This window comes from Mixophyes fleayi, chromosome 8, assembly GCF_038048845.1.
Source record: "Mixophyes fleayi isolate aMixFle1 chromosome 8, aMixFle1.hap1, whole genome shotgun sequence".
Taxonomy (NCBI): domain Eukaryota; kingdom Metazoa; phylum Chordata; class Amphibia; order Anura; family Limnodynastidae; genus Mixophyes; species Mixophyes fleayi.
In genome coordinates, this window is record NC_134409.1 from 75,107,833 (window position 1) to 75,179,921 (window position 72,089).

General features: G+C 42.2%; 2 protein-coding genes and 1 long non-coding RNA gene across 3 annotated transcripts; 2 read left to right on the plus strand and 1 right to left on the minus strand.

Moving 5' to 3' along the window:
• Positions 1-4,782: 4,782 nt before the first annotated feature.
• LOC142100246 (uncharacterized) lies at positions 4,783-6,260 on the minus strand. Its single transcript, XM_075184179.1, has 4 exons — positions 6,240-6,260; positions 5,990-6,058; positions 5,708-5,806; positions 4,783-5,585 (listed from the first exon to the last, which is right to left on the minus strand). Exons 2-4 carry the CDS (start codon positions 6,036-6,038, stop codon positions 4,783-4,785), a joined length of 951 nt encoding a protein of 316 aa, XP_075040280.1. The 5' UTR covers positions 6,039-6,058; positions 6,240-6,260.
• Positions 6,261-24,382: 18,122 nt separating this feature from the next.
• On the plus strand, positions 24,383-50,112 carry LOC142100106 (uncharacterized). The gene is made up of 4 exons (XR_012678705.1): positions 24,383-24,445; positions 48,752-48,812; positions 49,772-49,862; positions 50,057-50,112. It is a non-coding gene; the product is annotated as an uncharacterized LOC142100106 (long non-coding RNA).
• LOC142099958 (E3 SUMO-protein ligase KIAA1586-like) lies at positions 43,810-46,336 on the plus strand. The gene is made up of 3 exons (XM_075183969.1): positions 43,810-43,815; positions 43,880-45,535; positions 46,283-46,336. Exons 1-3 carry the CDS (start codon positions 43,810-43,812, stop codon positions 46,334-46,336), a joined length of 1,716 nt encoding a protein of 571 aa, XP_075040070.1.
• Positions 50,113-72,089: the final 21,977 nt, after the last annotated feature.

The window sequence follows — 72,089 nt, forward strand, 5'->3', positions numbered from 1 at the left end:
TTTTGGCACAACCACCCCCCCCCTTAAAAACAAAAAAAAATATAAAAAAGTTTAAATACATGCACCACTATGGTTTTTTCTAAAGGGGTAAATTTCCAAAAATTATTAATTATTATACACTTTTTTTAGTACTTTTTCTTTTTTAGGTTACTTTTATGAATTTTTACACCTATTTTCTCAGTTTAATGTATATTTTTCTTAACTTTATAAAAAAAAAATTTCTTTGGGGGGTATTCAATTGTTAGCGAGTTTGGAAGTTTGAGCGCATTAAGTCATTTTTTTGCTATTTTTCCCTATTTTCGAGCGCGAAAACTTCTCACCCAATTCTAATCTTTTTTTTTTTTTTTACCGAAACGGTGTTATCGCGCTCTAAGCGTTTGTCAATGTTAAAGTATAGGCTGGCTGCGAACCCTTAGCGGAAAAAGCTATTCAATTGTTTTTTAATGCTCAGTGTGAAACAAGCAAATCTGCTGTTTCATCTCGCACCTCCTTGGTCTGCTCAAAGAAAAAAATTTTTTGGGTAAGTTAATAAAAAAAGAAATTAAACTGAATAATCTGTGTAAAAGTTAATTAAAATAATACAGTGTAAATAATGAAATATTTTTTCAAAGTTCCCCCTTTAAAAAAATCCATCAGTGGTGCAGTCCTATTTTATTTAAACTAATTTTTTTTTTTTTCATTCCAAACACTTGAGTGTACAGTTGTGTTGAGCAGCTCTGTGGAGAAGTGACTGTTGCCTCAGTGTTTTTTTTTGTGCATATCAATCTTTCAAAGCATTTTCCAGTACTGTTCGTTGGTGGATTATCCAGGATTTCCTAAAGATAAGTATTGTATTGTATTTGTGTTTGGTGTTGTCTGTCTGTAAAATTAGCTAAATTAACATATAAATTAATCACTTACACCAAATTTAATATCATCTAAAAATAGTGCTTCTCACAGGTCCATTAATCCCCTGCACAAACATTCCTTTTCCCTACAATTTTTTTTAAAAAAAGTTAAATACTTTAGTTTCAAATTCACCCCTTGTAATTATTGTCTCATTTTCAATGGAGCCATTCGTGGACACAGTGTGGATGTACATGTATGCTGCATGTATGGAGGAGACTGCTTTGGATGAAATGCAAGGTGCTGCAAATGTGGGAGTGGCTGGAGAGAATGTTGATGTATGTGATGTGAATGTGAGTATGGAAGAGGGAGAGGCTGTGGGAGAGAATGGTGAACAGGCAATGGCTGCATTGTCCAGTGCGGCAAGTAGGACTAGAATCCCCAGGCCGCGTCTGTACCGCAACAGGCGTTTGCTTGATGGATTGCCCGAGGACGAGGTGAGAAGACTATATCGCCTATCATCCTCTGCAATTTACAATCTGTATGAGATTGTAAAACAGGACCTGGAACCTCATTACCCTAGTAACCGTGCAGTCCCTGGACTTGCCAAACTGCTTGGTGCTTTGCATTTTCTTGCCTCAGGAACATTTCAGCCCACCTTGGCAGTTATTGTCGGGTATTCCCAGCCCACTTTTTCTAGGACCCTGTTCCAGGTCCTAAATGCCCTCAAAAAGCACACTGCAACGTTTATTAATTTCCCACAGTCTGCCAATGAGTGGCGTGAGGTCAAAGCTAAATTTTATGCTTTGTCTCAAATGCCCAATGTGCTGGGTGCAATTGATTGCACCCACATTGCCCTTACACCACCCCGTCGAATGGAAGAATGTTTTCGTAATCGAAAACACTTCCATTCCATAAATGTTCAGATGGTTTGTGATGCAAAACAAAAAATCACCAATGTTGTTGTTGGTTTCCCAGGTTCATCCCATGACTCCTTCATCTTGCAACAGTCGTCCTTGTTTCCGGAATTTCGAAGCAAGATCCTTTCCAGATGGCTGGCTGCTTGGTAATGGTTTTTTTTTTTTTTGTTAACTGTGTATTACAAGTGTAGTTGTAAACCCTTTAAAAAATCTAATGTTGTGTCACTGTTTTTAAAAATGCTTCAATTCTCCTGAGCTTGGTCAGATGGAGGAGTTAGGAACTCATGTTTGTCAACGTGTAATAGAACATTTATTTTCATGTAAGTATTATTTATTTTACAAAGGTTAAAAATGATGTGTGTATTCAAATAAAAAAATTATGTCCTTGTCCTATTATATATACAGGAATGATGGCAAACTGTGTACCTGGCCCCAAAGGAGGATATTATCTAGCATTTCAGAAAATGGGTAAGGAAGTGAAAAATGAAATCATGGTGAGTATAATGTTTTTTTAATACTTTACACAATGTATTTGTTGTATTGCATTTATATGTAAGGGAGTGATGTGATTGGATATGTCAATTGATAACTCAAATCTTTTGACAATATTGCTGACCCTTAATAATTTTTTTTTGAAATGCAAACCAAATTTATTTTTCTTAATAGACTGATACTGACCTAATTTTTTCTTTTCTAAGATCTCCTACAAACAAAGCAACATGGATTATTTGGATATTGGACTGAAAAATATTATGCAGCGAGAAGCAGTGTGGTGTCCACTAGAAATTTTTTTTTTCCTATGACAATACACAATGAAATAAAAACTACCTATTCGAAAATGTATTCATATATAAGTTTCAAAAAGTGATCACTGCAGTACCTTTCAGAATAATCATTCAACAAAAGTGACTTAGGTTTGAAATCTGGTTTCCCTTTTTTTTTTTGTTATCAATAAAAAAAATGTTTTAGTTTTTATTTATTTTTGGTGATAGGCACTATGGCAGGGGAAGAGAAACGCAGTTTGGGTCCCACTCGCATAATTAGTAAACAACCACAGACTGTTCAGTGCTGCCCTTGATTCCCTAGTGAGTGGTGTCCCCTGAAAAATGTAAGGCCCCCCCCCCCCTAGGGACACCCAGCCCAGTGCTGATAGCACTAGGGCTCTTCCTAATACCCCTGGCCTGTGGCTATTATCAGTGTAATAAATGGGGATTTTGTTTTTAGAAAAAAAAAAAAATACAAAAAACTACAAGCGGCAGGGTACCCATGGCACCCAAGGAATGTTGGCACTTGCAGAACCACAGGTGCCTTCATGCTCTTTCACACACGGCTGGCTGGGAGCTGTAGTTCCACAAATCAGTGATGTGTTTATACAAACAGAAGCTATAATACACCCTGTTGTATCAATACCTTTTTATAGAAAACCCTCTACTTATTTTAATACCATTGAAAATTATCTCAAATTTCTATCTGCAGTGTTAAACATTCAACTCTTTCCTTAAAAGTTAATTAAATTATACTATGTTTTACCTAAGGACTATTTTTTTTTTTTTACATGTAATAAAGTTATTATTATGTATACAAATTTAACCTCTAATGAGTATATATCAGAGTAGGACCAATTACACCCTTCATACATGTATCCAAAAGTTTAGGGTACATGCAAAAATTTATTGTCTATTCTCTCTATTGTCATGTGCAGCATTTATTTATTAAAAAAATATATTCCAATAATACACAGTCAACAAGTGTCCAACATCCTAAAATTTTGGAAAAACTATACCCAATAAATATAGTGTATGTAACTGAATTTGAGGAAGGTGTATCTATCTAATAAACAAAGAAACAATAAATTCAAAAGTTAAATTTTATTGTACAAAATACATAATAAAAATTTTAAGACATTTTTCTACAGTTCAGTCAGTCCCTTGGATTTTCAAGCTGTTTCTTTCAAATGACATCCTTCAATTCCATCCAAACATCTGTAAGAAAAAAAAATTATTAAAAGCTTATCTGTGAAATTAGTATTCCATTTCACATCAAAATACTGGAACATTGATAGTGCTAATGTTGATAAGGAGACAACATATCCTATTGTTGTAATATTGAAAAGGAGACAAACTATTATATGTATACATTCACATTTTTGACTGCCTTAACAATGTATGTCTAAGTCAATAATTCTGTAGTTTATTACCTGAAAAGTCTAGTTGTGGCTGCAATTTTCGATTCCATATTCGTGAAAGTTGTATCCAGCCAATATTTGGGTGCAATCTTAAAAAATTAAAAATAAAGAAGTGTATGTGAAACCGGTATTTTAATACAAAATAAAAACATAACTTTTTAAAACAAGGAAGTATCAGTATGGACTGGAATATAAAATTTATATTTAATTGTCCATGTCACATGATATCCCTTACAATCTGGAAAGAAAAATAAGGTTACATTACAAATATTACAACGAATAAACTGAAACAAACTCACCAAATATTTAACATTGCTGCTCATTCCTGTTGTTGAAAGGTCTTTACATTTCACTTTTTTCTGTGTTATCATGACAAAAGAGTAAAATATTATTTAAAAACGTAAATCTACTAACGGATAAAATAAATATATATATATATATATATATACACACACACGCACACACACACGGGGAGACACACACACACGGAGACTCACACACACACATGGGGAGACACAAACAAACGGAGACTCAGACATTACAGGCATACATCCTATAGAGAAATAAATAAATACCAAAGAACTTTGTAACGTAATGCTTTGGATGATGGTATCCTCTTGCTTTCACTTCCTATGCATCTTGATCCACGATGCTTCTTGCTTACCTATAATTGAACGTATAACATAGAAATTTGGATAGATTTACATTCATATAAGAAAAAAAAAATAACATTTCTCACAAATATGCATTTTTAATCCTGAAAAGTAGACATTACTGTACATATGACATATTTATGTTAATGTCACTAACCTATTCTCACTTATATATCCTTTTTTTAAAAAAATTACTTTCTTACCCTTCTTCCTCATATGAGACGGGGTTGATGATTTCCGCTTCTGGATCTTCCGGTAACAATCTTCTTCTTGCTGACTCCGGTCTTCTTACTTCAACCAGGGGGGTGTGGATAGCAGATGACATCCTCTGCTGGGGTGTTGCTGGAACAAATCCAGAAATGTTCCAATCGGGTAATGGGACTGAAACATTACCCTGTGTTCGCCGGACTCTCAGCTCTTCACCAATATTCATGACATGCATTGACAGCATTTGCAGATGCATTGACTGTTGTTGTTGTTGCATAAGCATCTTCGCCATGGATTGATTCATCTGGTAATACACTGCTGTATTCTGCTCCATTGCAACAGCCATTCGCGCTTGAATGTTGTTATTTTCTTGAATAGATGCAGATATTTCACTGTGGACTGTGATGAGTTGCTCCAGTAACGAATTGGTGGTATTACGGGAGCTTCGTACCTCTTCCACAACAGACGTCAAACGGTCTACCGAGTCACCAATTCTTTGTACTCTGTCTTCCATATTTCGGCGAGATGTTTCCTGCCTTCCTTCCATTTTTCTGGCAAAGTCTGTGATGGAATGAAACCGAGTGCCTTGTTCGGGCAGACCGTGCACCAGTTGTGTTGGAAGACTGGTGCCTGTGGAGGGTACCCTTGCTTGAGATGGACCTTCCCCTTCAGTGGTTGGAACTTGAAGGTTGGGGAAGGCTTGCTGTAGCATCTCAAATCTTGTTGCAGCATCTTCGTGGACCAAACTGTCAGCTGGAGAAAATGTCAGTGATTCACAGTCATGTTCTAATCGCTCTGTAAAACAAAAAAAAAATTCCTACATCAATTATTCAGATATGACATTATATTTTCATGTTAAAAATTATTTGAGAAATGCATGTATTCTGTTAAAACAAGTATAAAAAATAATTATTTACCGGTTACTGAGCCGACAGGAGATGTTATTTCTTCCATGGCAGCTTGAGAATAAAAGGTGGATACTGGTGTTACCACCTGTTCCCTTGGGATGATGGATTCTAAAACATACAATAATAAAATAAAAAAATTATATTGCCAATTAAATATGACGTGAGACATTTCATTCTATAAAATTATACATGTGTACAAAAAAAATATGTATATTCCTATGGATTGTAAAAAAAATAATGATAATATATTGCTAGATAGTTATGTACACACAATTTTTCACATCTTCATACCTTCTGGACTATGAGCAAGGGTTATTGATGTTCCCCCTTCTTCACGCATCTCTTCAACGGGTCTGGCTTCTATACATAATAATAAATTAGATAAAATAAATTATATATATATATATATATATATATATATATATACATACACAGAGAGAGAGAGAGAGAGATAGATAGGTATATAGATAAAAAAAAAATGACACATAAAAAAAAAAGTTTCCTGAGACCAAACAAAAAATTGATTCTGTGTAAACATTACCTTGTTGTACATTAGCAACAGGCTCCGAGACGTGTACCTCAGTCACTCTTCTTCTCTTGTGAGCTGTAAGTTAATGTTAAAATACTATTAGATGCTATTACTAATTTTTTGACAGGATTGAAATAGTGATCAAGAGTGACACACAGGAATAGTGAGTGAGAGAGTGTGATAGTGAAAGGGATGGATAGAGAGAGATAAAGCAATATTAAGATAAAAAGAGGGAGAGTGACAGTGAAAGAGAGAGAGTGAAAGAGAGAGACATTGATAGACCTAAGAGCGACAGTGATATAACAAGAGAGAGAGTTATAGTAAAAGAGAGAGATAGAGATATATGCATATTGTTTTACAATGCAAATATAATTACCTTTTTTAATTGGTTCCACACTTTTGGCAGGATGAGTAGGCTTGGTTAAACGGCTTAAATTTTCTGTAAGAAATAATTATAATAAGCTTTACAAAAAGTACTATATTTAAAATATATTATATCAACTTGATCACAATTTATACCTTGATTGGAAGCCGTTCTCGCTACTTCCACTGCGACTTGTCTTGGCATAAGCAATGTCACACCTATAATAAAAATAACATTTCTTGTTATTTATATAGAAGCAATAACATTACATTTTAGTTTTTTCTAATTGGTTGCTATAGGCAACCTCCACACTTTTGCAAAGCCGCAGCTTAGTAAATCTAGCACTAAAGTGTTATCTGGGTGTAATGTGTAGTGTAAAGTATATAATATATGGAGCATGTATACATGCATGTGTGCATCTTTAATATCATACCTTCTCCTTCTACACTCCTCTGGCCCTTGAGTCCTTGAGAATAACCCAAATCTAAAATACATGCAAAGAAACATTTTTTAGTACATCTGTATATAAGATTTTAGCAAGGCAAGGAAAAATAAATAAAAATAAAACATTTATTCATTAGTATACATTTGCCTTTTACCTCCTGATTTGGATTTTCTCTTCCGGGGTACTGCTTCACTTTCATGTCTTCTCCTTTGTGCTGCATCTTGTTCTGCAAAATTGTAAAAAAAGTTTAGAAATTTTTTACAATTTAAATCACATCATTACTTTTGACAATTATACAAAGCTCGTGGCTGGAAGGTGGATGGATCAAGGGTGTCCACTGTCCCTTCCACTCCTTCCACAAGATCAGCACTGAGAATTTTCCGCATCTTCTTCTCCCAAGGCTTAAATTGTAGGCGCAGTGGCTTGCCACCACCAGTTCCCCTGGAATGACGGGCAACGGCTGCCATCTTCGCCTTCGTGGTGCGCTTGCAGTCCCGAAAGCGTTTCATGCAAACCGCAACTGATCTGACTCTAACACCTACTGCGGACACAGCAGAGGCAATCTGGGACCAAATCTTCTGCTTATGCTTGAAGGACGCCTTCAGCGATTGGGCACCCTTCAGTGTCTCGTAATGTTGCAGTACCCCAGCGACAAGGACTTCATTCTCCTCAAGTGTGAAGTGCCTGGATCGTGTTACAGATGGTCCTTCTTCGTCATCAGATCCACTCTCTGTAAGATGTTGCTGCTGGGTGCTTGTGCTGGCTTGCACGCTGCTCACAAACTGCTGCCGCCTTCTTTCTTCTTGCCGCTCCTCAGGTCTGTCTCTCCATTCATCGCCACTGCTGACAATTTCTTCTTGGGTTCCCTGTGTAGAAGAAAAAGAAGAAGAATCCCTACGCTCCCTAGACATGGCTACTCTAATAAATTTTACTTGCTAAAACAAATAAAAACTATTGACAACACTTGCCTAAGGTTACAGTACACTAGTATGTTATAAATATACTACTACTATAATACACTATTAAATGACACAAGAATATGCAGTTGTATTGAAAAAAAATTATAATATAATTTTTAAGGGACCGAACTAGGTTCAATACAATTTATGTAAACTACAAAAAAGTTAATGCTAACTAATTACATTTATTCAAGAAAAAAAGGACAATAATGCAATTGTAGAAATACAGAAAAAAAATTATCTAACACTAATGAAAATTTATGCAGTTGTATTTAAAATAAATTATTATATAATTTTTAAGGGACCAAAGTAGGTTCAATACAATCAATATAAACTACAATTAAGTAGTAAATGCTAACTAATTCAATTTATCAAAAAAGGACAATACTGCAATTGTGAAAATACAGGACAAAAAATAAACAAACAATACTTTACACAAGTACAAATATATTTATGTGTGTGTATGTGTGTATATATATATATATATATATATATATATATATGTAGATATATGTGTGTGTGGCGGGTGCAATTTAATAAGTGTGGTATGTCTGTAGTATATTGTTGTGTGTATTGGTCAGTATTGAAAAAAATATATTTTAAAAATGTACTTTTTTAGAAAAGTTAGTTTTATGTGTAATAGTGCAGTGTAGAGTCAACTCACTAATCCAATTTTGAAGATTAGAGCAATGGAGAGCAGTCAGGAGTCAAAAGCCTCAGGAGTCACAAGCCACAGCAGTCACCAACCAAGTCAGCCAACAGCTATCAGCAAATGACAGTTTGCTGATGGCTGCATTACTTTTTAATACTGAACTGGCTGCCTAAACCACTCCCTAGATTTCAAACTCGCTAGGACCAATAGTAGAGCGCGAGGGGGAAGATGCAAAAAAACATTTGCATTGAGCGAGTTTGTTTTTAAAACGAGCGCTCCAACGGCAACAAACGAGCGCGGAAATATTTTTCTTTTTCGAGCACGAAATTTTATTGCGTCTCGCAAACAATTGAATACCCCCCTTTGAGCAGACCATGGAGGTGCGAGATAAAACAGCATATTTGCCTTTTTCACACTCAGCGTTAAAAAACAATTGAATAGCTTTTTCCGCTAAGGGTTCGCAGCCAGCCTATACTTTAACATTGACAAACGCTTGGAGCGCGATAACACCGTTTCGGTAAAAAAAAAAAAAGAATAGAATTGCGTGAGAAGTTTTCGCGCTCGAAAATAAGGTAAAATAGCAAAAAAATTACTTTTCACGCTCGAACTTCCAAACTCGCTAACAATTGAATACCCCCCTAAGATTTTTTGAGCGCTCGTTTTTTTCCGTTAATGCTAACAATTGAATACCCCCTACAAGTAAGGGATATTTCTGAGACCATAATAATATCTCAGCCCTTACAAAAGCAAGACGCTCTCCTCTTAATGAAGTCAGGGGATGAGAATCTTGTGAAGAGGAAAAAACAAGGGACGGAAAGAAACTGGTATTCAAAGTTGATACGTCCTCAACCAAATTTGAAGCTATTGTCATTGCTATTTGTTTTAACATTAATTACATTTACAATTGGTAAACAGCCTTGTAAATGAACAACAGAACAATAATGTAAAAGCTTTGGAAAAGGAAGGCTTGCAAAGATTTATCTCCAATTCAAGCATGTATTTGTAAATATTGTGAGCGTCATTCAGAGAGACAATGTGTACAATGATGCTCGGATGATCCATATTATTTTCATGATCAACATCCTATAGATGTGTTTCATCAATTGATAGGAAAAAAGTTTAATACCAGTGAGTGTTGGGTTTGTACTCAAGTACCTCATAGACATCATAATGTTATGGTTTCCCATAAATTAAAGTAAATTAGGTGAAATGAAATGTGGTAACAAGACAAAGGGAGAGTATAGTGCTACCATGCCACCACACATAAAGTTGATAAAATAGTATAAAGTGATACATGTAAATATAACAATGTGACGAAATGAGTGGGATAACCCTGTGAGCATTCGGTGTCTCATTTCTCACATAATGTGGATTATAGTACTTTTTATAGCCCATGCTTTGTTCCCTAGCTCACCAGTCTACAACTGCATTGTCCAATAACATGTGGCTAAGGGGACATTGTAGTTCAGTGTACATATGTATATTGTGTATTGTATATTGATGACTTGCAGTAAGGTTGCTATTCATTGTCTTTAAAGTGAAGCCAGGGGGATTGTGGGTAGGGATCAGGTTGCCATGTGCTGGAGTAGGAAAACGAATTAGTGTCCATTGTTCTCACCAGGCTAGTCCAGACAGGCCATCTAACAGGGGAGGTTCTCTGGAAGGACAGCTCATTTTCACTCCCCTGTCCAACCCCCCTAGTCCAGCACTGACCAATGATTAAGTAGAATAGACCCAGGGGTTTGCCCAGGGAGAGGAAAGACTGTGGAAATTAGACCTGGGATATAAGGAACAACTCCAAGGGGGAGGGGGGTTCATTTGGGGATTTCATTCATGAAGGTGCATCTAGTTTTGAATTATCGTTTTCTAACTAGTCTCTATATATGCAGCTGAGAGGGATCCATGGGTCGTGAAGTCTGGACAGCAGGTGACTATATCTCCTTAAGTTATTGGGGTAAGGGACAGATAATGTGGTAAATCTGCCTGGCATTTATTTACTGTGTGTACATAATATTCTAGTGTTGTTTGTATGACAATAAATATACTGTTGTATTTTTATAACTGCATTTTGCCTGAGTGACCATACGAATCCTAGAAGGTACTGGGTAGACTTTCCTGGCATAGGAAGGCACCCGTGGGTGGCCAGCCAGCGTGAAGTCGTTAGCATTGGGCCAGATACACCCGGTATCTTCACAAACAAGTTATAATAAAATTGCTAATCCTACAGTTCAACAGAAGGGAGTGACTTATAATGTACTAAAAAATATATTTAGGAGCAATAAAAGAATGAGAATTGTACAGTTTAACAACTTAAATTTAATTGAATGTAACATTGAGTGGAAATGTAACTAGGTGGACAATACATTCTGTTAATCGGACCACTTGTGAATTGGGCTATGAGGCAGCTCATAGTTTAATGTCTGTTATACCATATACACTTCCTGAGAATTTGTATTTCATATGTGGAAGACGATCATATAAATGGCTACCTCCAAATTATAAAGGTATATGTTATATTGGAGAATTAATTCCTAGTACAATTATCATGGAACATAAGGACCTGATTGACATGATCACTCAAAACATAAACCATAGAACGAGGAGATCTGTAAAAACTGTAAGTACTAAACATAAACATCTTTTTAAACTAGATCATTCAGTCAAAGTAAAGGTAGGTTTTGAAAATTATTTCACTCATGGACATATTGGATATTTAAACAATATTGAGGCAATTGAACAATTATCTGATTTGTTGGATAACATTACAGTGATTTATGATGACGCTTTTAGATATGTTTCCAAAGAGCTTCAAGCTTATAAAACTGAATTAATCTAACATAGATTAATATTAGATTATTTAACTACACAAAGTAGTGGATATTGTCACACATTAGAATCTTTTTACGGTGTGCACTGCTGCACTTATATCACAAATGTAACAGACAATCCAGAGGAAGAGATAGAAAAATATATGCTAAATATAGCACAAATAAAGGATAAATTCAGAATAAACCATAATAATCAAGATTCTGAAAATGATGACTGGTGGGAAAGTTCCTGGAGAAATCCTTCTATTTGGTTTACAGGTGTATTTTCAGGGGTGTCAGGATGGTGGAAAGGTTTATTCTGGACATTAGGAAAATATGTTATTATTTTTTTAATAGTATGTGCATTAATTTATCTCCTTTTAAAATGTGTTCCAATGTGTTCCAGGTATGTTAGGAAAGTTGTGCAAGGTTGGAACGAATGGTTTACAAATTAATGTCATCTCAGAATCACAAGGAAAGTCTCAATTGCATTGAAAAATATCAAGGAAAATAGGATATTTGTACCACAAATTAAATGAACATTTCCCTCTTGATAGTTATTTTTTTTTTATATATTTGTAAAGTAGAGAATGTTACTAACCTTTTAACTTTGTTTTAGATTTTTTTGTATTTGAAATGTATTGCTAGTTAAAGATTATAGTGTGTGAATTGCATTCACAAAGGGAGGGATGTAATAGAATAAATTATGGTACAAATATAAGTTGGATAAAATATTATTAATGTATTATATGTGTTTAGATAGAATAGTTCAACTGGAGGCACTCAGCGATCATAATTATTAAAATATCTATGTCTTTATTGATATACATTATTTGAATGTATATCAACAAAGACATAGATATTTTAATAATTATGATCGCTGAGTGCCTCCAATTACACAATTTTTCCCTATCCTTCTCCTTTCTGCTTCTACATTAATGATGGTGTAGGAGTGCACCCACCAGTAAAGATATAATTTTCAATCTTAGAATTTATAGATATTATCAAACTGGTAGCGATACCTAGTGCAGTGGTACTTTCTTCTGAGAATAGTTCAACTGTCTGTATTTCTATGTATTCTGTACAAGGGTTAAATTCTTTCTATGTTTCTGTTAATGAATAGGGGGGGGCCTCATTGTATACAGGATGTTCCAATTGATGCCAGATGTGTTAAGTAGACATGAGCCTTAGGAATGTAAAAGGTCACATATGCCCCTTGACCTAAGAATATAGGTTTCTGTTTGATGAAATATCTGTTAAAAGCATTTATAATTTATTTCTTTACAACTTAAGTGTATTATTTCAAAGTATGTGATATGATTAGTGACATCTGTTAGGAGGGGTGGATTTTATGTATATAATCTGTGTACATTGAATAAAGAGTCAGTCTTGATCTGTCCTGATCTAAGACTCATGCATTGCATTATGGAAGAATAAAAGAACTTTGCCATTTCTACACTTACTGCTATTTGAGTGCAATATCAGGGGTGGGATAATATAGAACTCCATTCGCTCCACACTTATTGCTTATATCTACAAGTAATTCTTCGTATTTAAAAATACTTTTAATCACAATTTAAACTAAGAATAGTAATTAGAGAGCAATGTGTTATACAAAAATGATTAAAGTTCCAATTTGTGTATTTTAATGAACTGGTGAGTAATTACCTTGGTAATATTAGAAAGCCCCATTTCCTAGGGACTGGTTGTCCAGACTACTAATCTTAGCAAGACCTCTTGCGAAGCTTAGTGAACAGTTGCCAAGTATACATTTCATGACCTATTACTTGACATCAGAAGCCCCATTGAAATTCAAGATATATGATGTGTGACACTTATGATTGAAAGCACATACCAATAATGTTCTCCGGCTGTCTCTGCGGTTTGGACCCAAGCTATTCCAGTGCCAATGCTCTGTGCTACCCAGCAGCCCTGGTTTGTGTGATAGGCCAGGGGAGATCCATTCACAGCAATCCGGATCCATAGTAAGAGGTCCGGAGTTACCAGCCAGGTACACCAGCAAGGAGACACGCTAGCAGCGTCAGTGACCCAGAAGAAACCCAGTACTGGATGCCGGTTAGGAGTCCAGTGGTGGCAGCTTGTGTAAGCCCCTCCTACTGCGGCAAGAGGGCGCATTTTGGATAACGAAAGGGAACGGTGGCAAAGTAAGCCCAGCCGGTTCCCAGCAACAACAGACAGGGTGGCATAGGCGGTCCATCCTGTCACAGATTTCTGGTGGCAAGCGGCGGGATAAACCCGGGCGGCTTTTTGTGCAGCCGTCAGGAGAGCCGAGTTATTCAGGAGAGGAATAACTGCAGCCAGGGGAACGCACAGGATGGCAAAGTACAGTAAAATGTTCAAAGCGGACCTTGAGGTACTGTGCCAAGCAAAGAAGTTGGAAATTTCTTACACAGCAACAAGGAGTGAAATGAAAAAGGCGCTGAAAGCCTGGGATGCGCAGTACGGGTCAGCAGATGAGGAAGCTGACAGTGACCTGGTGGAGACATTAACTTCACATCCAGAGGTATCTGCAGAAACATCCCAGAACACAGCACCTGTTTTCAGCAACAATCCTCTCCCACAGAGAGATCCAGTGATGCAAGTTCAACAGCATGAGGAGGGTAACTTTTCTGTACTAATGCAGCAGCTGGAGTCACTGGGAGACAAAGCAACTGAGGCGGAGCGGTTGCTTATCATCAAGTTGTGGGGCAATCGGTGGGGCCCACATGTGGCAGTGAGGCCACACTGGCAGAAGCACCAGGTTAACAGCCAACCCCAAAGGACTGTACAATCAGGGGGACACCCCTCTACTACTCACCCCCAAAAGCAAGTACCTAACCCTTCGGGTACCATTCGCTAGCCACTGCCCTGTCCTGTCCCTGGGAGTTATCAGAGACCACCGGAGCCCAGGCTGGAGAAGAAGTGCTACAGCTGCGGGAAAATCGGTCATTTAAGGATGGACTGTCCCACAGCCCCAGCACCCCAGACTCGTGCCCCTAATCCGAGTCCTGGGGCCCGGCTTACTTGCTTAACTGGTGAAGGTGAGCCATTAGAGACTGTTTCCACCCCTGACAGCCCAATGGAGTGTGGCGTGTCTGAAGGTGACTCAGCGGGGAGAGTCACCTGTGTGTTCGAAAGACCCCCCAAAAACATGGGGAGAAACCTGCAGCCGGTCCAAGTGGGACCCCTGCAGGATGAAGGACTGAGAGACTCAGGGGCCTCAATCACTATAGTGAGTCCCCATCTTATTGATCCTGCTGCAGTATTGCAGGATCACACTGCCAAAGTTACTGTGGCAGATGGACTGGGAAAAGAAGTGCCTGTAGCAAGGGTGTATCTGGACTGTGGAGATGGCCAGGAGTTGCGAGATGTTGCCATTATGGATGGCCTCCCAACTGATGTCATTGTGGGCAAAGATGTTGGGGGTGGAATTGTGACCGCATTTCTGAACTCTCCTACCCGGAGCCAAGCTGCTAAGCTACAGTCTTCAGGATCTACACCTGTACAGCCCAGCACCTGCAACCACTGTTTCAGCCAGCCCAGAGGGAAAGACCACATCTGCTCTTTCTTTAGGAAACAGCCAGCCCTTTGCCTCTGGAAAGACTACATGCCCTAGCTACGCAGAGGATGTTGTCTCTTGCCAACCTGATCTGGTGGGGGTGCCCGGTGATGCTCCTGTCCCTAGCAGTATGCCAGCTCCAGTGGTGAGTACAGCTAACCACAGTGACCCCCCTTTGACTGACCCCATATTGACTGACCCTAGTCACCCCAGCATAGACCCCCCTGTAGCGTATCCTGACTTAGACGATAGTGAGGGCCGCAGGGAAGAGTTCAGGGCAGCACAGCTCGCTGATCCCTCACTGGAAGGCATGAGGCGCCAGGCTGGCGGTAGCCTTCCAGCGATGGAGGTAGGGAGTGTGACCTGGCGTAAAGGGTTGTTGTACCGTGTAGCTAGGAAGGTAGATGGGGATAGACCAGTCTGGGAACAAGATCAACTGGTGGTACCACGGGGCTTTTGTGCGCAACTAATGGCAGTTGCTTATGAAATCATTATGGAGGGACACCAGGGCAGAGACCAAACACTGAAGCGTCTGACACAGAACTTTTTCTGGCCTGGAGTGTAGCATGACATCCTGGCCTACTGTAAGTCCTGTGATGTGTGTCAGCGTCTCGGGCACCCCAGTGTTTGTGCTCCACTCAGGTACTTGCCAATAATTGGGGAACCTTTTAAGCAAGTGGCTGTGGATATAGTAGGTCCCCTGCCTGTGCCCATGTCTGACACCTACCCCTTGCCCTGTACTAATGCTTCTATAGATGAGTTAGGCAGATTTCAGGGTTACCTAGAGGACATTTCCAATTTCAGTAAGATGTGGGAAGATAATCTAGAGCAAATAGGGCTGGTGTTAGGGAAGATGGGGTGGGCAGGTTGGACAGTTAGGGCAGAGAAGTGCCAGATGGGGATGTCAGAAGTACAGTACCTGGATGATTGTTTTGTGGGAGGAAGGGTTAGGTCAGAACCAGCTAAGGTAGTGACAATCCGAGCCTGGCCCCAGCCCACGACCCAGTTACATGTACTAACATTCTTAAAGACTGCAGGGGACTACAGGCATTCTGTCCCAGACTTTAGTACTGTAGTGAAGCCCCTGACAGATCTCCTTAAGAATAAACTCCCCAAAGTAGTTGACTGGACACCCCTTTGTGAGCTGGCATTTCAGTCATTAAAGGAAGTTCGTGCTCCAGTACTGTTGGCGCCTAATTATGATAAGGACTTTATTGTGCAAACTGATGCATCACAGTGTGGACTGGGAGCAGTACTTAGCCAGGTGGGGCCTGATGGGCAAGAGCACCCCGTGGCCTATTTGAGCAGAAAACTGCTAAACTGGGAGGTGGGGTATGCCACAATTGAGAAGGAATGTTTGGCCATTTTGTGGGCAGTGAAAAAACTACAACCTTATTTGTATGGACGACTTTTTACTGTGGGGACTGATCATAATCCTTTAAAGTGGCTACAACCCAACTAAGGGGAAAATAGAAGGTTGTTGCGCTGGAGCCTTGCACTTCAAATTTATGACTTTGACATAATTCACAAGCAAGGAAAGGCTTGCAGCAATGCGGATGGACTGTCTCGGCAGGAAGAGCCTGATCCTCCTGATCACATTCGGTATCCCTGGGAGACGGCGGACCAGGAGCCAAATCGTTTGGACATGGCACCCTGGTTACTGCATGGACATGGGAGGGGAGGGGTGTGACTGGATCACTATTAAATAACTTTGGGTAAAAAAATGTATTTAAAGCAAATAGCGCAGGGCACTTATTTATGTAATTGCATTTGCACTTATTCTTGTTTAGTGTAAGATAGGAAGTCGTTATCTCTGAGACCAGGAGAGAAATTTGTCTCTGTTTAACCTTGCTATAGGAAATGCCTATTTATGATGCATATAACTGATACAATAGGCCTTTGTGGATGGAGGTCTGGTGTGTATTGGGATGTATTTAGTATGGAAGTGTCGTTGTTTAGGATTTGTAAGGGCTTGTGGAAACCTGCAATTAGGACATGTGCAAGGAAGTCTGATAGCAGAAAGTGCTAACGAAGTTTTGTGATGATGTGTCATGCCTGCTCTGGCCAAAGACCTCACCAGGGGGTCGCTACTGTGTGGACTGTGCCAGAGTGAATTTCATAGCTAAGTGTAAATTTTGTTAGCCTTGAAATGCATGTAAATTTCTGTTTCTGTGTGAATAGAGTATATCCTGTTTCTAAAAATAGACTATTTCTGAACTGTATAAAAGATGTGCTCTGTGAGCATATAGTTGTTCTTCTGACTTTATCTGACCTGACCACTGATACCTTAAATCAGTGGGACTGTCCTTGTCAGGACACTTGAGCAATAAACATCTTGCTTTAAAGATCTGCTTGGAATCATCTTCAATATTGCTGTTTTCATGTGATCTACAGATTAGACCCTAAAGTCTAATCCGTTCTCTGGCTGTCTCTGCGGTTTGGACCCAAGCTATTCCAGTGCCAACGCTCTGTGCTACCCAGCAGCCCTGGTTTGTGTGATAGGCCAGGGGAGATCCATTCACAGCAACCCGGATCCATAGTAAGAGGTCCGGAGTTACCAGCCAGGTACACCAGCAAGGAGACATGTTAGCAGCGTCAGTGACCCAGAAGAAACCCGGTACTGGATGCCGGTAAGGAGTCCAGTGGTGGCAGCTTGTGTAAGCCCCTCCTACTGCGGCAAGAGGGCGCTTTTTGGATAACGAAAGGGAACGGTGGCAAAGTAAGCCCAGCCGGTTCCCAGCAACAACAGACAGGGTGGCATAGGCGTCCATCCTGTCACAATCATCTTAAATGTCTGGTGCCTCAATATCTTCTGTGTCCCCAATTGTGCCACTTGCTTCATGGGTTTGTGATGTTCCTTTGAAAATAAATTTAAAACAAATACTAATCATTAACAGGAGAAATGCATTTACCAGATTTTACATAAACCTGGAAAAAAAACAGTGTATACAATGACAACATAGGTGCATTTACCTTCCAAGGAGTCATCATCCTCTGTCCTGATGACTGATGCTGGTGTCTGTGTTTGAGAGGAACCTGTGAGTTAGAAAATTGGACATGTCTCAAATTATTATGTTTGGATGGTTTATATAAAAAAACCCCCACAAAATGTCATTAGTACATTAGATAACCTTTCAATGTGCAGAAAAATCTTAGCCTCTTGTGCATTGTGCTGTGGGAAACTAGCTTGTTTTTGGTTTTTGTTGTTCTGTGTGAATATGTATTCCGAACGGTCTGATGAAAAGCCACATGTTAATTAGATCTTTTGATGTGTGAAGGTTAAACATTGAAGGCAGGAACTTTTAATTAAGACTGGCTCCTGTATTCTGTGCATCTGAAAACCATCACATCGTTTCTAGAATTTCACAGATAAATGTAAATATTGTTAGCTTTGCCTGTGTTTGAGAGGAACCTGTGAGTTAGAAAATTGGACATGTCTCAAATTATTATGTTTGGATGGTTTATATAAAAAAAACCCACAAAATGTCATTAGTACATTAGATAACCTTTCAATGTGCAGAAAAATCTTACATTTACATGATGCTGGATTATTGTTTGACCATAAAGGAATAAAATAAATTAATTTATATATTACTCACCAGCCTTAGGTTGTGACACAGGTCTGTCTGTGTCCTGCATGTTAATTCCCTCGAGGAGCTAAATTGGTATGAGCTGCTTAAACTCTTCCTCATTTGATATGTAGGTCATCACCAGACCGGGCCCGCCACCAGTCCCTGTAGCTGCTCTTCTCTCATCTGCCATCTTTTCTTTGACTCTGCATTTTATGTCACTGATGTGTTTTCATCAGCTTTCAATTGAACACTAAATGGGGCCCACCGTATCACACAATTGTGACTACATCTGCTTCTTATATGCAAAACGTGGTCTTTACAGCTAGGCTTCCCAATATACACGAGCACTAAATTGTGAATGAGCGCACAATTTATCACTAAACTAAAGCACACATTGCGCCCAGACTTTGTCTTCACAACAGAAGGCCCTCCCTCTTCCTCCTGCTCCTCCTCACCTCCTAGCTTCTCTCTCTCCTCCTCCCCACTGTCCCTAGCCTCCTCACCTCTCCTTCTTCTCACCATGCTGACAGACCAGCACACAGGGGAAAGACAAAACAACAAACAAATACACTTACAAAGAAAACACAAGCTAAATACAGAAAACACCCAAAAACTACTGTGACTGGATCACTATTAAATGACTCTTGGTAAAAAAATGAATTTAAAACAAATAGCGTAGGGCACTTATTTATGTAATTGCACGTGCACTTATTTTTGTTTATTGTAAGATAGGAAGTCGTTATCTCTTAGACCAGGGTAGAAAAATAGTTTTTTCTGTTTAACCTTGCTATAGGATATGCCTATTTCTGATGTATATATCAAATACAATGAGTCTGTGTTTACAAAGCCTCTTGTGCATTGTGCTGTGGGAAACTAGCTTGTTTTTGGTTTTTGTTGTTCTGTGTGAATATGTATTCCGAACGGTCTGATGAAAAGCCACATGTTAATTAGATCTTTTGATGTGTGAAGGTTAAACATTGAAGGCAGGAACTTTTAATTAAGACTGGCTCCTGTATTCTGTGCATCTGAAAACCATCACATCATTTCTAGAATTTCACAGATAAATGTAAATATTGTTAGCTTTGCAATGCATGTAAATGTATGCTTTGCTAAGCAGGGTTGCATCCTGATTCTAAAAATAGACTATTTCTGAACTGTATAAAAGATGAGCTGTGTGAGCATGTAATCATTCTTCTGACTTCATCTGACCTGATCACCCTGGTACCTTAAACTAGGGTGAGAGAAAATAAACCATCTAGCTTCAAAGACCTATTTGGAAACATCTTCATTATCGCTGTATTCCTGTGATCTACAGATTAGACCCAAATCTAATCCGTTCTCCGGCTGTGTCTGAGGTTTGGATCCAAGCGTTTCCAGTACCACTGCTCTGCCTGCTACCCAGCAGCCCTGGTCCATGTGATAGGCCAGGGGGATCCATTCACAGCAACCCGGATCCAAAGTAAGAGGTCCGGAGTAACCAGCCCAGGTACACCAGCAACGAGGTACACTAGCAGCATCAGTCACACAGAAGGAACATGGTTCTTAGTGCCATAGAAGGAGCTCAGTGGTGGAAGCATTATGAGCCCCTCCTACTGCGGCAAGAGGGCGATTTTGGGATAACAAAAGAGAACAGTGGCAAAGTAAGCCGAGCTGGTTCCCAGCAACAACAGACAGGGTGGCATAGGCAGTCCATCCTGTCACAACTACACTCACCCAAAAAAAATATGAATATATACACAGACAATAAGACAAAAAAGGAAAGTTAAATCAAATAAAACAAATATCTCAAATTCCACACTCCTTAAGACAAATTCTCCTCTTTCCTGCACTGTCACCTGATTTCTCTATGCTCCTGAAACCCCTTTCCACTCAAATAAGGAAGTAGCCTGCTTTTGAAGTCAAAATCGCGCGTTTTGCATGTAAAACTTGCAACCAGTCAAAAATTAGTTTTGGTTTGAAAAATGGCGATTTTACAACTAAATATGGTCGATTTGAGAGTCTCTAAAATCATTGGAAATCACATGAGATTAACAGCGATTTGGTATTTGAGACTAAAAATCGCTAGTTACATATGGCGACTTGGTTGGACAAATAGCTGGTGATCTCTAACGATTTGCGGCGATTATAAATTGCTGCAGAAATCACAGCTTGATACATTTACTCCCAAGAGTTCTGTCTGCCACCCAGCCCTGCCCTCCTGGAGTTATGCCTGTTGCCCAGGCCTGCTTTTCTGGTATTCTGTCTGTTGCCTATACATGGTTTCCAGTATGTCTGTCATCCAGGCATTTTCACCTGGGGTTGTGTCTGCTATCCCATTTGCCTCCCTAGAGAATGATTTTATCCCTTTATTTTCAAATCATTACGAAAATACTCCAGCCAAGTCCTGTTGATCACCAGGTCTTATATACTTCTGAAGGATGATGGGAGCTCATTACATTTGGACCTGTTAGGGTGGAGAAGAAAGATACAGAATGGAGAAACAATAAATATAATATATCATGGAGAGAGCTATAACACAGCACTTTCTTCCACTTTCTAAAAGCTAAGGAGCAGATATTGAAGCGCAGAAGTCCTGGGCTCAACACCCAAGCCAAATCTTACACTTGTCATAAAAATGTGTAATTCATTTGCTTATTTTTTTGTAATATAAATGCAGTTAAACGAATTAGATATTATTTTATGCATCAATTTCTAGTCAATTCACTGTTTTTTATCTATTGGAAATCATGTATACATTGTTACTACTAGGGTTTATGAATCATCCAATGTTAAGATTTAAGCTTGGTACACACCTATGCAATTATTGTGCAAATCACACGATTCATGACCATTTGGTCAGATATTGTATTGAGTGTGTACGCTCCCACAATCATGTTTTATCGTACCAAATCCCTTTGTTTGATTTGATTTTATAAACTCTCTAAATATCAAGACCACCGATGTCAGGCAAAGTGTGTACACACTCAATACATTTACAACCGTCTGTCCAACACTTCTGCCTATAGTTCCTCAAACAGGGCTGTCTTTGTAGGTGTGCATATTTGAATCTATAATGTTGTACCCTATGTGCTCTGATGTCTAAATGTACAAAGTAAGCATATTGAAATACAGTGCTGTTTTCATAGCGAATTAGTAGTACATGTTCTATATGTCATCTACCGTATATACTCGAGTATAAGCCAAGTTTTTCAGCACATTTTTTGTGCTGAAAAAGCCCCCCCTCGGCTTATACTCGAATGATAGTTAAAGACCACAATGCACAGCCGTAAGGAGGGTGGTGCCTGCCTCCATAGCTTCAGCCCGCTGTGTAGTTCCGCAGTGGAACGCATGTGCATTCTGGCATAAACAGTCTTACAGACATTCAGGGAGAGAGAGGGGCAGCCTGGCTCCAGTCAATACCATGCTTCCTGAAAAATACATTATTGCACAAACAGAGGTAATGTTTTATGCTCAGCTACCTCACCATAATATAAATACACATGCAAAGATATATACCCACGGTCCCATTGCCTTATCCCCAGAGATATTAACGTCTATAGCAGTGCAGTCCTAGTCAAAAGTTTATATAAATCACTAATAAGAAGATGAACAGGGAGAGATAATTGTGTATTTCTGTGTCATATAGTCTTTGAAAAGATTTGTTGTATTCTTTTTGGGGGGGGGGTATTTTTGTAAACTGACAGATATCATCATCATCATCATCACCATTTACGGTATTTATATAGCGCAATTTCCCACCCTAGGCTTATACTCGAGTCAATAAGTTTTCCCAGTTTTTTTGTGGTAAAATTAGGTCCCTCGGCTTATATTCGGGTCGACTTATACTCGAGTATATACGGTATTTGTTCCTCTATCCAAGTGTATAGGACGTATAATGTAAACACATGTACAAAAACGTAAATATTCTCAATAAAGTCTAATGTATTTAATTGTGTGCTATGTGTAAATGTTGTTTTATCTACCTGTATATGTTCTAACCTACATGTTTTAAAACCTCAAGGAGAGTGTTAATGTTTGGGAAATGCTTCCCAGAGAGATGTTCAGCTTTAGGAAAAAGATGGTAAAGGGTCCCTGGGGTGTAGCTGTAGAAGGGAAGTGTAGGCTCCATTTACAAAGCCCAGTCCGGATCTCCTGTCCTACTGTTAGACTAGGCAGTAGGTTCAGTCTCTCGCTACATGGGGAAAGGGACTGCAGAGTCTCTGTGAGAGGAAGCCTGATATTTGTTGTGAGAAAATTATGCTGGAACTTCTTATGTTAGTTTTAGTTTATTAGTCAGGAGTGACATGTATTTAGATAGTGCTGGACAGGCAGGATGTTTATTTTTAAGTTTCTTTTCTTTTATTGCTTAATAAAACTGGCTGAGGCCAGTCCCAAAACCGTGGAATTGTGTGATCTCACGGCTGCTACACACTACCATCTACCCCAGGAGGTGACATCTGTTCCCCTATCCCAATCACAATGTGGCGGAGAATGTGAGCATTGAGATCTGCGCATATTGAGAGCAGCAGCCTTGAGAAACCTGCTGGTAAGCAGGTCTGTGTGTGCTTAAAAAGCAAAATTGCAGGAGACAACGAAGGCTTGATTCCAGTTCCATACAATCTAATAATTTTCTTTAAAAAATTACTATGGCTGATGATATAGAGGCATATCTGATCACTTTTGACAGACCACAGAGCGTGAGAGTTGGCCTAAAGAATAGTGAGCACCTTTTCTGGACAAAGAACCTCAGAAAGTCTACTTTGATTTGATCACTGCAGATGCTCAGGACTATGAAAAATTAAAAATGGAAACATTGACTCATCTGGGACTTACACTGTTGGTTCGAGCGCAAGAGTGCACTGCTGGGTTTACTCCAGGAACAAGCCTCCCCGCTCATGAATGCATCTTATCCATCTGACAAAGAAATGGTTACAGCCCGAGACAATAACTAGTCCACTTATGGGGGAAAGAGGTCTCTCTGTTCATGCTTTTGCAAAAGACTGCTGACAAGTTGGTGGACAGGTATATGGTGGCAGATGAACTACTGACTGCACCACAGAGCCCCCTAGATCCTCGACAGCGCACTTCAGTAATATCTGGTAAGGCTGTTCCATGGGAAAAGGGGGTTGCGCACTTAAGAGGACTTAAAAATGAAGAGCCTGTTGGCACTAGGCCTAGAGACTAGTCAGTGAGACCAGGAAGGTCTATGCCACATAAAAGACTAGATAACTTGAAAAAAACTCAGCTTTGCGTTGAAACGCAATGTTTTTGTCAGAGTGTGTTTACTAACTTTGAACAAACTCACTAATATTCTCAGAATTACATACACATTTTGGCAGCATTTCACGTATCACGGGTGTTGGATGCAGCATAATTGCAAGTGATTGTATTGTTCAAAGCGGATATCATTTGTTCATGTGATAATTACACATGCTTCTATTTTAAGAATATATTTGAATCTGTAGGACAGACGTTTTATTAATAATGTATGCTTTTTTGCTTTTTTTTTTATTTGAACTAAAAGATTATGCACTAGAATCGGCGATCGTTTCTTTCTTTTAATTCCTTTACTTGAATGAATCATTGTTCCAGACTATCTCCTGTAATAATCTGTACTAAGATTGTAGTCTGGTGTAAAGCGAATGAAAGAGAAGGCACAGAAATCTGCCCATGGGGAAGTGATTGTTTTAAAGAAAAGAACCACATAAAGGTGGACTTACAAACACATACAAGAAGTATTACAATCCGGTGACTCCCTAGCCGAATGAGCGAGAGACAGGACATTGTGAAACATGTGTTTGGAAGAAGAAAAGAAAGAAAAGAATATCTTTAATCTGTGAACTACTATCCCTCCCATATGAGATATTGATCATTCAAAAGTGTAAGTACATTATATGGAAGGGGGGAAGAAGTCAATCAAAATATCAATATTTACAGAATTACTATAGTTATTATTTATTTTGGACTAAAATGATATGTATTTCCATAAGTCATTTTTTATTTGTGCCCAAATATTCAATCTTTTATTTATTTTATATGTTATTAGCTAAAGTTTCCAGCATTGCCCGGGTTTAAATCTTCAAGTTATTACGTTATCAATGAATTGGATGTAACTGTCAACCTTTTCAAAATAATTAGCAGCTGAGCAGCTCTTACAACACAGCAATGAGGTGGCTGCCCAGTGTCGTTTTTTTTTGTTTTTTTTTATAATTCTTTATTTTAAATGATCAAGGCAAGGCATACAAGATACAAAATCAAAAGACATTTACATTGTAATGAAATTGTAATTTACATTGTAATATAATCCAGGGAGGACATCCACAAAAGACTTAAGATATAACCCAACCAGTTTTTTTTTAATGTTATTTCTTGCCGTACCTTTCATAGATCAGACAACATCAAAATAGAACTGGGGGGGTGGGGGGGTGTAAAAGGGGGGGGTAAGAGGGGAAAGGGAAGAAGGAAGACCACAGAAGATAGACAAGGATGCGGTCAGAGAGAAGGCAATGAAAGTGTGTTAGAAGGTCGAGGGTTGGTAGAGCAGGAGCAGGGTCCTACTCGCCACACATGGGCCTCCACGAGGAAATTAAGTGTCAGGGGGAAAAGCGCTTTCCGCCATTTTCCATGAAGCCCAAACTTGGCTGAAAGCGTAACCTCTGTCGTGTAAGTGGTAAGTAATCTCCTCTATTGCTGCCACATTCCAAATTAGTTTTTTAAGGGTCGAAAAAAATGGAGAAGAAGTGCGCTTCCAGTTGAGGGCAATGAGAGATTTGGCGGCTGTGAGGATGTGCGCTGTCAATTTTTTGGAGAATTTATCAAGGTCCGGGGGAGGGTAACAAAGGAGAATGATCCAAGGGTCCTTCGCAACGGGAGTCTCAAATAAAGTATTGATAAAGCCATGGATCGCATCCCAGAAGGGAGCGATGATTGGACAAGTCCACCAGATATGTATCATAGAACCCCTGTGGCCACAACCCTGCCAACAGTCAGGCGACGAGGAAGGGAACATTGCATGAAGTCGAGTAGGGGTGTAATACCAGCGAAAGTAAATTTTATAGGATGTTTTTTTTAGTTTGGTCGATATAGAGCTTTTGGCTATCCCCAGTCTCATGTCCTCACAGGCCTCCTCATCTGGCGGAGGGCCGAGATCTCTCTCCCATTCAACCTCATGGGGGAGCTGAGGGTGAAGAGTGCAATCAAGAAAGATACTATAAAGCTGTGATATCATGCCTTTGGACATGGGGTGGAGTTTGCATAGGTTCTCAAATGGAGTGAGAGGACGTAATGTAAATTTGGGTGGCAGGGATCGCAAAAAATGGCTGATTTGAAAGAACTCAAAGGGGCTAAGCGTCCAGTCTGGGGAGTGGGACTGGAGCTCAGCCAGTGGAAGCCACTGGCCTTGTTTCGAGAAGTCTGATGGAAATTTAAGTCCAGCCTGAGTCCAGAGACGGTGTCTCAATCTAGATAGGCCGGGAGGAAATATGGGATTAAACCAGATGAGGGTCAGGGGAGAGAGGGCAGATGTAAGCTTTAGTTTGAAGGAGTAGGAATCCCAAATCTTAATGTCAAAATTAATAGTGGGAAGGAGTTTAGAGGGCGAGGGGCGATGTATAGGGGGCAGGCCCCAAAGCAGGGTCAAATCAGGGAGGGCAGTATGCGCCGCCTCCAGGTCAAGCCATGACATATAACCTGAGGGGGCATATGATGCAACAATTTGGGAGAAGTGGGAGGCCAGGTAGTACATCTTAATATCGGATAGGCCCCTACCACCACTGGGGATAGGTTTCTTAGGGACAGCAACCGATACCCGTGGAGGCCTATGATTCCAGATAAACTGAGTAAGGGCCTTCTGGATGTTGGATAGGAGGGTGGCAGGGACAGAAACTGTCAGGGTTTGGAAGAGGTACAGCCATTTGGGTATGATATTCATTTTTACTGCGATGATCCTGCCCAGCCATGAGATAATAAGGGGTTTCCAAGAAGCCAAGTCAGATTGAGTTTTGGAGAAAAGAGGTGGGAAATTTTCTTGATAGAGGAGATCATATCAGGAAGTGAGATAGACTCCCAGATATTTTATTTTCCTATTCTGCCACTTAAATTTAAAAGAGGACCGGAACACTTCGGCCTCCTGGGGGGACACATGGAGCAATAGGGCCTCTGATTTTGTATAATTTATTTTGTAGCTAGATACGTCACCATAGGCCTGGAGAACATTATACAGGTTAGGGAGAGAAATCGTTGGTTGGGAGAGTGAAAGCAGGACATCGTCCGCAAAAAGCGAAATTTTAGAGTCAATGTCCCCCACTTGCACACCAGAAAAATTAGGGTTATGGCGAATTTAAGAGGCCAATGGCTCAATCACCAGAGCAAAGATAAGGGGAGAAAGGGGACAACCCTGCCTCGTGCCGTTTTGGATGGCTAGCGGGTTTGAGGGTACCCCGTTGATCAAAACTTTAGCTAAAGGCGAGGAATATAGTGCCAGGAAGCCAGTGTGGAAGTTGCCAGCGAAGCCAAAGTCCTCAAGAGCCGCTTTCATGAAACCCCAAGAGATCCTATCAAACGCTTTTTCAGCGTCCAGAGAGAGGATTATAGTGGGAGATCTCCTGGTGTTTGCAGTGTATATGATATTAATGGCCCTTCTGGTGTTGTCCCTCTCCTGGCTGCCTGGAATTAATCCCACCTGGTCGTAGTGGATCAGCAAGGGGAGGTATATGTTTAAACGATTTGCTAGGATCTTAGCGAACATTTTTAGATCTAGGTTGAGAAGGGAGATGGGTCTGTAGCTGGAACAATGAAGTGGGTCCTTCCCATCTTTTGGGATCACTACAATTCTAGCTGCGAGCATTTTGGGTGGGAAGGGGGTTCCTTGAAGGACACCATTGTACAGGGAGAGCAGGTGGGGAGCAAGCACACTCGAATTTTTTTTATAATAAGCTGCCGTAAATCCGTCTGGGGCCTGAAAATTTTCCATTCTTTTGTGATTAAATAGTGAGCAGAATTTCATCTAATGTAATTTCTTCGTTGAGGGAATGGAGGGCCTGAGGGGAAAATTTGGGAAGTTTAGATTTAACAAAGAAATCTGATATCGATGAGGCGTTAGATTGCTGCGGGCTAGAGGCAGGGGGAGGTGGAAGATTATATAGGGTGGAGTAATATTGCTGGAAAGCCTCTCTGATGGCAGTAGGGTCATGGAGGAGCTGGTTTTTAGAATCACGGATTGATATAATATTTTTGTGGGTCCTTTCTGAGCGAAGCCGCGCAGCGAGAATTTTATCCGCCTTATCCCTCTTTTCATAGAAGGATTGCCGGAGCCATTTAAGGTGTTTGGCTACCTGCTTGGAGAAAAGAAGATCTAATTGGGCCTTAGTCTCGCGGAGGGCTAGCAGAATGGAAGGGTCCGGTGTAGCCTTGTGTTGGGCTTCTAGAGATTGTAGTTTAAGAGATAACTTATTGGTCATGGTAAGGGATTCTTTTTTCTTTCTGGAAGCGATGCTAAGCAGGTGCCCCCTCAGGACCGCCTTGTGCGCTGTCCATAAAGTGGCCCTAGAAATATCTGGGTGGTTGTTGAGCTCGAAATAGTCTTCGAGGCGAGCCCCGAGCTGGGAAATTATATCCGCATTATGGAGCAGAGAGTCATTGAGGCGCCAGGTCATGGGGCGGGGACGGTCTGGGAGGCCGCAGAGGTCTATAGATATAGGGGAGTGATCAGACCAAATCATTGGGTGAATTTGGGCCGCCTGGAGGTTTAATGCAAAGTTGTGGCTGAGCAGGATCATATCAATGCGTGAGTATGAATGGTGTGGTGGGGAGTAATATGTATAGTCCCGAGAGGACGGTTCCTTCACTCGCCAGGAATCGTAGAGAAGCTGGGATTTCATGAGACTGAGGAGAGATTTAGAGGATAAATGGTCAGAAGCATTAGGGGGCGTGGCCACAGGGAGGGAACGATCCAGGGATTGGTTCAAGACAGCATTGAAATCCCCCGCTACGATAAGGTCCCCCTGCCGAATACGGGACAGCAAAACAACTATTTTGGAAAAAAAGCGGTTCTGTTGCTGGTTGGGAGCATAAACATTAACTAACGTGCATAGCTTGTTGTTAAGCCTACCTACCAAGATGAGGTATCGGCCTTCTTTGTCTGCAAGGGAGTCAATGAGTTCGTAGGTTAAATGGCGGGCAAATAAAATTGCCACCCCTTGTTTTTTGGTTGAGTGATCGCAAGCATGGTATGAGGCGGGGTATGCTTTGGAGCGGAGCTCTGGGTGGGAGTTATGTTGAAAGTGTTTCTCTTGTAGAAAAATTAAATCGCCCTTATGAAGCTTTAGGGTAGCAAAAAGCTTACCTCTTTTCTGGGGGCTATTTAGCCCTTTAACATTGAAAGAAAGTGCTCTAAGACCCATGTGCAGCGAGGAGGAGAAAGATCAGGAAAAGATCTAACACAGAGTGGTCAAATAAAAAAGGGGGAGGGTTTAGAGGGGAAGTGGGAGAGGGAGGGGAGGGTATATGTTCACTCGGCGAAATAGGCCGGGACCTGTGGTGCCGACAATGGGAAGGATAACTATGCGCTGGGGATGCACATAGGTCAACAAAAGAGCCATAGGCTCTGGGGAGGCATGGCGAGGCTGCGAGAGGGTGCATCACCGGGGGGCAAAGAGCTAGGCTCTAAGTGTGTACCCCTCTGGGTCACCTGAGATATTGTAAATATAGCAAAAGTAGCAGAAATTCACGAGCGGAAGAACCGGGTGGGCGAGTATGGGGGACGGGACGGGGGTTAGTCGCAAGGGAAAGTAGAGGGTAGAAAATATGTTCCTGGGGATGGGAGGGTATTGCATCGGGGAATGAAAGGGAAGGCAGTTGAGAGGTGTCTATGAGATAGGAAAAAGTAGTATGAATGTTTAGTAAGACCAAGGAATTACCAAGTTGAGTAGTAGGAGATAAACATAAAAAATAACAGAGGACAACAAATACCTAGAACAACAAATTCTCAGCTCTAATGGGGTAACCCCGGCCGCATCCCACGGTCACCCGTGAGAAGAGTAGTAGCTCCAGTTAACATTGGCTTAACATTGTGTAACATGACCTAACATGGTATAAATTGGGAATCCCAGACACCTTAGGATGCGCCCCCTAGTAGGGGAGGCAGCCGAAAGGAGCCGGGATCCAGCAACACAGTTATATTGGGACCAAGAACATCAGGAGCAGACTAATAGGTAAATAATGCACATATGATGAACTGCAAAACATTGCAACTAAATACAGTAAGATTGTCGGGTGACATACCCACACAGCGCTAACATATGGGGACTTGGAGTCAAAAACCCAATAGAGAATGAAAGGAGTTTCACTATGAGTATGGTCGAGGACCAACCCCCAGCAAAAGAACAGTATGGAGAGAAAACTAAAAATGGGAAAAAAACACAAGACGTAAACCTGGTGCAGCAAGTCAAGTCCCTGAAGGTTCAGTAGGTCGTGGAGAAGATGATGGGATTGTGTTCCACTCGGTCCTGGGAACTTGACGCGTCGACTGGCTAGACGGCCTCTGAGGGAGGGGAGAGGGTTCAGGGAGAACGGGGAGTCCTGTAGTAATGCCAAGTTTGGGGAGTAGAGCTTGCGCCTCAAGAAGGGTTCTGGCCATAAGCATAGGACCTTGGTGCCAGATTAGGAGATGAAAAGGGAAACCCCAGCGATACTTCATTTCCTTTTGGCGGAGAAGTGTAGTTATCGGCTTGAAGTCCCTTCGCTTGGCCAGAGTGAGTGGGGAGAGGTCTTAGAAGATCCGCAGGGTGGCATTATCGTAGGTAATTGAAAGAAGTCGACATGCCTCCTGCATGACGGGCTCCTTTGCTGTGAAATAATGCATTCTAAGGATAACGTCCCTGGGTTGAGACGGGTCCTGAGCGCGAAGTCTAAGTGAGCGATGGGTCCGATCCAGTAAGAGTTGATGGGGGGCAAGCTGAGTGAAAAGCTTTTTAAGGTAGAGTTCCAAATGGGCAGACTCGACGCTTTCAGGTATCCCCCGAATTCTCATATTGTTGTGTCTGGCTCTGTTGTCCTGGTCCTCCTGGCCCTCTTGCAGCTGGAGGATATCTTGGCGAATTTGGTCCAGATCCGTATCATGTGTTTGCTGGTATGACACCACTTCTTCGACACTGTGTTCGAGATGGTCTGTTCTGTTCCCAATATTCGCGATATCTGTCTTTAGGGAGTGGAGGGCCTGCACCGAAGCTTTGACGTCTTTCACCTCTCTGAGAAGGGACAGGAAGTCCCAGCAGGTGATGGGGGAGCGGTCATCTTCGTCAGATCCTGAATCAGAGTGTTCGCCAGATCTAGTCTGGTTTTTTTGCTTGGATAGGTAGGGGAGAAGGTCTCCTCCAGCAGATTTTTTCCCTTTAGGCATTTTGGTAAGAGTGGCAGGCAGGGAGGATAGGTAGACGGTACAGGTGAGGGGAACCCGGTTAATCCACAGGGTGTAGCTCAAGGTCCAGAGGGACACAATTACATAATTAGAACCAAGTCATTTCAGAGGGTCGGGTCAGGCCACAGAGCAGAAAGGCAAGCAAGTAGCCAGCTTGGTGGAAAGGAGCTGTACACCCGGCCAATGGATTATTGAAGAGTCACTATGTGACAAGCGTTCTGCCAGTTAAATATTCAAGCGTGGAATTCTGCTAGTGTGACCAGAATAAGCAGGGGAGAAAGGATGGACCCACACTGGGGATCAGTACAGAGTGAAAAAGACCTCAGGTAGGCACAGGGTAGTGGGCCACCCAGGGGGATGCTATACAGAGGGGGGGCATATAGCAGTTGCCAGCTGGTGCTTCTTACCCTTCGGTGGGGCCACAAAACAAGCGTTGCTGGAGGTCAGGCTTCCGGGTATATCCTGCTTAATGTAGCCCCTCAGATAGGCAGCCGTTGGCGATGTGCAGCCCTAGGGATCCAGCCAGGAGCCTCAGGTAGGGGGTGTCTGACCCCTGATCCGCAGAGCCAGCCAGAGGTATCAGGATTGTGAGTTGGCTCACAGGAGCACAGTGTAGGGCAGGCGGACCAGGTATGCGGCAGTTCTATAACCCCGAGAATTGGGTCGGTGCCGCTCGGCAATATAGCTCCGCCCACCGGAAGTGAGCGTCCCGCGAGTCCCGTTGGCACTCGAGGTCTGGAGCCCCGACCGGAAGCAGGCCTGTCCCCGGAGGGATCCACTGATCGCTGGTGGGAGGGAGCCCGCAGGTGATGGAGGGGCAGCGGACAGCCGTGGAGGTCACAAGAGAGGCCCGGCAGCAGCGCTCAGTGGGCGTCAAGGGGTCCAAAGAAGCGGGCAGCTGGAGGTGTCAGGTGAGCTGTTGCCGTTCAGACGGCGTGGATGTGCGTTCTAGGGTCCCTGCTTCACAGTTGCTCCTTCAAAACGGCTTTTGGGGACCAGAAAGCCTGGTTTTAATCTTTTATTTGATTGGGTCCACGGAGCCCTCAGTAAAAGCAGCCTTCTGGAATGGCGTCCTGGCCACGCCCCGTCATTTCTGTTTTTACATCAAATGTCATTCAAATTCATCCAGTGGAAGGCCCAGAACAGGCTCCCTGTGTCAAAGTTCTGACCATCTTACACCAACGGGAGGTCCGAACAGGACCCTAACCCCCTAAAACCTGGCCAGGATCCAACTAGACCAACTTCCATTGGTTTCATCCCAATCGGTGCAGGGGTGTCTGAATGCAGGCTCAGAAACAATTCCAGTCCAGCTTTTCCACTGGTGTCAAGAGTGGTTTTGGGAGTTGTTTTCTCAGTGACCTTTATGGGGTCTGGTCTGTATATCAGGTTTACCATCCTTTCTTTTGATTCTGTCCTGCACTTTGTATTCTAATTTTGCCTTTCTGCAAGTCAGACTAGGAGGCTTTTCAATATTTGTCATTCTGTCGCGTTGTCGCTATGTGGTTGTCAGGATCTGCCTGCAAGCCTTGCATTGCATGCTGCTTTGCCTGGCAGCTCCTGCCTTTTGGACTTTATTATTGTGTTATATATTGTGGCAGTACCTTTATTCACCAGAGGTTCTGCTATTGTGCTTTCCTTGTGTGTATTAGGGTTAACCTGCTCATTATTATTCCTTGCACCTGGGTGTGTCCCTTTTTATACCTGTCAGTCCCAGCATACATTGCTGGTTATTGTTGTTACATTGTTGCTGCTTGGGATCTCTCCACACATTCTGCTTATCAGCATCAGCCGTGTACCTGGTATTTACTGCAAGCTCATTATACCTCCTGCTTACCAGCATCAGCCGTGTACCTGGTATTTACTGCAAGCTCATAATACCTTTGCTTACCAGCATCAGCCGTGTACTGCAAGCCGTGTACTGCAAGCTCATTATTACTCCTTCTGTTTTGTACTCTTCAGCAAACAAACATTGAGTGTTTTTCTCCATATTCGTGGCTCCTTAGCTGTATTCCTGCTTTGAACCGTGACAGTAAACCCAGCCCACAAAAAAACAGCTTAGGAGTCGTGTGAAAGATTTTTATTCTGGTACCTTTTTCTGCAATTCATTTTGATTTGTTTTTAGCAACGTGTCTGTTTTACCAACTTTTGAATTGCCACAGCTACAGGCTTTACAAATGGACATAATCCTTCTACGTTCTCAGCTTGCTAAATTTACTGCCTTACTTATGGACCCACTCAGGAGACTGTCAGATTCTGTCTCACCTAATTCAGAAGCTGCTGATGTGTCTCAACCCACCTTCTCTGCTGCTGAATTTGTGCAAACAGCACCTCTTAATTGTGCTTCTACAAATTTGCAGTTTACTAAGAACTATGGTGTAATAAATTCCAGGTTCACAGGTGGCCCACGTCCCCATCTGACCGAAGAGTAGTGGCGGTGCAGAATAACTAACAAATTGTGTCTCTACTGTGCCAGTAATGAACACTTCTTACAAAACTGTCCTCTCCGCACACAACGACAGCCTTCTGAACCATCTTCTGTTGTTTCCTCTCCGCATTCCGTATTTGTTTACGATTCACCTGTTCTGCCCCCCGGGATGAGGCACAATCTGCCAACCCCAGTCACCAGTTCCGAGGCGCCAGCTCCAGCCGCCTGTCCTGAGGCGCCAGCCTCTGCCTCCTGTTCTGAGGTCCCAGCCTCTGCCTCCTGTTCTGAGGTCCAAGCCTCTGCCTCCTGTTCCGAGGTCCCAGCCTCTGCCTCCTGTTCCGAGATCCCATCATCTGCCTCCAGCTCCCAGGTGCCATCATCTGCCTCCACTCCGAGGTGCCATCTTGTGGGTCACCGGTGTATTCGGCAACACTACCCAGCAGAACAGTCCTAGAGCTACCTTTGTGCTCCACCCAGTTGGCTCAGGCTCCAATTCCGAGGGAGTCCCATAAAAGGGGAGGACGTAAAAAGAGAGGAGGTTCTGCAGTGCTTCAACTTTGCTATGGCATGACTTCTTTCGCCTTCCCGGTCATGGACGAGGACTTTTCTGCCAGTCCCCCCATTGTGGACTATGATTCCGATGAATTTAGACATTTTTGGTAATCGGGCGTCTGGAATCCACCCTAAATGGGGGGGGGGGTGTACTGTCAGGATCTGCCTGCAAGCCTTGCATTGCATGCTGCTTTACCTGGCAGCTCCTGCCTTTTGGACTTTATTATTGTGTTATATATTGTGGCAGTACATCTATTCACCAGTGGTGCTGCTATTGTGCCTTCCTTGTGTGTATTAGGGGTTAACCTGCTCAATATTATTCCTTGCACCTGGGTGTGTCCCTTTTTATACCTGTCACTCCCAGCATACATTGCTGGTTATTGTTGTTACATTGTTGTTGCTTCCTTCTGCTGTGCTTCTGGTTTTCTTGCTGCTTGGAATCTCTCCACACCTCCTGCTTACTAGCATCAGCCGTGTACCTGATATTTACTGCAAGCTCATTATACCTCCTGCTTACCTGCATCAGCCGTGTACCTGGTATTTACTGCAAGCTCATTACACCTCCTGCTTACCAGCATCAGCCGTGTACCTGGTATTTACTGCAAGCTCATTATCACTCCTTCTTTTTTGTACTCTTCAGCAAATAAACATGTTTTTCACCATATTCGTGGCTCCTTAGCTGTATTCCTGCATTGAGCCGTGACAGTGGTCTAATAGCTTACATTTTTTATACTACATAACTATGTAAGATTTGGCACCTTTACCTTGAGAGCTGTGAAAGATATTCACCAACAAACTTCTTTTATATATATATATATATATATATATATATAAATATATAGATGTAGGCTTGTGAGTGTGATTTAGATTATGTTGGCTGCATATTTTGGAGTGCTGGAAAGGGCTATTATGTTATGTCTTTCTTTTTCCAGGTTTGCCTGGCTTATTTGAGATCAAAAAGGGAAAGAAGGAAATACGTTCTAATTTCCTGTGTCCTTATCATTTATATTTCTCAATTAAGATTGTATAGTTGGATTTCTCCATTTAATTTTTTTTTAAAATGGAAGATGTCTTCATAACAATACACATAATATACTGTTGATATGAAATTTGAATAGTGATTATATTCAAATCTTGTTGTGGTATCATTGCAATCAATTTGATGTAAGAAAGTACCTGTCATAGAAAAGAGTGACATTCAAACATTAAATAATTAATCAGCATTTCATCTATGTTGATAAGTTTTGTTGTGTATAGAGGAAAGAAAAAGAAACATATCCATGCAGATTACACTATGAATTTTTTTTTTATTTTCTGATTTTTGTATATCTTTTTATGGGTTTTATTTCTAATGGCAGACCAATGACCCTGCTCCTTCTCCTGAGAGAGTTTCTGAAAATAACTATCAATATAATTGCATATACAGTCAAGTCCATAAATATTGGGACATCAACACAATTCTCATATTTTGGGCTCTATACAACACCACAATAGATTTAGCTATCAGATCATCAAGTGAAGGGAGTAGCTCAGATAATGCAAGCTCGTCTTTGATTCGATCTGAAATGCTGCTACTAGGGCCTCATTGTTCCGCTGTTACAGCAAAGCAAGAGTGTGGAACTACACCACATATTATCATCTACTTCTGGCACCTTCACACAAATGTAAAATGCTGGCTGCTGCAGAAGTAGAACATCTGGGATCATCATAAATTTAAGAAAGGCCATGATAAAGGATGTACAGGAGTGAACAATTGGGTCATTTTGCTCCCACAGGGGAAAGGCCCAGGCCAAAGTTTGATTCATAAATAAAGAAATAATGTAAGCCACTTTTCACCTATTGGTAGGAAAATTACCTTGGAGTAATTCAAATCGAGTATCACATTGATTAAGGAATCTGCAGCAAGTTTTGAGATCCCAATCGTATTTGGCTGGAGAAGGTATTCTGAGGTTGCTGTCAGCAACTGGAGCTGCTAAGACAACCAGATTTGTAGCTGCAGTGGGTAATACAGGATAAGCCAGAGAACTCTGGAGAGTATCAAGATGGGCTGAGAGCCCCTGAAGCCACTGGACTAGATAATTCTACATTGCCTTTTGTTTGTCCACATTACCCAGACAATGTTAGCGCAGCTCCTTTGAGGACGGATTATCTGTTGAATCCATTTTGAAAGGCCAGTAGATATTGTAAGGAATTACACATGACCTTCTGGATCAAACAGCAAGACTGATTTGACTCTACCTGCAGCAACGTCTAAGGTTAGATGTTCACCAGGGACCTGCACAAGGGGTATGTGATTAGCTGCTGTCCTTCTGCAGGCTATATGTACAGATATTGGACGTGACTGGCAGGTGGACGGAATTAGTCATGAGTCATGTGGAATTATCAATATAGCGAATAGCCCGGAACTCACTGGTGTGGATTGAACATCTAGAAACAAACTAGCGTGGAGAGAATGATCAGGAACTCTCTGGTGTGGGTGTCACATCCAGTTGCACACTATCGTGGATAGAAAAACCAGGAACACACTGGGAGATTGAGAGCAAAAGGACACTTTAGTGCAATATCCAGGAACTCACTGAGGAAGCCAGAAACCAAATAAACAGGAACTTGGCTAAATCTGCATGCACAATTTTACTGTAAATGCCTTATATAGTGTAAAAACAATAAGGGAGCGGTGAGGCAGAGTTCAATAGGACAGAAGCCTATAAATGGACAAATTCAGTATAAATCTGTCCAGTCTGAAAGTGCTCCTGAATCTGTGTTTCTGAATCTGAACACCCGAAAGTTCAGAGTCTGTCAGAGAACAGTAGAGTACTCTGGTCTGGTAATGCAGAAGCAGGAAAGCAAGAGCAGTTATTTATTTCATCAGACAGAGTTGGTTTGGTGTCTGGTTGTCACCATAAGATTGTACTGCACTTCTATGTCTGTCTATATTATACATTGCGGGATTTTCACTAAACCTGCTTGTACACAGATAACTGTCCACTAATTCACCCACAGCACCATGACCATTCTGAGGAAATTGGCAAAATAAAACAATACAATACAATACTAATTTAGCTGTAGTCTTTAAAATATTAAATAATATTAATACCATTCAAATAGTAGTTGATCTCAGAGCATGATTTAAATAGAGGTAAGCAGGATCTTGTTGTTTATACTAAGGAAAATTATTCCAGTAAATCTAATTTAGTTTCCTTTTGTAAGGCTTTGATATGCATGCCAAAATTTAAAGTTTATAAAGAGTAAAGGAAATAGTAACAATGGGAAATATTTAGCTAAGTAATTAAGGTTTATTTCAATGAAAGGAAAATAAAGATAAATAAAGTAACATCTTTGGAAGTTAAGATATGTAAAGACAGCACACAGCAAAAGCTACATTTGCCCTTTTGTGATATCCCTAAAAGCAATTTAAAAATTTGCAGCACAAATGTTGTTTCATGATATAGTGTGCCTATTTTTATGCGCATGGAAATGTTTTACAGGGAAGCTCATAGATGTGCAGGCCAAGGTGGCAGCATCTGTGGGGGTGCAACATTTTGTATCTTCTAACAGGAGGAGCTGGGCAGATCAGGGGCTAAAAGCATGCATCCTACTAATGCTCGTAAACAAAAAAAAGGAGATTTAGTTTGCGTCCCATTATTTAAAAGACATTCAAGGGGAGGAGAATGCGCATTTAGGGAGGGCGTTTCCTGTTTTGAATTTTTAGATCTTCGCTGTACATGCTCCAGTCTCTGTGGATGCTCATAAGGGCAAAGCGGTGGTCTTGAAAGGCAGACTTGGCATTGCCTATCCTCTCTCACCTCTGGGACCCATAGCAGCTACAGCCCCGGCAGTTGCAGTAGTTTTGCTACTGTCTAAAGCATAAATGTGAATGAAGGGACTTGGAAAAATGATGACCCTTGTCTGCAGGCTTAATTGCTTTGATCAAAATATGAACTAATACCTCATATTTTATTTTGCTAGATACGTAGAAATTTGCAATAGTAATTATCAAGGTTGGCAATAAATGTGTTTTTTTTTTGCATTCATATAGGGGAAAAGAAAATAACCTTTATTAATTTAGGTACGTTTTATTTTAAGTTAAAGAACATTTATAAAATATAAGTCACTTTTTTATATTTAGGGGGTTGGGGCTGGCCAAGCTAACTCTCTCCAAGATCAGAGAAACTTAACAGAAAATTGTTGTGTTTAAACTACAAAGGCGGCTCAAACTTAAAAGTAGTAAACTGCCACAAAGTTCTTTAAACCAAGTTGTTCTTTTGACCCTCCTTTAACTAATCTTGCCATCAGTTTTTTTGTACGGATGGTTGATAGACAGGCATTATGAATAGACACAGGACTCAATATTATTTGACTGCTCTTGAGTGTAAAGTACTAAATTACCTGTGCAAAAATTCTGTGTTAGCATTATACCTGCTGACAGAGGTGCAATTGTCATCCAAGACTATAAGGATACAGAAGTGAGATCATGAATCAACTATAAGATGTGTCTATCTATATTACACTCCATGGGTAGGCTACCAACTTTTACAGACAGATTATTGACCAAAGGTCTGACTTTGTGGTTACTAATGGGTGGTTTACAGAGATAACATCAAAGTTATTACAAAAGGTTTTCCCAGTGTGTCCTGTTATTTACGCATTGCCTAAAATCCATAAATCCCTTGCATCGCCTCCTGGGAGAACAATTATCTCAGCACCAGGTTACCTACTACAACCAATGTTATAATTTATTGCTTTTTATCTGCAACACCTACAGTAGTGCGATCTATTCCCGATTTTACACAAGGTTCTTTTTCATTTGTAAAGATTTATCTACAATTGAAATTGACATGAATTGTCATAATAGATGTCAAAAGCCCGTATACTGTTATGCTCCATCATTCTGGGATGGAGAGAATATGTATTTTTTTATTGAGAACAAATGCTGATAGAATGTTCCAACAGAGTTCATGACTGATTTACTTCACCCCGCTTTAAAATGGAATTGTCTCAAATTCGAGAGAAATTAATTTCTGCAAATGGCAGATACCACTATGGCTTGATCACGGCATTGAGCAATGCAAACATCTGTATACATTATTGTGAAAAAGAAAATATCCTGAAACCATTTGTACTGCATATAACCTTCTTTAGGCAATAAATTGACGACCTGGTTCTCATTTGGAGAGGAACTGAGGTACAAACCTTGCAATGGTTGAAACTGTTACAAGCTTGATTTACCCATAAGATTCACTTTTAAGTATAGTGCCAATACCATACATTATCTTGACTTTTAATCAAAATGGCCTCCTGACCACCACTGTTTACAAAAAAACACACAGACCACAATTTCTAGTTACACACAACTAGCTTACCAACCAGTACAATTCAGTAAAGGACTGCCAGACTTACAGCTCCACGGCTGCTACAAATTTTTAAAAATACGGATATCACTTTGGCTAATGAGCAGCTAGGCAACATGGCAGATTGCTTCCTACGGAGGGGATAAAAACATAATGATGTTTATCAATGTTTAACACGTTCGTGCTATCACTTTATGGAAGACACAACAATAATAAAACTAATAAACGGGTACAAATTGTAATAACACTTTTTGCATAATGGCTTCATTTTTAAAAAATGTGTTACCTAGTGATTTTAATAGTGTCATATAATGTAAAAGTTTGAAAATCATTTAGACATGATTGTGCTCCAGTACACCCTTGTTTGTTGTGAGCCGCGGTGATGCCTCTAGTCGCAGCAACTCGCTGTGCCTGCCACTCCTACCTTTTTTATTATAATTTATTTATTTTTTGTATATATTTGTTTTCTTTATACCGGGCATGAGGTGGGGGCCGGAATTACTGGTGGATGATCGCGCGGAGAGGTGGGGGCGGTCTGTGAGATGCAGGGAGCGATGAGCGGCACTTGGGGATTTAAGCAGAGTGGGTGGGGACCGACACTACAGGTGGATGATCGGGGGGGAAGTGAGATGCGCGGAGCGATGAACGGCACTTGCGGATCTAAGAAGAGCCAGTGGGGGCCGGTATTACAGGTGGATGATCGTAGGGAGTGTGTGTGTGTGTGTGTGTGAGAGATGCGGGGAGCGATGAGTGGCACTTGGGGATCTAAGTGGATCACATACTCACTAGCACCATATGTAGACTATAACTGTAGATTATAAACCTGCCTCTAGCTCGTCTCTGAATATATACTCTACCACTGGCAGCATCACTTGTTAAGTGAAGGAAAAAAACGAATATTGCTGCAGCTATAGAATTCCATGCTATATATACCAGAAGAAAATAATTGTTAGTCATGTACTTCAATATATAGGCCAGGGTTGCCCAACTAGCCGTTCGTCATAAAATTTTTTGGTCCCCCACCTTCCAATTTCTATGGCTCTAGTGTGGTGGTGGACAAGAGGTGGCCCTCTGAACCTTCACCTGTGGCCCTGAGAGTGCTGTTGCCATCAAGCGATTGTATTCTGTTTGGGATCTGTCGTTGGCTTCCTTGCCAGGAGGTGGTCCAGTCAGTGGAGAGATACAAGCAGCGATTCGCAAGGCTGCCTGTTGCTGAGTGGCAGTGTACGCGCCCAGTGTGTCTGTCCCTGTTTGTCTCCCTGCTGATGGATTAAGCTGGTCCATTCACATAGTCAATGCATGTACTCCACTCACTGGTGTGCTGACTCTGTCTGCTTGTGTTTGCTTTGCCTACTTGTGTGTTAGCTCCAGTGGTGGGATTCAGCCGGTTCGCACCGGTTCTATAGAACCGATTCCTAAAATACTTGCGGTTCGGCAGAACCGTTTGCTGGCCTGCTGTGCGGCACTGGCTCCTCCCGGCTCCCTCTCCCGATCCGTCACGCAGAGCTTCCGATGCTCTGCTGGAAAAGAAAACTGCATATTACCTCATGCGGCTGCGCGATGTGACATCCTGACGCAGCCGTCGTGATGTCATGCGCAGTCGCCTAGGAGCCTCTGACTACGCGGTTTCACTAGCTGGGTGCGCACAGTGAATGCCAGCAGCCTGCTCAGGTATTAATTTGTATTCGTCCTTCGTTTTGGTTTTAAGTAAGAAAGAGTATTTTTTTTGTCATTGTTTCTGGGGGGGGGGGTGTAAGGAAATATCTGCGGGGGGAATAAGTAAAAATTATTGCAGGGGGGGGCAATGACTGCAGGGGAAAGTATAAGGAAATTACTTTAAGGGGGGAGTATAAGGAAATACCTTCAGGGGGGGAATAAGTAAAATTTATTGCAGGGGGAGGCAATGACTGTAGGAAAGGGCTAATGAAAATACCATGCAGGGGGGAGTAAGGAAAAATGGCTGTCGGGGGGGGGGGGCAATGGCTATAAGAGGAGGAAATGAAAATTACTGAAGGTGGGTAGTTAAATGAATTAACAAGTTTTTTATCTATACATATTTTGTTAAAATATATATATATATATATATATATATATATATATATATATATATAATAACTAACCCACGCATCTAAACACAACAAAAACAGCGTTGTGGGGAGTAAACTGTATAAAGATGTATATATATATATATATATATATATATATATATATCTATTTATATACATCTTTATACAGTTTACTCCCCACAATGCTGTTTATGTTGTGTTTAGATGCGTGGTTTAGTTAGAGGGAGCACAATAGTCCATATTAACAGCTACAGTGGGAAGTAATAACTATTTTGGAAGTACACAATTTATTTTTGTGTATCTGAGTTTATTACCTGTTTGAAGTTGTTATTGTAATGAAAATACCTGCAGGGGTAATGAAATGTCTTAGGGGGTATTTAATAAATAGAGCAGCTTTGGGAGGCATGATAACTTTATTGCGTGACGGTTACATGGATGCTCTCTGTGGTCTCAGCGATCACTAGAATATTAAATACTAGTGAAATGGGGCTGGTAGAGGTTAATATTTTATTGACCACAAATGTTCAGATATTGCTTATATATGCCTGTACAATGGGGTAGTTTTATCTGTCCATAATGAAGTGTTTTGTTTGAACTAAGGAGCCTAATCATTCAGGGTTTGTTAACATTTTGCATTATAATACAATTTTTGCATTTTCAATACAGGACTCCAACTTTCACAAGCCAGCGAGAGGACAACAAAGCTGCAAGAGAGAAGAGCAAGAACAGGTAAGAGACAATGGCACAATCTGTCTAAATTTAATGCTGGAGAACACTTATGAATATTCATATTTAGGAGTATTCAGTAACATATTTGTTTCAATTGCTTCATTATTGTAGGGTATGCAACTTATTTAAACACATTGTTGGTTGTGCAGTATTTGTGCTGATTTAGTCTTTTAGTGTATGCTACGTGCCGGATTAGTTATTTATTTTAGAATGATTTTTATTTTTTCATTTTGAATTTACGTCTATTGTGTTAAATTATATGGGCCTGAGTCAATGAGGAAAGCAAAGCAAAATAAGAAGTAAGTTTGCTCCTGAACAAACCATGTTACAATGCAAGGGGTGCAAATTAGTTTATTATTTTGCACATAAGAAAAATACTGGCTGTTGCTTCATGTTGGACTGCACCAGCAACACCATTTCAGCATCCAACTATATCGTGCATGGAGCCCACAGCAGGTGGGCCTGTGTGCTGTAAATGCCAGGGCTGATTTTTAGTCCCAGTCCGGCCCTGCCTGCTGGCCTGGAGAAATCAGTTTTAATAGCTCTTGAAAAAGTTCTTTATAGAACGAAACGCAGAGGTCCGCTATCATTTGATACTTTGGCACTTGACATTTTAAACAGTTTTTTACTTTGATGACAGCGTGTAAACTGTCATTATCTGTATGTAAAATAAAGTTATTTTATTCAAGATCCATCTGTCTACTCGATCTGTGAGAGGAAGGAGCGTGACTAACGAGGAGACCACTTGTTTTACACTGCAACAGCATTTGGGATACCGCGCTATTACAGGTATCTCTGGAGGTTAATTTGACCACTATACGTTTTTGATGGTTCCCGCGAGGTGACAGTGAACAGAATTGGAATCTTTCAACCTACATACGTCTGCTTGATTATGAGGCGGAAAGAGGGCTAAACAGTGAGGAGTACACTCGCCTTCATATTTGAATAGAACTTGGGGCACACCGCTACTGTGAAAAAACTTGGAAGGTGTAAAGTTTGGACACGCAGTGCGGTAGTCTCCGTTGTGGTGACATCAGGCGGAATTGGATTCTACTAAACTTATATGTAAGTAACGGATTGCACTGTTTTCCTTTTATCAACATGAGAGCTGATTGTTATTTTATTTGTATATATATGGAACGAGACTAACACCTTTGCTTTGAGGCACATTATTTTCACTGCAGTGTTTAATGTGGCAAGAGAGGGGAAGGGCTGCTGAAAGCTGCTGCTAGCTTGCTGAGGAGGAGAAGGTTAGCTCAGGGGCTGTCAGTATGGCTGAGCTGGTTGCTGGGCTGGCTGAGGGCTGGCCAGAGAGGAGAGGAGCCATTTTAATTAGCCTGTAGTGGTGGAGGGGGGAATCAAAATGGCGCAGTAGTATGATGAAGATTCTTCATGCTGCCATGGGACCATGACTTCTGTACTTAGAGTGAGGCTGAGATGTATGCTTCTACTTCCATGTCCATAAATAAATGTTATTATATACAATTTTTTTAATGTTTTTTATGTAGCCCTTGAAACAAGGATGAAAAGGCAACATACTTTGAGAGATTTTTTCAATAAGAAAACAAAGTCAGATTCCGCTGTTGTATCAGAATTGCCCTTGGAAGGTTCAACACAGTCACTAGCAAAACCAATACAGTGTGAAGAAAGCAGCACGTCAATTGAAATAGAAAATCACAACAACTCCAATATTGCAGACAGTCTTCCGGAATGCTGGTCAGTGCAACAATATAAAAATTTTAAAGAAAAATATGAAGGCCTGGGCATTTGTAACAAAAAGTTAGGTTATGAGTATTGTGCGAAATATGATTTCATAAAAGAGAAAAGTGTTCATGTGTCAAAAGAGTGGAAAGGTTTTCAGATTGAGGCATCAGGGAAAAACAGAATGGTACAACAAGCTTCTCTAAGGAAAAAAATGAAAGAACATTTTTCATCAAAGGCTCATAACATTTGTAAAGACAACTTCAAAATACGTGAGCAGGATACTATAACAAACGTAGTAGATACAATGAATAAAAAATATTTCAGTACTACTTGTAGAGTATTTAATACAATTGACAGCCTGACAAAAAGATGTAAACCATTTTCAGACATAGAAGATGAGATCGAACTGCAAATGAAAAATGGATTAGATATGGGAATAGGATTGCATTCACGTAAAACTGCTGTGAAAATAGTAGATTTTATTGCCAAGGAAATTAAAAAAGAAATATTTAGTAAAATTACTGCAAAAGATAAGAAAATATGTTTGATTATTGATGAAGCTTCAACTATATCTTGCAAACCAGTTATAATACTGCTCTTAAAAGTTGAGGACTCGGTTTCATCTCCAACAATTTTTGTTGAGCTAGTTGAATTGGAAAAACAAGATGCAGAGACAATATGTTCTTCAGTTCTGGAAAGCTTACATAAAATTGGGCTTACCAAGAACTACTTACAAAAATTACAAAAAAATTTAATCGGATTTTGCTCTGATGGTGCAAGTGTTATGCTTGGGCGAAAATCTGGAGTGAGCACTAGGATCACAAAAGACTTCCCAAACATAATAATATGGCACTGTTTAAACCATCGCCTCCAACTTGTTTTAGATGACTCAATAAAGGAAATAAAGCAAGTAAATCATTTCAAAATATTCCTTGATAAGATATATACTATTTTTCATCAATCCAATAAGAACCAGATTGAACTTACCAAAATATCCGAACAACTTGGAATTGAAATTATTAAGATTGGTAGAATTTTGGGACCAAGATGGGCTGCCTGTAGTTTAAGGTCAACCCTAGCTGTGTGGCGCGCTTATCCTGCACTACATCACTATTTTTCTTCAAATGCCAAGTACTTGGGTATGGCTACCCGTCTTAAAAATATATTTTTTTTAACTTATTTGGCATTAATGATTGATATTTTACACGAAATTTCTCTGCTTTCCAATGCACTGCAAGCAAGAAATACCGACATAATAAAGGCTGAAAAGCTTGTGATTCGATCTATTAAAGCATTTGAAATGCTTGAAAAAGAAAAGGGTCCATACGAAAAAAAGGTTAATGAATTAATTACTTCAGAAAGCTACAAAAAAATCGATTTTGTAGAAAATCATCGGTTTGTTGGCCTTCCTCGGAAAACACTCTTACAAGGCATTGTAACGAATTTTAAAAAAAGATTAATGGATTGTGGCCATTTAAAAGCAAGTTGTAGCCAATTTGATGATAATAATGCATTACAATTTCTCAAGTTTTTGGAGCCAGATTACTGGAATATTGAAGAAGTAATAGTTCCATGGAAAGCAGCTGAAGAGCAATTGCATGTATTTAATACATTTTTCAATTACCAAATTGAGATTAATGAGTATCGAGATTTTGTGGAAAATGTGTTAAAAAGCAACTATTCAATTCCTGAAAGTGTTCAAAGAGCTAGAAATATTGTCAGAACAATTGCTGTAAGTTCAGCAGAAGCAGAAAGGGGTTTTTCAAAGATGAACATTATATGTTCTGAGAAGAGAAGTCGGCTAACTGTTTCCAATATATCAAACATTATGATTATCGGTCTTATCGGCCTACCGCTGAAGGAATGGAATCCTACTCCTATAGTGCAAAGATGGTTAAGGGTAAATCACACAGCTGATGATGCTCGGATAAAAGCAAAGAAAATTGCAAGTGAGGACGCCAATCAAACAGCAATATGGAAATATCTTCACTAACTGTTTATGAGGTATTTAATATTTAAAATCTTACGTTACACATAATCTAGTTGTCTTTACCTCTTTTACTGTTCTTATTGCAGTATTTAATGCGTGAATTGTTAGACTACCTTTCGGTTTATCTTTTGGTATAGTTAAAATGGTCATTAGGACATAGAACCTGTTGTTAATTTTTTTGAATCCCACCACTGGTTAGCTCCATCAACTGTGACAGGTGGACTCTGCCTACCATTGCATAATGTATTTGCCTTGCCTAAAACCGATGTACCTAGGACTAATGGAGTGCTAACTCTGCCTAGTATTGGCCCCACCTACCGCTTTGAGAATTTTTTCCAGGGCCACTTTAAGTTCCCAATCCACCCCTGCTTGTAACTCTCTTTACCCCCTGAGTTTATTCCCCTCTCATTCCGCTTATTTCCCTCTCCATTCATCTTTCTTTTTTGTTGCATAACTTTCACTTGTGTCTTTCTCTTTTCTGTAGTGTAGTGGAGCAGCCAAGATCTGCTTGCTCTGTGCCTGCAGGACCGTGTGCTGCAGTAATAGACTGCACGGTCCCTACATTCACACAGTAAAAGGGGGCAGAAAGATTGCTTGGTCCGCCCACTTATTTTAAATAATTTGTTTCTACTAAACCTCTTTACACAAGGTAGAATGTGACATACATACACTTTTAGTCATGTGTGTATATGTTGGATCATTAAAAAAAGACAATGTCCATTAATTGCAAATTAATACCATTTTATTTCTTTGTGGCAACTCAATATGTGTACCCATTTGAAATATTTATTTTCAATGAGGATTATCACTGAAAATACACTAAAATTTACACTGTTTTGCTTAAGGAGTACATGACGGTTTGTTGTGTATTTAAAACTATATCTATCTATATGTACACAATATAGTTACAAAGGAAGTGCTTTGCCACAAGCCTCTAAGGGCCTGATTCATTAGTGATCTTATCTGCCGTTTTTTGCGTATAATACGAAAATCCTCTGTGCGCATGCCCAGAAAAGGGAGATAAGAAGGAAAATCTGTTGCGTAAGTTAAGAATTTCTTAAGTTAAGATGAAAACCTTTCTTAAGTGCACTTAAGAAGTTCTCCGACCACTTAAAGAAAAAGGGTTGGAAAAGGGAGGGGAAAGGGCGGAGATTGTACTGACTTAAGAATAGTAGGCATTTACCTCCAGATCCATCGGATAGATAAGAAGAAATGCTTAGCGTTCTTCTTAACTTCTTGCTTAAACTTAAGGAAGCTCGAGGTCATGTTTAAGTCCAAATAAGCTATAGCAGCAGCGCTGAAAAACAACTCTAAAGAGTAAAAAAAAAGCATTATTCGTTAAAAACACTCACAACTAAATATGCACAACATACATCTTAACATCTTCACTCTGAATTTTGTTTTCAAAATATATTAATGTCAACCATTAAACAATGTACTATTTTTTTAAACGACCATGGTGGATGTACAGATGCAATAGATTGCAATGTGAAATGATTGATGTGTAATTTCTAATAGTTAGCCTATACCTTATTTGATTTTATTTTTAAACGGCTAATAAAACGCTAGTATAAATGAAAGGCCTAATAGCTGAATTTTTTAAAACTACATAGATAAAATGTGCAAACATAAACCATTCGTACTCTTCCATAAGAGACACATAAGTAATCCACACCAACAGGGGGAAGATATTTAAACTGCACAGAGATAATGCTATGACTGAGGATTCAAACACATGATCCCACTGTTGGAGGGTGAATTGTCTAGGCACTAAGCCAAGGTGCAGACGGAAACAATATGTGCATGATGGACTAAAATGAAAAGCTTTAGCTTGCTTTAAAAACCCATAATAAAACTATACACAACATACACCTGCATACACTTCTCTCATAACAAACTTATTTTCTTTTTTAATTTTTATTAATGTCAATAATTATACAATGAAATATTTTTGCCCTATATCCATGGTAGATGCACAGTGTTAATAATTTGCAATGTAAATTCCTTAATGTATAATATAATAATAGTTGGACTTGAAATTGTTTGTCATTTTTTGCCTTCTGCCTTTTTTGGGGGGGGGGGGGGGGGGGCTTAGGTGTTGCTTGCTTTTTAGCTGTGGATATTTTCGATTTGTTTGGATTCACTTTATTTGGAACAGCTGCCTCTCCCTGTTGTAGCTTCACACAAATTTCAACATGCAGTATAGGCCTATTCCAAAAAATGGGTCAGGCATTGAACTCATGACCCCACTGATGAAAAGTGGAATGTCTAACCACTAAGGCACCATCCAGATTGAGCATTACATACATTATATAAACTTGAATGACAAGCACCATGTTTGAACGTCCTATTAGGTTAAAAAAAATAGATGTGGATGCGAATTCAACGGCTAATAATTCACAATCATAAATATACATGCACTATACAATACTCTATAGACAAAGCCAACACCAAAACATATACTAGCGTACTCTTCTATAAGTGACACATTCAAGTAAACCCACAGAAACTTGGGGATATACAAAGTCCACACAGATACTGGCATGACTCTGGATTTGAGCTCATGACCCTATTGTTGGCAGTTGGTTTGTCTAACCACTAAGGTATACTTCAGATGGAAACAAACGTACAACACAAAACAGACACTAGTGGCAACCTAAATTGTTAATGAGCATAATTATATGAACAGTTGCACACACCTTCTTAATTACCGACATGAAGGATCATATTTTTTTTTTTCAAAAAAATTAAAATAAGAATGTTTATGCAAATGCATCTCAGAATAAATCGCAATCAGAAATAAGCGCAAACATATTGTAATTAGGTTAAAATTAAACAACAGATATCCGTAAATAGCGTTGCATAGACCCAGCATCTGTGAAACTTTTCAATCTAATATCTATTAAGATGATTCTTATGTGTTTTGGCACTTCCCCAGGTTACATGTTTATCCAACAGATTCCCAGCCCTCCTGAAACTGTGGAGGCAGGACACTTCAGGTTCCAGACTGGTTTGCAAGGTAAAATATTTTTAATATGGTTTATATCACACTTTTAAAATTCTCTAACACCCTAAAAATACATGCCACTGCTGAGATTTTTAGATGTGAGTTTTCTACCCATAGCACTTATAAGCACTTATAAAAATGATGTTGATGGTTGACTGTTAGCAGGGCCGGTGCTAGGGTCCGTGGCGCCCTAGGCACATTTACAAAATCGGCGCCCCCCCGCCCAGCACATATTCAAAATGGGCGCCCCCACCCTGCACACTTACAAAATAGTGTGTAAGTGTGCAGGGTGGGGGCGCCCATTTTGAAAATGTGCGTCTTTTCTTACCTGCTTCTAACTTGCCTCCTCTCTGCTCCGTCTGCTCCCCTCCACTCACTGACACTGTCGGGCCGTGATGATGATGTCACGCCCGACAGTCAGTCAGTGAGTGGAGGGGAGGAGACAGAGCAGAGAGGTGGCGGTGGTGGTGAGCAATAGTCCCTCCCCCCCTCCCTGTGGATGTATGTGAAGCTGTGCGGCGGCCGTGAAAGGTATGGTCAGCGGTCGCCGCACAGTTTTAAAGAAATTTTTAATTTGTGGCACCCTCCAGAGCCCGGCGCCCTAGGCAAGTGCCTAACCTTGCCTAATGGGAGCACCGGGCCTGACTGTTAGAGCTTAGCTGTAAAAAGACCAAACTAAACACTTTCATTGATGTACTACCAGGCCTTAGCTGGGAGATGTCTGCCTCACCTAAAAAATATTCAGTAAGCAAACATAGTCTGTGTTAATCATATATCTGACTAACTATGTGAATGTTCTTTTCTGCCCAGGTAAAGTACGTAAAGTAAGTGTGTCTGTTTATTGATTTTAAGGCACTGATTTGTCAATGTGTTCTAATGGAGATACCTTACATTATCTTTCATTTTGAAGATAAGTGGGAAACAGACACCATTTTAGTAAATGGCTAAATGTGTGTAATTTATTCCAACAGACCTTATGACCCATCTGTCAGCTGGAGCACACAGGAGGTGCAGCAAGGATCATTTCATGGAGGAGGATCAAGGCATGAAGGAGTTGCCTCTGTAAGCATGAAAGTATCTATAGTTAACAATGTTAGTCCTTTTAGGTTATTGGGGGAGCTGCGTTACAGTTAAGGCATCAGAAATTGTGGATTTTACAGCTGGAAAGTACAGGTGTGTACAAAGTACACACAGCCAAGTAATATTTTATTTCAAAATGGCCTAAGGTTGATCTTTTTCTATAATATTTTAAACAGATAAAGAAGACATCTATTATGTGTTTCAACTTGACCTGACGTGCAACATCTCTGACCAGGGGATAAAACCAACATCCCTGTGTTAGTATTTTTTTTTTATTAAAGGATTTTGTATGTACAGTTTGTTTATAATTTGTGTTTTATTTGATTGAGAAGTGTGTCCCTTAGACTAAACGCAGTTAAAATCATGCAGGTGAGTGACTTGCCAAAGAACCTGTGTTATGTGGATTCCTGGAATTTCAGCCAATAGGAGCAGGAAGGGGATGGGACTTATACACAGTTATAAGTCAGTGCTCAGAGGTTACAGTCCTTCCTGCTTCCGGATTCCTGAGAGTTAGGCTGAGTACTGATCTTCTCATTGTGTAAAGTATTACAGTGCATAGTGTTCTCTGTTCCTCTCCTTTATTTTATTTTCTGGTTCTGTTTTTATCCCCTCGTTATTTCCACCTTCTCCTCTCTGCTCTCTCCCACACCCTCCTCTCTTTCCTTCCCTCTCTCTCTGTAGCGCGGGGCTCGGTGTCTCAATCCCCCCCCCTCCACTTCTCTCTTCTGCTTTCTCTTACCTCCTCGTTGTTGAACTTGTCAGCTATGTCTCGTCCTAGCCGGGTGAGGAGTGCCCCAGCTAGGTACAGGGATGCAGTCCCGGCAGCCCAGTCCCTCTCTTCCCCGGCGGTTGGCCACATGGAGTCAGCGCTGTCCCCTATCCCCAGCGGTGTGCCCGCTAGGGGAACACGCAGCGCTTCTCCGGCCAGTCGGATGCAGAGCAGGTCTCCTTCCAGCGGGCAACGGGCAAGGAGCTCCGCCGCCGGAGGTTCTCTGATTTCTGCGGGGGGGGGGGGGGCACGAATGCAGCCCCCGCAGCTGTTAATGGGGGCAGGATGTTAATCGAGAGTAGTGGGGAATCGCAGGGAGTCATGGGCGGGCAGCAGGAATACAATCCTCCTTCCATTATCCCTCAGGGCGCTGCTATCTTCCGGAGCTGGGAGAGAGCAGGTGTCTCATCGGGGGGCAGGGTAGAGGCAGCAGTCATGCCTCGGGCGGTCCCCTCTCCATACAGGGGGTTAGGTCCTATCATTAGGGACCCCCTGGTCCCGGGGGGGAGGGCGGATTTGACCCGGTCCTCAGGGCTCATGAGTAGTCAGGGGGCAGTCTTTTTAGGACAGAGCAGTTCCCTTTGTTTCCCCAGAGCGGGCACGGTGGGCGGAGATCCCTTTGTTAATGCGGGCCCCAGTCAGGAGGCCACTGTTGTTCCTTTTGGGGGTGTAAGTTTGCATTCTTCTGGAGCTGCCCCCCCCCTCATTCGTTTTTGGGCCCAATCCCCCCCTCCACGTCTCTGTCCCAGGTCGGGGGCGGGGGTCCCCCTTTTGTTTTCCCTCCCATCCCGTTGGATCCTGGCAGTAGTCTCCCGGGGGGCGTTCAGCCGAGAGTCAGCCTCAACAGGCTGGGGGCGGGGGGAGGGATGGAATTTACCTTATCCCCCGGCTGGGGGTGTGGCTGTCCCGGGTAGTTCTAGTTCCCCATCCCCTCCTTACCCCTTACCGTCGGGATCTTATACTCATTATTATCCAGTTCCGGTCGCTCCTGCAGGTGCCGTTGCGGCGGGTTAACAGGGGTTTCCCTGGAACTTACCCCTTCCGTCGGGTTTGGTCGGGACAGGTCAAAGTATATCCTGGGGTAGACCTCCTGCTGGTGTTCATCAGGTTGTTTCCCATGTTAACATGCCTGTGTTTACAGCCTACCAAGGTTCAGGAGTATCACCTTCGCTGCAGCTCTCGAATCCGGCTGGGGTCACAACGAGAGCCACGGTCCAGACGGAGGTCGCAGCAGGCCAGGCCACCGAAGAGGTCTGGAAATATTTGCATATGATAAACGAGATGTTTATTAACGACCGCCCAGGGACATGGCGCAAATACGACGAATTGTTTCGAGAGAGAGTAGAAGGTCGGGTGGACATGCCCTTAGGCGTTACGGATGTCGAGATCTGGATGCAACTTAACCGGGCTAGTTTAGCCTTTAGTTCAGGGGCACAGGGGAATCGGTTTCCGCAAGGGGGGAGACGTGGAGCTCCCCAGTTTGCGAAAAACAGATGCTTCGCCTTCAACAACGGGGCGTGCGGCAGAGGTGAATCTTGCAGATACAAGCACATCTGCTCCTATTGCCACGGTGGGCACGCAGCCAGAGAGTGTCCGAGGAGTGCCCCCGGCCTCTCCAGAAACCGCGGCAATGATAACAACTCTCTGTAAAGCCCCATCCCCCATATGTAATGACGCACTGGAAAGATGGCTTACACTATACCCAAATACGGAGCAGGCTTCTTTTCTAAGCGAAGGATTTCATCACGGGTTTAGGCTCCCTATCAGCACATTCGTTAGTGCTAGGGCCTCTAGGAACTTAAAATCAGCATACGTATTCCCCGATATCCTAGACGCAAAAATTAGTGGTGAGATAAGCCTGGGCCGCATGATTGGCCCATTTGATTCCCCCCCATTCCAGATTTAGTCATATCCCCGGTAGGTATAGTCCCTAAAAAAGTACCAGGTAAATTTAGGCTTATTCAGCACATGTCACATCCCGCAGGCAATTCCGTTAACGATGCCATAGACCAGGACATAAGTTCAGTGGTTTATTGTCAGGCGCCGTCCGCACGGCCGCCTGACTGTGTGATCGCGCGTCTGGTTGCTAGGCAACCAGACGCGTCATTTCCGGATTCCCCCTGCCATCCACTTCCCCCGCAGTATGACGCGCCCCGTTGCTAGGCAACGGGACGCTATGTATTCCCGGCGGCAGGCATGACAGCGCTCAGCGCTGAAGCTGATTGGATCCTCACATTATTTAAACCCCTTCCTGTCCTCTAGTCAGTGCCAGAGTATCAGGTCTTCCTGCCTCCAGCGTTTCTGTGTACCAGTTGCTATATTGTTCCTGACCTTCCTCGTGCTGCCTGTGACCCTTTTGACCCGGACCGTTTGACCACCCCTATCTGGATTCTGCCTTTGTACTGCGCTCCCTGAAGATTACCGACTCGGCTTGCCTCACCATTCTTCTGGATTTCCCTTTTGTACCTCCTCTACCTGAACGTTGCTGAACCGGCCTGTCTGACACCCCCTTGTATCTCGCTGTGGACTCTAGGAAGGACCGCGACCTGCGTGTCCCTGCAGCGGAGTCCATACTTCCTTGCGGGGGTTCCTGGTGAATACCAGGGGCACGTTAGACTCCGCGCCTTCCTCTGAGTTGCGCCAACAACAGCAGGTACCTTCTACCAGTCATACACCCACTAACAGTCGTGACAGTATACTCTGGCCATGACAACGGAGGGGTCTGGTGAACCGTCTGCTCGTGACCTACTTCTGCATTTGGCCCAACGAGTGGAGCAACAAGAAGCAGCCCAAGCGCATCTTCTACAATGTGTCCAAGGGATTGCTACCCGCTTCGATACATTTCAGAATGCTGCACCCGCTACACCAGCCATAACCTCTGCGGCATCCACAGCATCCAGTGTGGTTACGGTCTCTACAGCGGCCTCCGGTGTACGCATCCCGACACCCGAAAAGTTTGACGGTGATCCCAAGAAGTGCAGGGGCTTTCTGAACCAATGTGCCATCCAATTTGAGTGCAACCCAGGGGCCTTTTCTTCAGAACGCACCAAAGTAGCTTTTCTCATCTCCCTCCTCAGTGGTCAAGCCCTTGCCTGGGCCTCACCTTTATGGGAACAAGGGGGTCCACTTCTTCATAACTCCAACTCTTTCATTGAAGCTTTCAGGAAAGTCTTCGATGATCCCGGAAGAGTTGCTTCTGCAGCTACCAGCTTGTTAAACCTCCGCCAAGGTGACCTGTCCGTGGGGCAATACGCAGTTCAATTCCGAACCCTGGCTTCCGAGTTAAAATGGAATAACGAAGCACTGGTGGCAACCTTTTGGCAAGGTCTGGTGGACCGGATTAAGGATGAGTTAATTTCCAGAGAACTCCCGGCTGAGTTAGATTCTCTCATCTCCATGTGCATCAAGGTGGATTTGCGTTACCAAGAGCGCACGCAGGAACGCTCTCCTGGCAAACGGTTCATACCACGGCTAGCACCCCAGTTCCAAAATCCCATCCTGCCAGTGGACGAACCAATGCAAGTAGGACGCTCTAAATTATCCCTTGAAGAGAGGGAGAGACGCTTCAAACAACGCCTGTGTCTGTATTGTGGAGATCCGGGACACCTGCTAAGAGTTTGTCCCAAGAAACCGGGAAACTCTTCCTCCTAAACGGTGGCGGGGAGGCCGTTTTAGGAGAATCCACAGTTGCTCCCTATGCTAAAGAAAATTCTCCAGAATTTCAGATGGCTGTCATCCTGAGCACCCCCAAGGGTACCTTTTCCACCACGGCCTTTGTGGACTCCGGCTCCTCCGGGAACTTCATTTCGGCGGATCTAGCTTCGCAGCTCCAAATACCTCTGAACCCATTGCCCCAACCGTTATCTCTGACGGCAGTCGACGGAAGTCGTGTCACTCACGGCTCCATCTCCTCCGTGACTTCTCCTGTTCGGTTGAGGGTAGGAGTACTTCACAGCGAAATGATCCAACTTTTGGTGTTGCCGAGGTCCATTAATCCCCTCATCTTGGGGCTACCATGGCTGAGAAGACATTCTCCTCAGATGGATTGGGACCACGCTCAAGTTATGTCATGGGGTGAAGGATGTCGCTTTGAATGTCTGTCTAGAGTCTTGCCTCCTAAATGTCAAGTAATGGCTCAGTCCGAGCTAACCCACCTTCCTGAGGCCTATATGGAATTCCAGGATGTATTCAGTAAAGTGGAAGCGGAGATCTTGCCTCCTCATCGTCCCTGGGATTGCGCTATTGTTTTATCTCCTGACCAACCCATCCCCAAAGGGCGGACCTACCCTTTATCTCGTCCAGAGACGTCAGCCATGTCTCAATATATTTCAGAAAACCTGAAACGGGGATTTATCCGCAAATCTACTTCCCCAGCGGGTGCAGGTTTTTTTTTTGTTAAGAAGAAGGATGGGTCTCTTCGGCCTTGTATTGATTATCGTCCTCTCAACCGCATCACTGTCAAAAATCGATATCCACTACCTCTCATCTCCGACCTCTTTGACAAACTCAGTGGATCTCAAATCTTTTCCAAATTAGATCTCCGTGGGGCCTATAATTTAATTCGCATCAAGGAAGGAGACGAATGGAAAACGGCCTTTAACACCAGAGATGGACATTTCGAGTACCTGGTGATGCCCTTCGGCCTCTGCAACGCCCCAGCCATCTTCCAAACCTTCGTTAACGATATCTTTCATGACCTGTTATACACTTCTGTGGTAGTATATCTAGACGATATATTAATATTTTCTAAAGATCTGGAGACTCATCGGGAACAAGTAAAGGAGGTCTTACGTAGACTTCGGAAACACCACCTCTATTGCAAGCTGGAGAAATGTGTGTTTGAGATTAGTCAGGTATCTTTTCTTGGTTTCATCGTGTCGAGTCAAGGTCTTTGTATGGATCCCACCAAGGTGTCAGCTATTCTGGACTGGCCTCAGCCACAAGGCCTTAAAGCCATTCAAAGGTTCATCGGCTTTGCAAACTATTATCGCCAATTTATTCAGGGATTCTCCACCATTATAGCCCCCATTACAGCGTTAACCAGGAAGACTGCCAACCCTAGGGTCTGGTCTTCGGAGGCCATGTCTGCCTTCATAACGTTAAAGAAAGCATTCTCTTCAGCCCCAGTTCTGTCCCAGCCAGATCAGGAACGACCTTTCTTCCTAGAGGTAGATGCATCCTCAGTAGGCATTGGGGCGGTGCTTTTTCAAGAGTCTCCGGCTGGCTCACACAACCCGTGTGGGTTTTTCTCCAGACGATTTCTTCCAAGCGAATGTAATTATGGAATAGGGGACAAGGAATTACTGGCCATCAAGGCGGCTCTGGAGGAGTGGCGACATCTGTTGGAGGGGGCTATATTTCCTGTTACTGTGTTTACCGACCATCGGAATCTAGTGTTCATTCAAGAGGCTCGTTGCCTTAATCCTCGGCAAGCCCGCTGGGCATCCTTCTTTGCTCGATTTGACATGAAACTCACATTCTGCCCGGGAGCCAAGAATGGACGTGCCGATGCATTATCTCGCTCATTTGACGATTCCGATCGTTTAAGACCATTGGTTCCGCAGCATATTATTGATCCTTCTAATATCGTAGCCCTTACTAGGACCAAAACGTCCTCTCCTCCTCCAGGCCGGTCATTTGTGGAACCCCATCTCGGTTCAAGACCCTGCAGTGGGCTCATTCATCCCGCATTGCCGGCCATGCTGGAATAAAGAAGACAACATCGCTGCTTTGCCGACGCTTCTGGTGGCCTAATGTACGTGCCGATATTGAGAGATTTATTGCTTCCTGCACTACTTGTGCTCAACACAAAACTTGTAGAAGAGTCCCGGCAGGCCTTCTTCGTCCACTTCCTATCCCCGATGCCCCTTGGGAAAGTGTGGCCATGGATTTTATCACAGACCTACCCCTCAGTGCAGGGTTTACCACTATCTGGGTGGTTATTGATCGATTTTCGAAGATGGCACATTTTATTCCTCTAACTGGACAGCCCACGGCCAGTCGTCTGGCAGATATCTTTATCAAGGAGATATTCAGACTACATGGGTGCCCGAAGGAGATCATTTCGGACCGCGGAGTCCAATTTACATCCCAGTTTTGGAGAACCTTTTGTAAAAGAGTAAACATAGAATTGAAATTCTCTTCGGGATACCATCCGCAAACCAACGGACAGACGGAGCGAATCAATCAGGATCTCGAGACATTCCTCCGCTGTTTTACCTCCGACAACCAGAATAAATGGTCTCAATTCCTTCCTTGGGCGGAGTTCTCCCATAATCAACACATTCATGAGTCTACCGGATTCTCTCCGTTCTTTATTGTATACGGAAGTCACCCTGTGTTTCCGGATCCTTTTCCAGTATCCTCTTCACCGGTTCCAGCCGTAGATACTCTTTATCGGGAATTTTCTCTCATTTGGGCTAAGACTAAGACGGCTTTACTCAAGGCTACTCAGCATCACAAGATCTTTGCAGATCGTCATCGGAGGGCCACTCCTCTCTTTAAGGTGGGAGACCAGGTATGGCTATCCACCCGGGACCTAAGACTAAAGGTTCCTTCTATGAAGATGGCTCCTCGATTTATTGGCCCGTACACCATCATGCAAGTCATTAATCCTGTATGCTTCAAATTGAAACTTCCTCCTTCTCTGAGATGTCATAATACTTTTCATGTCTCATTACTACGACCACTGGTACTCAATAAATTCTATCGACCTCCCGGTCGTCCCCCACCAATACAAACCTCTTATGGAACTGAATTCGAAGTCAGTCGGATCTTGGCCTCTCGCATTCTTCGTGGCAAACAGCAATTTCTGGTCCATTGGAAAGGATTTGGCCCAGAGGAGAGATCATGGGTGGACAAGCAGGACCTTCACGCTCCTAGAATTCTTAAAGAGTTCCTTCAAACAGGAGGAGGAAGAGGAGGGTATACTGTCAGGCGCCGTCCGCACGGCCGCCTGACTGTGTGATCGCGCGTCTGGTTGCTAGGCAACCAGACGCGTCATTTCCGGATTCCCCCTGCCATCCACTTCCCCCGCAGTATGACGCGCCCCGTTGCTAGGCAACGGGACGCTATGTATTCCCGGCGGAAGGCATGACAGCGCTCAGCGCTGAAGCTGATTGGATCCTCACATTATTTAAACCCCTTCCTGTCCTCTAGTCAGTGCCAGAGTATCAGGTCTTCCTGCCTCCAGCGTTTCTGTGTACCAGTTGCTATATTGTTCCTGACCTTCCTCGTGCTGCCTGTGACCCTTTTGACCCGGACCGTTTGACCACCCCTATCTGGATTCTGCCTTTGTACTGCGCTCCCTGAAGATTACCGACTCGGCTTGCCTCACCATTCTTCTGGATTTCCCTTTTGTACCTCCTCTACCTGAACGTTGCTGAACCGGCCTGTCTGACACCCCCTTGTATCTCGCTGTGGACTCTAGGAAGGACCGCGACCTGCGTGTCCCTGCAGCGGAGTCCATACTTCCTTGCGGGGGTTCCTGGTGAATACCAGGGGCACGTTAGACTCCGCGCCTTCCTCTGAGTTGCGCCAACAACAGCAGGTACCTTCTACCAGTCATACACCCACTAACAGTCGTGACATTTATCAGTCATTCGAAGGGGCTTTAATGCTTATTCGAGGGTTTGGACCAGGGGCACTTATGGCCAAATTAGATATCGAGTCGGCTTTCAGGTTACTTCCCCTACACCCGGTATCGTTCCAGTACATGGGTTTTAAGATCAAAGGTAAATATTTTATCGACAGATGCCTTTCCATGGGGTGCTCTTTGTCATGTGCATACTTTGAAGCATTTAGTTCCTTTCTTCACTGGGCGATCCAGGCGGGCACAAGGCACGATGGCATCGCTCATTACCTGGATGATTTTCTATTCGTAGGCCCGGCTGGCTCTTCAGTATGCTCAGATATGCTGTATTCAGCTCAGGCTCTTTTCTTGGTTATGGGGGTACCGGTAGCCAGGGATAAGACAGAAGGCCCATCATCTTGCTTGTCGTTCCTAGGGATAGAAATAGATTTCGAGGCGGGCTGCTGTCGCTTGCCAGCTGACAAAATAGCTAAAATGGAGAGTTTGATATCCAGTACTCTGGCCTCTCCTTGTCGTACTCTTAGACAGGTTCAAGCGTTGCTAGGATCCTTCAATTTTGCATGTAGAGTTATACCCATGGGTAGAATCTTCTGCAGGAAACTACAGTTGGCCACAGCAGGCAGAACCAGACCCCATGCATCAATAACACTGAGTGACGAGATAAAGGAGGATTTAACAATATGGGTGACATTCCTTCAGAAGTTCAACGGTTCCAGGATTTGGCCCTCACCTCCCATTTCCACGTTAGAGTTAGACCTATTCACCGATGCCTCAGGCGCTAAAGGCTTTGGTGCTTTCTTCCAAGAACGGGGGTGCGCTGCTTCATGGCCGCAATCGTGGGTAGACGGGGGGCTTACAAAGAATTTATTGGTACTGGAGCTGTTTCCCATAATTGTAGCACTTGAATTGTGGGCCTCTCAGCTGTCAGGGCCTAATGTTTCCTTTTGGTGTCACAATTTGGGCGTGGTTCAGGCAATTAACCGTCAGAGCGCATCCTCTAAGCCGGCAATAAATTTGCTGCGCGTTCTGGTGCTTCGTTGCTTGGTCTTCGACATAAATTTTCGCGCCAAACATGTATCTGGTATAGACAACTGTATTGCTGACTCCTTGTCCCGTTTTGAGTGGGAGCGCTTTAGATCTTTGGCTCCCCGTGCTGACCCCGTGGGTACATCTTATCCACTTTATGTTTATCAGATGGTCGGTCCGGTTTAAGATTCTTAGCAGAGGCCTCTCTAGCACCATCTGCGTGGAAGGCTTATCGAGCAGCCTGGAAACGATGGGAGTTTTTTCTGTTATCCGGTCTCGATCGTTCCTCGGGGGATTCTCACGGTATAGTAGACTTCATGTGGGGGTGTTACCAAGAGGGACTTAGCAGAACATCTATGACAGCTATGCTAGCAGGTATATCGTTCATGGCCAAGTTACAAAGTGTACCTGATCCCACTAAATCATTTCTAATTAGTAAAGCGTTAAAAGGCTGGTCAAAGATCCACCCCACCCCCAAGGATAGAAGAAAGCCCATAGATCCTATTTTATTGTCCCGTATGATATTTATTCTACCTGAAATTACATTGGACCATTTTGAAGCTTCACTGTTTGCGGCAGCATTCTCCTTAGCTTTTCATGGCGCTATGCGAGTTAGTGAGTTAGTTGCACAATCCAAAAGCAGGACGGATGCTGCTTTACTATTTAAGCATGTGGTGTTGTCGGACAACAACATTCAAGTGAAAATTAGGCGATCAAAAACAGATCAGGCAGGGATTAGTCATTGGTTCACTCTTAGTAAACTTCAGGATCAAAGTATATGCCCTGTTAAACTTTGTAAATATTTCACCAGCATTAGGCCACATGGATCAGAGGTTTGGCTAGTTCATGAGGATGGCTCCCCCCTCACTAAATTTCAATTTCATGCAGTTATGTGCAACACTTTAAACGCCCTTGGTTTATCATCATCGGAATTCGGGACGCATTCGTTTCGGATTGGGGCGGCCACAGCGGCTGCAGCAAGTGGGGCTTCGGTAGCTTCTATACAAAGGCTAGGAAGATGGAAGTCTGGCTGTTATAAATCCTATATTCGTCCTGATGTTTAACATGTGTTTTTTCCCTTTAAGCAGCTCTTCTCTACCTCTTTTCTCCTCTAAGCTAGTCAACCCAGGGCGCTAGGCTGCTCGCCGCTATTTGCGGGGGCGTTGAAGGGCTTTTTCCTTATAGGTTTTCACCTTCACCTGGGTTGCTGCTTTTCCTTTCGTTTTGCTAGGTTTAAGGTTGGAATTAATGTTTTTATCCCAGCATTCACCTCACTCCCCACCTCCTAGTTATAAATAGGTGTTTTTTAGGTTTTTGTGGATTATAACCTTGTTTCTTGGTCCTTTAGTTAATTCAAGATATTTATATGGTGTTTCTTCCGTTGCTTGTTTAGTTTTTTCGTAGTTTCTTGCTTATTCCCCTCCTTTTATTATCTCGTTTTAGGATTGAATTCTTCCAAGATCTCCGTTTGGGTTTTGGGCCACTCCTACATTTTCTGGGCTAACGGACACACTTTATCCCGTATTTGTCCCTGGTTAGCGGATAATGTTTCCATTAGATGGTTAGGGAGACGTGGTTTAAAATGGGTAGATTTTCTCCCTCTCCTGTCAGAAGAAATCGCATTACACGGTGTTCCTGATGTGTTGGTTGTTCACGCCGGTGGTAATGATGTGGGTCAAAATAAAACCCTGGATCTCATCATTAAAATTCGTGAAGTTATGGCCATTATTTCTAGTAGATGGCCCAATCTTAAGCTATGCTGGTCTTGCATTGTCCCGAGACGTCGTTGGAGATCTTCTATGTCTGCGGTTAATATTGCAGCGTCTGTCCGCAAGATAAATCAGGTGGCCAGCAAAATCTTCCGTGAGTTGGGTGGTTCTGTTATCAAGCACCCATTGTTGAAAGCAGAGTTCGCATTCTTATACAGATTAGACGGTGTTCACCTGTCGGATGAAGGGGTCCATTATTTTATTGACCAGTTGTTTTGGCGTTTAAGAGGACTTGTTAGGTCTGTAGTTGGCGGGCCGCATGTTTAAGTTCATGCGGCGTGGTAGGAGAGCAGTGCAGTCTGTAACTGGGCATATGGTGCTCGGGTGATCTTGTCATAGGTCACTACCCCTCTGTGGTTATGGTGTCATACCATGGTTGGTCCGTTTGTTAGGAGGACCTTTGGGCCAGTTTGTATGGTTTATACTGGCGGAGTTAAATAGGGGGCGTAGTCTTGCCGTTGGACTTGATCTTAGCACCGGCCAATAGATAAGGTATGATCCTGGGTTGGTGGTACTATGGTCTGACCTTTCCACCTTATTGGTTTTGCGTTCCTGACTGCCCTGCTCTCGTCCGCCTTACAGTCCTATTAGTTTAAATATAAATAAATACCGTCATTCATTCCAACTTTAATTTGGTGTCCGTGTCTTTATTTGGTTTGGTAAAAGGTAATGTCACAAAGGTGTTATTTGGAGAAAACTTCCCTGCTATGCATTTTAAATGAAAAGGTGTTTATGAATAAATAAAAATATTTTGAATTTCTCAATACTCATTCTTCTATAATTCTCTGCTGCTTTGGACTCTGTTGAACACCCTTTTCTGTTATACACCCTTCGCTCCATTGTCCATCGTAACAAAGTTCTCTCCTGGTTCACTTCCTACCTCTCAAACCGCTCTGTAGAGTTTCCACCTATGGCACATTCTCCCTTCCACTCCCACTCTCTATTGAGGAGGACTCACAAGGCTCCGTTTTTATTTCTAAATGTTGTACTTTAATTTTGTACACCTCTTCTCTTGGGACACTAAGTTGCTCATTTGGCCTCCAATACCACCTCTATGCTGAGGACACCCAAATCTACATTGTTTTCCCTGACCTATTTCCTTCAGTACTATATGTTGTAAACCACTGCCTCTCTGCATTCTCCCAGGGATGTCACAACATGTTCTAAACCAAGCTTATTATTGTCCCTCATGCCTGAGTTTCCAACTGCCTTCCAATCTCCCTCACTGTCAATAACACCATTATACCCTCTGTGTTGCTTAAAATTAAAATCATAAGTAAGATTGTGATGAGAATAGCAGGAATCCATTTATAAAGCATAACATAAATTAAAAAATACATTTGTACAGACAAAGGTCCCACAAAGTTTAATTATTATACCCCCTAGACAGTCTAAACAACTGTCCAAAACAATATTCCAAACAGTGTACCAAATTCGGTACGGCCAATTTCATTATTAATCAGCAATTTTTTTGGCCTCCAACAGCATAGTGCCCATAATGGAAAGCAAGCCCTGATTAGTCTGCACTGATCTGCATTCAATAAGATGATGTGCCAATAGGCCCACCCCCCCTACATAGGAGGAAACACCCATGGTATGAAAGTAATATATCCCTTAATTAAACAGTGTGTGTGCGTGGTATAGCAATATTCCATGTAAGTAAAAGTGTAGAAAAATGTATATGCAAATTTATGGCACAAACAAATTATTAGTCCTCTGGCTACTGATGTGTTTTGCATCCCATTAACCTTTGCAGAAAGTTTAAAGTTACCCCACACTTCACACCTCTGCTGATTCTGTCAAACAACATCCCAAAAAGTAATTTATGCATGCTAATTGTGTTGTTTTTCCATATTTTTAACAGCTCAAGAAGACACCAGAAATGGGGAGGGAAACCCACTATCAGTGGGTTCCCTAATGAACAAACTTGCAAAATACAAGAAATAAATAATAAAATACCAAAAACTCCCCAAAAAAACCCAAACATTTTAGTTTCTGAAAATTTTTATGGTTTTAAGGGTTTTTTTTTTTGTTTTTTTTAAAATAATTCTATTGTCACACTTCTGTTATTACAAACGGAACCCAATAGCCAGGTAGTTCTGTAGTAAACAGGATTTAGTTTGATATAAAAATATCTTAAATGTCCAGCAAGCAAGTCCAAAGTATCAACAAGATAAATATCTTGTAGAGGTATCAAGTAATTGTATTCCAAATCACAAGGGAGCAAGGTTCTGTGGAAGCATCTGGTTCAGACACAAACACAATACTCGAGCAAAGGCTGCATAACAGGAAGTGCCTTTTCTAGGCCCAAACAGGAAATGAGATCCAAGATGGAATCTTCCTGAGATAGTTCTGGCCATATTGGATAAGGGCTATTGTAAGGGCAAGTTCATATCAGAGATCCAAGATGGAAACTTCATGAGGCAATCACGGCCATCTTGAATGAGGGCAAATCTAAGGGCAAGAACATAACATCTATTTTGATTGATGCCTTATTTTGGCGTTATTTAATTTTGTATATATATATTAAAAAAAAAATTGTGTGTGTGTGTCTTTTATAATGTAATTATAAAATGTCACATTTCAATGCTGAAAACTACAGCTAAGGATCCCGGAATATCATGATGCAGGTGAGCAGGTAGTTTGTAGAAATCCCTGAGAACAGGTGCACCACGAGCACAACAAGGAACAGCACAGCAACATATATCAACAACAATGACCAGCATGGTTCATGGAAAGGAACAGACATAAATAATGAGAAAAACAGGTGTACCATTAACGAGGAGCAGAGATTAACTCCTACTAGTGAGTGAAAATGTCCATAGTGGAAGAGCAGCACCTGTGGCGGCATGGAGGTACTGCATCCAGGAACACAATCACAGCAAGACTAACACAGTTTTAAACAATGCAGTAGGCAAGCAGCATCCTATAGGGAGATGCTGCAAATTCACACAGTGCATTGATTGTATGGTGACATTTTTTTCTATGAACGTTAGGGGTCTAAATTCTCCTAACTAACATAGGCTAGCTCTTACGTTTCACAAATATAGAGCAGACGTAATGGCCCTGCAAGAAACCCATTTTTCTTCCCACTCTCCCACTAAGTTTTGTGACTCTAGGTTCCGCACATTGTACTCTGCCAATGGCCCTTTCAAGAGAACTGGGGTTTCCATATTATTTGGCACACGCGTCAGTTTCTCCTTGTTGGCAAAAATAGAGGATAAATCTGGCCGCTATCTGATTCTTGTGGGACTGCTGGACGACAATAAAGTAACTATAGTATCACTTACATCCCTAATTCCCGCCAGGTCCCCTTCCTAAAATCACTCTGTGAAGAGGTGCCCAGAGTCCAACAGAGCCATTTGATCATAATGAGGGATTTTAATTTAACTCTCGACCCTAAACTGAATAAATCATATACCCTGACTCCAGGTAGTACTCAAACCAACTTAGGGCCCTCATTAGCGTTCTTAGCGTTAAATTATTGGCGGAGTATGACCTTTACGATATATAGCGGGTTGGTTCACCAGGGGACAGACAATATACTTCTATACTATACCACTCAGCTGTTCATAATTCATACTCCACGATTGATATGATCCTGACGGATAAGTGGTCCCTACAACATAGCGGTTCTGTAAGAATTTTACCAATAACTTGGTCTGATCACACTCCTGTTGTATGGTCTTGGGACCTTCATCAATCTAAGATTCCTCCTAGGCCTTGTAGAATGCCTTGATATCTTCTTTCCTCCCTCGACCTGAGAACTGATCTTTCGGAAGCTTTAACGCTTTATGCCTAAACTAATAGTCCAGAAGATACATCTCTGGCTACACATTGGTGTGCTTTAAAAGCAGTTCTCTGGGGTTAAGCCATACATATAGGCGCCCATATGAAAAAACAATATCTTAACCGTCAAAAAACTCTTGAGTCTCAATTGGCTACCCTAGAGGCTCAAAACCAATCACGCCCTTCTAAATCTTTGCAGAGAGAATTGGACAGTGTAAGGAAACAACTAAATACCCTCTTTATCTCTCGCATGAATACCGCTTTAACTAAACTACGTAAAAAAAATTATACCCTAGGGAATATGGCAAGTAGGTTGTTAGCACGTAAGTTAAGAGGTAAACAGGCTCGTAATAGAATTAAAACCCTTCACAATTCTTGTGGCACAAAATCCCATAACCCTGCTGAGATTGCAAATATTTTTGCTGACTATTATACTAAACTTTATAAATTGAAAGACGATAGCAGCATTCCCCAACCTACTTCTGACTCAATCTATGCTTTCCTGGCTCATTTAAATATCCCCACACTAGATAATGAAATTTTAACATCTCTTAACCTCACATTTTCACATTAACAAGTGGAAGCAGTCATAAAAAGCCTTCCGAAAGATAAATCCCCTGGTCCGGACGGATTTACTAACACTTTCTATTTTACCTTCCAGGAATCCCTTGTTCCCTTACTTACTCCCCTATATAATAGTGTGTTGGATGGAGGCAGCTTTCCGGCTGAAATTCTCGAAGCTCAGATTATTACGATCCCTAAACCGGGTAAAGATCCCTCAGACTGTAAAAATTATAGGCCCATAGTCCTGTTGAACACTGAAAATTTTTGACAAATTGCTTGCCACTCGTTTAAATCCTTTTCTCTCCCAATTTATTCACCCGGACCAGGTAGGCTTTATCCCTGGCCATCAGGCATCAGATAATACTAAACGCATTTTAAATGTGTTAGACTCTATACAGTCTACTCGAGACTAACTAGTATTTTTTTCCCTAGATGCGGAAAAAGCCCTTGATAGGTTACACTGGCTCTATTTGCGGGAGGTCCTAGTTATATTTGGTTGCCAGGGTAATTTCCTTATTCAATTTTTGCATTGTACCAGGATCCTAGAGCTAGGATTTTTAGTAATGGCTTTTTGTCTTCCCTCTTTTCCATCTCTAATGGAAATAGGCAGGAGTGTCCCTTGTCACCCCTCATGTTTGCCCTTGCCATTGAACCCCTGGCTCAAACAATACGTTCTGCTTCTGATTTTCCAGGGATCACTATACATTCTACTTCTCATAAATTGTGCTTGTTTTCAGATGATGTTTTTTTTTGTTTCCAGCCCGGAGACCTCGCTGGTATCATTTCATCTCATTTTAGATCGGTATAGTGCTGCTTCTCTCTATAAACTGAATGTTAATAATTCATAAGCTTTACCAGTTAATATTCCCTCCCCCTACCTTGCATCTCTACAGCAGAAGTTTCCTTTTGTTTGGGTTCATAATTCATTACCGTATCTAGGTATTCAGATTACCCCTAAGATTGCTGATGTTTTTGAAGCCAACTATGTCTCTTTACTCCAACATCTCTCGTTGTTAACCAAAAATTGGATCAACTACGAGGTCTCCTGGCTGGGTCGTATTGACTCCTTTATGATGTTGCTTCCGAAATTAATGTATATTTTTTGCACTATCCCTTATGTTGTACCCAAACCTTATATGGATCTTTTACATAAGTTGATGTCAGCGTATGTATGGAAACAAAAGCACCCCCTTTTGGCTCTTCAACGTATGAGTCTCCCTAAGCAACGGGGAGGTTTTGCGCTTCCTAATCTAGTCCTATACCAAGAGGCATGCATTTTAACTTATCTTAGTGATTGGTTTCTGCTAGAGATGAGCGGGCTCGGATATCTGAAATCCGAGCCCACCCGAACGTTGCCGATCCGAGCTGGATCCGAGACAGATCCGGGTATTCCCGCCAATTGCAAAACTGAAACCGAGGCTCTGAGTCATAATCCCGCTGTCGGATCTCGCGATACTCGGATCCTATAAATTCCCCGCTAGCCGCCGCCATCTTCACTCGGGCATTGATCAGGGTAGAGGGAGGTTGTGTTAGGTGGTCCTCTGTCCTGCTATATCTCGTGCTGTGCTGTGCTGGGGAAATAACAATGCCCTTAGAAGAGCACAGCACAGCACAGCACGATTTTTTTTTAAAAAAGTTATAAAAAAAAAAAAAAAATAATAATTATAAAAAAAAGAAATAAAAAAAAAATATCCAAAAACAATCCTGCAGTATAAGTCCATTGGTACTGCAATATTACAAAGTTCACTGATTCTGCAGAATAGACTGGGAATTAGTGGAGATGATTGTTATTGAATGTTATTGAGGTTAATAATAGCGTAGGAGTGAAAATAAACCCAAAAACTTGATTTTAACACTTTTTATGTTTTTTTCAAAATAAATCCGAATCCAAAACCTTAAATCCGAATCCAAAACCTTAAATCCGAACCAAAACCTTTCGTCAGGTGTTTTGCGAAACAAATCCGAACCCAAAACCTCAAGCAAATCCGAATCCAAAACACAAAACACGAGACACCAAAAGTGGCCGGTGCACATCCCTAGTACTTTCTGCCTCTTATTGCAAAGCCGTGGGTAGATCTAAAATGAGGCTCCTACTCGACTTTCCCCCTAGCAGACCTGATATGGACTCCTAAAAATGCTCGTCCACCGTCCCCTTGTCGTCTCCTCTTCATCTCGGATGCGTTGTTGATATGGGACAGAGTAATATACCGCCATCCTGAGCTATCATTACCCACTCGTAATATTCTCCTTCAGGCCCTAAATTTATCCCAGATATTAACCTCACTACATGGCTTCTTAAAGGTGTGTCATCCCTTAAAGATCTTTATGCCCAGGACCTCTTTCTTCCCTTCTCTCTTATCCAGGAGTGTTTGAATATCCCTACTAGAGAGTTTTTCAAATATGCTCAAATTTGCCACTGGATAAGATCGGCCTCCAAGACACCTTAGTCCTACCTCCGACCCCCATGACGGATAGATTGCTGAAAAGCCCAGAGGAGGTTTAACTTTTTGGTATCAATACCTTCAGTCTCTTGTAGTCTCTATAAAGTCCCCAACCCAATCCAAATGTGAATTTGACCTCCACCTTAGCCTTTCTCCTCAACAGTGGGGAATTATATACTCTACTTCACATCGTATATCCAAGTGCATCAACCATACAGAGATGAACGTTAAACTGGTTAACAGTATATCTCACCCCGGCCAGGCTCCATGTCATATCGCCCTTCCAGACAAAATTATGTTGGCGTCTCTGCGACCAAACAGCTGATATATTTCATGTCTTTTGGTCTTGCCCTGTCATACGCCCTTTCTGGCGAGAGGTCTTTGACTTTTGCTCTTCTGTAAAGGGCGACCCTATTGACATTGGTCCAGGCCTGGTATTACTTAATTTATATCCTGCCTCCCTACCTAAACAAGATAGATATCTTTTGGGCCATATTTTGATAGCAACCAGAGCAACGATAGTCCAAAATTGAAAGGTTGCTACTCTCCCTACAATACCCAAAATTATCTCTAAAGTTCAACGCAGATTCGAGATGGAGACGATTGATACACCCTACTCTACCTCTGCTTCGGCCCCCATCATGAAGTGGCTAAAGTGGAGACGCGTCATATACAGGTAAGAACGCAATGTGTTCAAAACCTGTTTATCATTCTGTGTTGTGAAACTGAATGTCCGTTTTTGTATAATCCAAGGAGCGCTAACTTGAATCTAGGGACAAGAGAGAAAACTATTTATTTTTATTGTCATTTTGCCTTTTAAATGTGTTGCATAGCATATGTTTGCTTCCTGCATTGCGTATGTGTAATCCCGGTATTGTTGCCACGTGTTTAAGCAGTCGTTTTGATAGTCTGTTATATATCTATAGTATAATCACTTGTTAAAGCCTCTGAAAAATTATTAAATCATTTGGGAAATTTATTTTCTGCGCAGAAAACAAAGCTGTATATTGTGTGATTGTGTGATTATAAAGCGAAAAGTTGATTTATGAGACAGAGAGTATCGGTAGCTTTTTGACGAGACAGGTAGGACAGCCGATGATCAGTATACACGGCAGGGATACTGGTTGCGACAACAAGAGGTTTTTGCAGCAAGCCCAATAGTAATCGCGAAGTTTATTGATAGTATCTCTAAGCAGTGCGATTGGATCGCACGGTACAGTGTGAGACCGTGATTGTGACTTGGGAGAGTAGCTAGAGGAATTACTTTGGCATGTTGGGTAAAAGCAGTGCTACCAGTGGTAATACACTCAAACAGGTGTGCTGGGAAAACAGGGTATTACGAAGGTGATACCCTTGTGCTCCCAGTTTCTGTGTTAAATTTTCCTCGTTGAGTACGTTGACAATCGAGTGTTGTTGTTCAGTGGTACTTAGTCGAGAAGAAGTGAGTGGACGCAGCTTGTGTAATCCATCCACGGCCAATAAAAATCTCTAGTGGTACTTGTGTGTTGCAAAGCATTGGGAAAATTCTGTTTCCACATGGGTGCTAAGCAAACGCTAGAGATGGTCAATGAGTTGCTGCCTAAGGAAGGGCCGATTGGTTTGGCGAGGTTTCTTATGTTTAAGAAATATGGTGCATACGCAACGGTGTACTATGTCAAATGGGTCAAGATAACCAAGGATTGTGTGATACCTCTTCCAAAGATTGGTAATTTTGATTCAAAAGTGTTAAAAAATGTTAGAGATAACGTACATTTGATTAAATCAACAAAAACGAGAATCAAAAATGATGACCGCTTAAAGTTGTAGCAACTGGAAGAGAACACGTGGCAAGGCAGCGCGTGCACTCTGGAAAGAAGGTTTGCGAAGCGAAGAGAAGGGAGCACAAATGCACTCCCGCCGCCTTATGCGGTTGGGGGAGTAAATGCAGCCAATACCAAAAATGTTAAAAATGAAACAAGCAAATTATATCCTGTTTTAAGCCAGTTGAAAGGTAATGTTTCTGAAGAAGACGATGAACCCACTGTTATTTCAGCCATTGCCCATGCTATTAACATGCTAGAAGTACAGCGCAGACAAGGAAGGGGAGAGGTCCCATCAGAAGGGGCAGCGGCTGAAATTGGTGAGAATAGCAGAGGAAGTAATAGGAGGGAGAACATTCATTGTACTGAGACTGTGGTTCCAGCAATTAATCCTGAATGTAGCGATTCGGTTGGTGTTTTTCCTGTCCGCACAATAGAAGTTCCCAATGGGAAAGTGGACCAGGGTGGTGTAATTCCTACAAAACATGTAGCAATGCATTGTCCTTGGACTAGATTGGAGCTACATTCAATTATGTCCAATTTCCCAGATCCTAGAAAAGAGTTTCCCAGATGTCAGAAATTCGTCAAAGACTTAGGTAATGCACATGAGCCAACCAATAAGTATTGGCGAGTGGTGTTGAGGGCCTGTCTTCCTCCCAATACTGATATACAAAAGATTATTAAGAATTGTATGTAGGAGGAGGACGGATCCTTAACAGATGATGATAACCAAGAAAATATTAAGTGAATAATCTCACAGCTGGCCGTATATTTTCCAGTGGTAGTGAATTGGAGCAAAATTTTCACTATCAAGTAAAAAGACAGTGAAACCGCAACATATTATTTTGCCAGAGCTCTATCAGCAATGACACAGTTCACTGGGATATCTGACATAAAAGATGATGTGCATCACAGGGAAGTAGCAGTTAGGATACTAATGGATGGTCTCAAAGATAATCTGAAGACCAGGGTTCAAACCTCTTTGCCTAACTGGAGAGGCATCACGGTAGATGCACTTAGGGAATCTGCCGTGGAGCATGACAAAAACATATTTAAAAAGGAAAGAGGCGCAGAGTGATAGCCTAATGATGGTGAAAATGCAGGCTTTAAAAGGAACTGCTCACACGACCAGAAGCTGACAACACACACAGAAAGAGATAAGCGACAGTGAAGTGTTATAACTGCCATAAAGAGGGACGCATAATGAAATACTGTAGAGAGAGAATATCAAGGACACCTAGAGGGGAATCACATAGATACCCACAAAGGAGACTCACACAAGGTTTAGAAAATTCACAACAGTTACCTGCACACGTCATAGCAGCAAATGCTTTGCGGGAGATTGATAGTCAGCGCTAGGGATCAGGTCATACCTGTATCCTACAGCCGGTTAGCAGGCCCGGCTCTCCCATCAGGCAAGGTTAGGCACTTGCCTAGGGCGCCGGGCTCTGGAGGGCGCCTGGAGGGCGCCACAAGAATGTAAATTACTTTAAAACTGTGCGGCAACCGCTGACCATACCTTTCACGGCCGCCGCACAGCATTCAGATGCACGGGGGAGGGGGGAGAGGCTATTGCTCACCACCGCCGCCTTTCTGCTCCGTCTCCTCCTCTCCACTCACTAGTGTCAGTGAGTGGAGGGGAGGAGACGGAGCAGAGAGGCGGCGGTGGTGTGATAAGGTAATGAAAGACGGGGTGAGGGGGGAGGAGGGCGCCGATTTTTGCGGGGGGGGGGGCGATTTTTTCAAAATGCCTAGGGCGCCATGGACCCTAGAACCTACAATGACGGTTGATATAGCTGGTACGAAACAAACCTTTCTTGAAGATACAGGGGTGGCCAGGTCAGTGATAACTTCTCCTTTAAACCTACTGGTTACTAACAAATCCGTTCCAGCTATGGGACTAATGGTGAGAGTGTAACATTACCCTTTGACTAAAAATGCAAACGTTACTATCGGGCCTTTGCACAACAGGCATTCATTTCTCTTGGCTGCAGCGGCTCCTACTAACTTACTGGGCAGGGATTTGTTGTGCAAAATGGGATGTGTCATTTACTGTACCCATGATGGTGTATTCCTAGACATACCAGGGAAGGTTGCACATGAGGTACAGGATATATTGAGCACCCACAAAGGTTAATGTTAAACTATATACTATACTATCATGTTATGCTATACTGCTGTTCTAGAACAAAGTCCATCTCAGGTAAAGGAAATGTTACTGCAAATACCGGGTTCCTTATGGACCAAAGATGGACAGGACACTGGATTAATGGCAAATGTAGCTCTTGTAATGGTTAATCCGGCGGTTCCCAAAGTGTGCGCCGCGGCTCCCAGGGGTGCCGCGGGCCAGCCATAAAAAAAAAGAAAGAAGAAAAACTTACCAATCCGCGCTGCGCCGGGAACCAGCAGCCTCCTCTTTCCCGCAGCTGTCACTGACGTCGATATTTAGTGACAGCTGCGG

Coding starts and splice junctions, on each gene's coding strand:
- LOC142100246 (XM_075184179.1), bottom strand. CDS start 6,038: ATGCGTGAAGAAGGGGGAACATCAATAACCCTTGCTCATAGTCCAGAA. Junction 5,807..5,989: donor CCTTGCTCATAGTCCAGAAG/GTATGAAGATGT, acceptor TGTATGTTTTAG/AATCCATCATCCCAAGGGAA. Junction 5,586..5,707: donor TCCTGTCGGCTCAGTAACCG/GTAAATAATTAT, acceptor TTTGTTTTACAG/AGCGATTAGAACATGACTGT.
- LOC142099958 (XM_075183969.1), top strand. Junction 45,536..46,282: donor ATATTGTCAGAACAATTGCT/GTAAGTTCAGCA, acceptor TCTGTAGTGTAG/TGGAGCAGCCAAGATCTGCT.